General features: G+C 46.7%; 2 protein-coding genes across 2 annotated transcripts; both read left to right on the top strand.

The window, feature by feature from the left end:
- Nucleotides 1-1,124: 1,124 nt before the first annotated feature.
- Nucleotides 1,125-6,419, top strand: SDHAF4 (succinate dehydrogenase complex assembly factor 4). Its single transcript, XM_033165497.1, has 3 exons — nucleotides 1,125-1,207; nucleotides 4,357-4,512; nucleotides 6,164-6,419. The coding sequence occupies exons 1-3, from the start codon at nucleotides 1,159-1,161 to the stop codon at nucleotides 6,271-6,273; spliced, it is 315 nt and encodes a 104-aa protein (XP_033021388.1). The 5' UTR covers nucleotides 1,125-1,158; the 3' UTR covers nucleotides 6,274-6,419.
- A 3,175-nt stretch (nucleotides 6,420-9,594) lies between these two features.
- Nucleotides 9,595-42,513, top strand: LOC117055892 (EH domain-containing protein 3-like). The gene is given in 6 exon segments (XM_033165825.1): nucleotides 9,595-9,938; nucleotides 26,973-27,149; nucleotides 30,331-30,429; nucleotides 36,950-37,361; nucleotides 39,522-39,689; nucleotides 41,971-42,513. Coding segments are annotated over 6 exon segments (1,608 nt in total). The 5' UTR covers nucleotides 9,595-9,711; the 3' UTR covers nucleotides 42,496-42,513.
- The last annotated feature ends 18,435 nt before the right edge of the window (nucleotides 42,514-60,948 follow it).

The following is a 60,948-nucleotide window of genomic DNA, read 5'->3' as shown; positions in this document are numbered from 1 at the left end:
CTTCTGAGTAATACCCCTCCTCACTCCCTCACTATATTTAAGGATCTGGTGACTTCTGTTTCAGTGTATCTGAAGAAGTGTGAATGCACACACGAAAGCTCCTACCAAGAACAAACTCAGTTGGTCTCTAAGGTGCTACTGGAAAGAATTTTCTTTTTTATTTTGTTTCTCTCTGCCAAGTTAGGGATCCTCTCCAAATGCACGTGTTTGAAAGCGTGTGCATATGAAGCGTCATGTATGTAAGCTCTGGGTAGCCAAGCACAGACAGATGCACAAATCCTCGTGTGTATCCCGCGTGCCAAATTCCAGATGGGGCCATCTTGTTTGGCTGCAATAGATTTACAATGGGTTGCTTTGAAGTCACTTCAGCACTAGGTGGGCGTGGGCGTGTGTAATCGCCCCCAAACCTCCCAGTCCTGTATTTTGCCAAAACAAAGGGGGCAACCCTACCTCCAGATGGTTTGAACTACATCAGCTCCGGTAATTCTGGCTGGGGGATGATGGGAGCTGGGCTTCAAAACACCTGCAAGGCACGAGGCGTATTTCATGTATTTAGTTTAATTGCATTTAAATTGCATTAAAATGTAGTTAAAATGAATGCATTTAGTTGCATTTCAGCTCCCTGGTATTTCAATGCAAGAAACAAGCAAATAACGGTGTACAGTATTTTATGTATTTATCTTAGTTGCATTTAAATGCAATTAAAATAAATGCATTTAGTTGCATTTCAGCTCCCTGGTATGTCAATGCAAGAAACAAGCAAATAACGGTGTACAGTATTTTATGTATTTATCTTAATTGCATTTAAATGCAATTAAAATAAATGCATTTAGTTGCATTTCAGCTCCCTGGTATTTCAATGCAAGAAACAAGCAAATAACGGTGTACAGTATTTTATGTATTTATCTTAATTGCATTTAAATGCAATTAAAATATTTAGTTGCATTTCAGCTCCCTGGTATGTCAATACAAGGAAATAAATACTGTAACGGGAAAGGCAGGCGCGGGACGGGGAGCGGGCGCGCCCCCGACTATGACGAAGAAAATGGGCCGGGCGGAGGCGGCGCTTCCCTCCCGAGTCCCGCCCACCTTTCCCCGCTCGGTCGTTTCCAAGCTGGGGCTGCCGCTGTCGCCGCCGCCGCTGCTCGTGCCGCCGAAATGGCCCTGAGGCTGCCGCTCCAGCTGGGCCGCTCCTCCCTTGCCTCCAGTAAGCCGGACACAGCCACGCAACCCCGGCGCCTAGGCTCAGCTGGGCCCTCCGCCTAGGGGACCGTGCGTGAGCCGCCAAGGGGGTGGGGGGACTCCAACTCCCATCAGGCCCCGCGGGAAGAGCCTATGGTGAGGGATGGCGGGAATTGGAGTCCGGGGGGAGGGAGGAGGTGGCCAAGATGGCGCCCTCCGAAAGCTTTCGCGGAGCGCCGGCTCCCGTCAGCCCCCGCGGCCAACGAGAGATTCCCGGGGGTTGATGGGAGTTGTAGTACAACATCTGGGAGGCCTGGCAGGTTCTCTAGCCTCTCTAGCTCATCCCTCCCGGTTTTGAAGTGGGGTGCTTTTTTGGGGTGGGGGTCGGAACTGGTTTGAACTGGGCTGCAAAAATGGTGATGGGCCTAGATCTTTCTGCCAAGTAGTGGTTTGATATTGTACCAGCATGTCTTTGTTATCTGTGCTGATGTTAATATTCTTACTACTGCTTTTAATAATTATAGCAGTAATAGTAATAATGGTAATTTAATTGGGGTTTGGGCTGTTTCAACATCCCCCAGGCTTAAAACTGTTGGTGTTTCCCACCCACTTCTTGTTATAATTTGGCTCGTTTATTATAGCTGTTAGGTTGACGCTTTGCTAGGACATCCCGTTGAATAGTGCGATAATAATAATAATAATAATAATAATAACAACAACAACAATAATCTATTATTTATACCGCACCCATCTGGCTGGGCTTCCCCAGCCACTCTGGGCGGCTTCCAACACAACATTAAAATACAATAATCAATCAAACATTAAAAGCTTCCCTAAACAGGACTGCCTTCAGATGTCTTCTAAAAGTCTGGTAGCGCAACATGTGGTAGTACAAATGACCCTGAGATCCTCGTTCAACAGCAGCACCCCTTGCATTCTGTGTGGGAACCGGTGGAAATCAGTGTTTTCCCCAGGTGCTCATGAAGCGAAGGGGAAATCTGCACCTCTTTTTTTTTTAAAGTGACACAGGTGCAGTTTGTTAAAAGCACAAGGCAGCGGACAGGAGCCAATTGGTGTCAGCTCAGCTCGGGAGATCTGTGACGTGTGAGAGTCATGTCAGTTTTAAATCCAGACCTGCAGCAGCGTTTTGACCAACAGCATCCAAATTCACAGGAATTCTGAGGAAATTCAAATCAGCTGCCCCTCTTTAGCAAGCTGTGCTTTTAGTGGTGACTCCTCGGTTCTCGAGAAAGCACTTGGCTATTTTTGTTTTGCGTTGCATAAGTTTGACTGTGCAAGTGGCTCTTCTGTTTGTTGGTAACTTCCTGTAATTGCATATCTACGGTCACCGACCGTAGATAGGCTCTCCTTTATACTCTCTTGTTGGTGAACCCAGCTGGGTCATAAAATGTGAAACCCAGTGGTGTTTTCCCACTCTTTCTGTGCACTCTTAGGACTGGAGTGCTGATGGTCTACTCAGGTTGGTGACTGTACATGTGGTATCAGGCAGTAGCTGCTTTATTCCTCATTGTTTATTTATTTATTTCCACATTCATTCATTCACGATAAAAGGGCTCATGGGCTAAAGCTGGGCCTCAACTCAATCTCAGACATCTCTTTTTAAAGCAGGTTAGGTTGGGACGCGGGTGGCGCTGTGGGTTAAACCACAGAGCCCAGGGCTTGCCGATCAGAAGGTCGGCGGTTCGAATCCCTGCGACGGGGTGAGCTCCCGTTGCTCAGTCCCTGCTCCTGCCCACCTAGCAGTTCGAAAGCACGTTAAAGCACAAGTAGATAAATAGGTACCGCTCCAGCGGGAAGGTAAACGGCGTTTCCGTGCACTGCTCTGGTTCGCCAGAAGCGTCTTAGTCATGCTGGCCACGTGACCCGGAAGATGTACGCCGGCTCCCTCGGCCAGTAAAGCAAGATGAGCACCACAACCCCAGAGTCGTCCGCGACTGGACCTAATGGTCAGGGGTCCCTTTACCCTTTACCTAAGTAGATAAGGTTGGTAAAGACACTCCCTGAGACCTTGGATATCTGCTACCAGTTGGAATAGATGGGTTGTGCTGGCTAGGGCTGATGGGCAGGGTAGCATCTCCTGGAGGGCACTAGGTTGGCAAAGGCTGGAACAGGTCATCCTGGGATAGGTGGAGCCAATAGTCAGCTCCCTATGCTCTCAATATTCAGGTGAAAAAAAATCTGAATTTTGCTTTGAAACAATTTCTGTTAAATGGTTTTCATAAGCCGTATTATGTTTAAACAACTAAATAGGGGCCACATTTGGAAATTGGAGGAAGTGGTGTGAGCACCACCACAAAATGGCTACCAGGTAGCTTGCTCCTCAACATGAATACAAGGCAGAGGATTTCTGCCTTTTGCCCCCTGAAAAGCATGACAGAATGCCCATACCTGTACGTGTTTCCTTTGCAAAGACGAGCACATACAATTCGTTTGCCTGTGTTTGTCAGGGAACTTAACTTATTCACGGTTTTTTTCCTGATTGCTTTATACACACACTGTAGACTTGCTCATAGCTGTCTAGGCCAGCCTTTCCCCCAACCAGGTGTTCTCCAGATGTTTTGGATGACAACTGGCTGGGGCTGATGGGAGTTGTAGTCCGAAACATCTTTAGGACATCCAATTAGAAGAAGAGTTTGGATTTGATATCCCGCTTTATCACTACCCGAAAGAGTCTCAAAGCGGCTAATATTCTCCTTTCCCTTCCTCCCCCACAACAAACACTCTGTGGGGTGAGTGGGGCTGAGAGACTTCAGAGAAGTGTGACTAGCCCAAGGTCACCCAGCAGCTGCATGTGGAGGAGCGGAGACGCGAACCCGGTTCACCTGATTACGAGTCTACCGCTCTTAACCACTACACCACACTGGACAGCTGATCTAGCTTAACACACTGGCAAGCTTTCATATGGGTGTTATTATTGCTTAATGTCATTTTAGGCTTCAGTGCTCTCTCCCTGTCCTTTCCAGGTTTGTTCAGGAGTTTCTTAGCACATCGCTCAGTTGATTGGCACCTGTCTGTTTCGGGAGACAATGGATGAGTGTGCCTTTGGGGCTGAAGTCAAACTGTTGAATGGTCCGGGCTGATTTAAACAAATGGAAAAGGCAGGTATTGTAAGAACGCCCTCCTGAACCGTCACTTCCTATTTGTATATCATAGGGTCTGCGTTGCTGCCCAGAGTTTTGGGAGGTGCCCACTTCAGCGCAGAAGGAAATCCGGAAATCCCTCCCAAGCAGCCGCTCAAGAAAGCAAAGTTGCCTGTGGGTCGTTTCGATGAGGCAGAAGAGTCCAGTGCAGAGAAGGAGCCACTAGAAAGTAGGTATTTTATGTGTAAAATATAGATGCAAACATTTGGGAAATGGTAGACCCAGTTCTGACATGCCATGCCTCTCAAACTAGGTAGTGATGGCAGCTACCCAGGGCATGAAGATCTTTAGCGGAATTTATTTGGAGCTTCCTCCAGTCATTTTCAATGGTTATTAGTATTTCTTTGACATCCAGGATTTGCAAACAGATTTAAATACAGGATTCTTTGATTCCTGTGTCTGTATCAGGGGTCAGAGGTGAGTGCAGACACTAAATTCACTGGAGTCCTGACTGGCATCCTCTGTGTGTTAGTTGAATTTCAGATTGCTAGTGTTCAAATTCAGGCGGGTTGATCCACCTTATGAGCTGTCGGGGGACTTTGATGAGATCAACCTGAGGCGGGAAAAGAGGCTCCCTTTCCGTCTTCCCACTTGCGGAGGGGGGAAAGACGTAGCAGGGGAAGGCGGGGGTTTCGTGTTCCGCGCCTTTTATGCTGGGGAAGGAACCGGAAGGGGCCATTCCCGGACTCTGCAGATGGATGAGCTGGACCTTCTTTCTGTTGCTGCACTGTAAATATTAATTGCACAATAAAGAAACTTAGTTTAGAAGCCTTCCTTGCATCAGCCTGGTTACTCATGAGCAGCCGCTGAAAACCCTTACATGTTTTTGTTGCTGAGATAAACTTGATTAGAAGCGAGATTCTCCATTTAGCTCTTTCATCCTGTTGTGTCCATTGATTTAAATTTCTCTGCCGTGTTTCCTTTACTGCATTCTCTGTGTGTGCTATTCAACCTATTCAACTCCTTAGGCAAGCTGGGTGGGTAGAATTTGGAAGTGGGCAGTTCCCCAGTTAAGCTTCCTACTGCTCTCTAACCCTGTTAAGTCTGGAGCAGGCATCCTCAAATTCGGCCCTCCAGATGTTTTGCTAACAGAACCACTGGTCAGGGATGGTGGGAATTGTCCCAAAACATCTGGAGGGCCGAGTTTGGAGGTGCCTGGTCTGGAGGGTGAGGAACCTGTGACCCTCCAAATGTTTTTGGACTCCCAACTCCCATAACCCTTAGTCCGCACGGTCAATTATCAAGGATGACCCAAGAGTCGTCCGCGACTGGACCTAATGGTCAGGGGTACCTTTACCTTTACCTTTACCTATATACTCTTTAGCCTTTTCTTCTCCTGAAGATATCCCGCAAGACAGCAGAGGCTTAGGCTCAGAGTTTTCTTTCTCCTAGATGGGCTACTGTCCCTCGCTTCCCTCTGTAACCCATGCAGGAACTGCCTTCTTGACTGTTGGCCCTACTGCTGGTCTCATTCGCTCAATCCTCTGGTGCCTGTCTTTGTAGCTCCCTGACTCTCCAAGGGATCAAGACCCATCGGCAACCCTCACCTGGTTTAGTCAGCCAGTCGAAGCCGTTTCCCAGGTGTGGCCGCTGTCGCATACCGACAGCTTCTAGGAGCCCCTGGTGAGAGCTGGGTGCAGGTTGGGGAGTTGGAGAAACTAGGTACCCAGATAACTTGGCTTTCCCTGTAGCCCCCTGTATAAGGAGAAAGGTAAAAACTCTTTAAAGAACTCCATCCAGGAATGTGACACAGAGTAACCCTCTGGTGGTTTGAGCTGAACTTCCTATTTATTTGCGTTTTGCTGTGTTTTCTTCTTCAGAATTTCCAGATGGCATCAATCCTGTTACAAAAGAGAGAGGTGGACCCAAAGGCCCTGAACCAACTCGCTATGGAGACTGGGAACGCAAAGGACGGTGTATAGATTTTTAAAGGGCTCCCAATACTGTTAAAATGACATATTTGGGTGAAGGAAAAACTGGGGAGGTGACATTTATGTGCTGCAGAGTGTTGTATTTATTTAATTGCAATTGAGAGACATACTTTCTGTGAATAAATATATCTTCTACACAAGGGTAGTAGCGTGTGGTTGCCTCCCCCCCCCCCCCGTTTCTTGGTGGCGATGGAAATATGAAGAAAGACAATAAGCAGGCCCTTATTCAACTTTCTTTCTGGAAACGCACAATAAGGGAAAAATAGGAGATACAATTCTGGGCTGTATTAACAGAAGCATATTGTCCAGATGATGAGAATGGTACCTCTATCCTGTTTTGGTCAGACCTGGAATACAGTGTCTAGTTCTGGGCAGTGCAGTTTAAGAAGGATATCAATTAAGTGGCATGTGTTTCGAGCAGCCTTTGACCACATAACACCGGTCTTGAAAGACCTACATTGGCTCCCAGCACATTTCCGAGCACAATTCAAAGTGTTGGTGCTGACCTTGAAAGCCCTAAACGGCCTCGGTCCTGTATACCTGAAGGAGCATCTCCACCCCCATCGTTCTGCCCGGACACTGAGGTCCAGCTCCGAGGGCCTTCTGGCGCTTCCCTTGCTACGAGAAGCCAAGTTACAAGGAACCAGGCAGAGGGCCTTCTCGGTATTGGCACCCGCCCTGTGGAACGCCCTCCCACCAGATGTCAAAGAGAAAAACAACTACCAGACTTTTAGAAGACATCTGAAGGCAGCCCTGTTTAGGGAAGCTTTTAATGTTTGATTGACTATTGCATTTTAATATTCTGTTGGAAGCTGCCCAGAGTGGCCGAGGAAACCCAGCCAGATGGGTGGGGAATAAATAATAAATTATTATTATTATTATTATTATTATTATTATTATTATTATTATTATTTGACAACTGGGTATGCTTCAGGTGTTTTGGACTACAAATTCCATCAGCGCCAGCCAGATAGCAGGCTGTCCATGAGTTCTGCTCCAAGGGGCACCACAACACGAAGCGCCCAACGGGATCAAATTACAAGAAATGAGAAATTCCTGGCAGTACAAGCCATTCAGATGATATTGCTGGGGAAAGGGGAGGGTTCTCCTTTGCCAGAGTTTTTTCAGCAGAGGCTGGATTCCCAAATGCCGACACACTTTTTGGCAGGAGTTAGGACCTGATGATCTGTGACATCCCTTCTGAGGCAATATAGCAATTATTAGTTTGTTTAAACCCATTTCACATCTATGTAAAGTGGTGGCTGCAAATTCCATCATTTCCTTATATGTGAAGAAGTGTATCTTTCTATCTGTCCTGGATGGTTATTAGGGCCCGCTATGGCTTTTATATTTTTCCTTTCTACTGTTTTTTTATCGCATGTTTTCCTAGACGCCTCAGGTCCTCGGCAGCTGTGAACAATCGCAGCTTCTTTTGAGGTTGACGTGACCGTGGCTGGTGTAAATTTTCAAGTTTGGGATGCCTCAAAATATCCTCAGTATTCCCAATTGTGCCCTCCAGATGGCAGAACTGCCTGCCAGCGCTGAAGCTTCATGAGCTTTTGAATTTGCAGGCCAGTGATGGATGCTGTTGGGTGCTACGTCCCAAAACAGTGCTTCCCTCTTAGCTTCTCTGCCTTCACAGTGGACTCCAGTCCAGGAATGGGAGCCCTCTGGCCATCCAGATGTTTACTGGACCCTGACCCTCACCAGCCTCAAAACATCTGGAGGCCTGGGGAAGGTCAGGAGCAGGGATGGGAGGACTCTTTGGCCTTCCAGAAGTTTGCAAGTATGGGTGGGTGCAGGGCTGGATTTAGGTTTGATGAGGCCCTAAACTACTGTAGGTAATGGGGCCCTTTATATGTCCAGCTGTCCTTTGTCAGCAACAAATTGTCGCTGTTTTTGTGTTGAATATATATGCTATATGGCAGTGTTTTTCAACCACTGTTCTGCGGTGTGCTGTGGGAAAAATTGTTTATTTGATTCTTATTCAAGAGAATTACTTTATATTATAGTCAATATAGGCACAGAGTTAAATTTTTTAACATTTTCTAATGGTGATGTGCCTCGTGATTTTTTTTATGAAACAAATGTGCCTTTGCCCAAAAAAGGTTGAAAAACACTGCTATATGGTATCTAAATCCATTTGCACATATCAAAATATGTATTTTATCAAAGTAATTGTTGAACTGGAATACGGTTAAGAAGGAAGTATATTAATAGTGAAATGTAATTAAGAAGTATATTAATAGCGAAATAATTATTAAGCTATTAAGGAGCCTACACAACACAAAACACTGTTGCTGTATGTAGGTTTTATTTTATTTTGTTTTTATCTTATATTTTGGAAATGTACATCCAGTTTTTTCCCCCCCTTTAAAATTTTGGGGGCCCCCAAGAGAGTAGGGCCCTAAGCTATAGCTTGTTTAGCTTATACGTAAATCAAGCAATGGGTGGGTGTCTGCATCCAGCAAACATCTGGAGGTCCAGAGGGCCTCCGATCCCTGGTCCTGTCCTCTCCCAGCCTCCAGGTGTTTGGGACTCCAACTCCCATCAGCCCTTGCCAGCTCCGTGGGCGGGGCCAGAGACATTGCCATAGAGAGAAAGCGAGGCGGGCAGCGTCCCTAGCGCCTCTCAGCCCGGACTTCCGGCCTCGGCCATGTTTCTCCCTGGCGCCGCCTTCCCGCCTCAGAGCGTCGCCAGTAGTTGGGCCCGCTTCCGCTTCCGGCCCTACTTCCTGAAAAGTTGGCATTTAAAGCCCCGCTGCCCGTGCAGGGAGGCTGCTCTGCCGTGATTCAGCTGCGCGACGTCGCCTGCGGCTGAAGGAGTCGCATTTGTGGAGGCAGCCCTCGCACCTTCCCTTGCAAAGCCTCGCCTGCTTCGTCAAAGGGAAGCTCCTTGATAAGGAATTGCCTTAGAAAATCGAATGCAAGGAGAATTTTCCTCTCTTGGCGCGCTGCAACAGCCATTTTTATTTTCCAGTAAGCCTTTACAAGCAGTTACTTATTTATTTTTGCAATAGCAAAAAACGTATTTATTTTAATTTTTTGCATTACATTTTACTGCATTTCTTTATTTTTATTTTTATTTTGCAATAGCCCTTTAAAAGCATTTTTTGGGGGGTTGCATATATATTTTTTGCAATAGCCCACCCTGCAGCCGGGAGCAGGACATCGTGGACACTTCTTTTTTTCCTGCAAGGGATCTGGAAAGCTTGCCATCCCTTCCTTGTGCCTGATCCTCTCCCACCCAGTCTGATATTAAGGGCCCGATTCATTTATTTTTTATTTTGCAAGCGAGCGATTCCGTTTCCCCGGCGGCTCCGCGTCTGCAGCTCCTCGTCTTCCCTTCCATTCATCGGCGAGCAGATTTCCTCCCGTTAGGCAAGGAGCGCCTCCTCGGCCCCGTTTCCTTTCCTCCACCGCGCCTCCGTTTGCAAGATGTTCAGCTGGCTGGGCAACGACGACCGGCGGAGGAAAGACCCCGAGGTTTTCCAGACGGTGAGCGAGGGGCTGAAGAAACTCTACAAAACCAAGCTTCTCCCCCTGGAAGAATACTACAAATTCCACGAGTTTCATTCGCCCGCCTTGGAAGATGCGGACTTTGACAACAAGCCTATGGTCCTCCTTGTGGGACAGTATTCCACCGGCAAGACTACCTTCATAAGGTAAAAACTGCTGGAGTCTTCGTTACTCTTATTATTTTTCCGATTTCTAAACGTTTGTTTTATTATTATTACTATTATTATTTTATAAGATCACATAATACACTCCCAAACATAAAGACACTTCATGGTGTTTTTAATTTCCCCCCCTTGCAGCACCGGTCTTTTTCCTCCTATACAGTATTGCAGGCATGTCTAACAGATAGATCTTGATCTACCGGTAGATCACTGGACATCTGCGGTAGATCACTGGCAGATCATTGGCTCCCCCTAAAGAAGCTGAACAACTGTTGCTCCCCTAAAAAAAAGCTCAACATTTTACCTCCTCCCTGAAAAAACTCAACAACTTTGACCCGCACCCCCCCCCAAAATGGGCCTTCCTCCTTCCTAAAAAAAACCTCAGCAACTTTGACCTGAACACCCCAAAAAAGGGGGTAGATCATTGCCAGTTTTTAACTCTGTGAGTAGATCGCAGTCTCTTGGGAGGGAGTTGGCCATCCTTGCAGTATCGTAATAACTATACAATAATCTCTAAGGCCGTCTGTTGCTCATCGTTCAAATTCCGCTCTCAAATTCATCATGCTATAACATTTATTCAAATGTTCCGAAAAAGGTTTCCATTCTTCCACAAAACATCATTATGTTTTCTTTATTTTTGCTGTTAGCTTGGCCAATTCTGCATAGACCAGGGGTAGGCAACCCGGTCCGTGGACGGTCTGGGAATCAGCGTGTTTTTACATGAGTAGAATGTGTCCTTTTATTTAAAATGCATCTCTGGGTTATTTGTGGGGCATAGGAATTTGTTCATTACCCCCACCCTCAAAAAATATAGTCCGCCGCCCCCCCACATGATCTGAGGGACGGTGGACCGGCCCATGGCTGAAAAATGTTGCTGACCCCTGGCATATCTGAAGATCCTACGAAGGTGTACAACATTAAAAACAGAATTTACACAGCATTATAAAAAGACCATCGAAACATAGCATAAGAGAAGACTATAAAATAAACACAGGAAAAAAACATCGTAACGACAGGTCCCCCCCCACGTTTCATAGAATCATGGAGTTGGAAGGGACCACCGGGTGTCATCCAGTCCAAAGGCTCTAGATCAGGGGTCTGCAACCTTTAAGACACAAAGAGCCACTTGGACCCGTTTCCAAAGGGAAAAACAACAACTGGGAGCCGCAAAACCATTGCGACATTTAAAACAAATATAACGCTGCATATATTGTTTCTTACCTTAATGCAATAATAATAAATAACGTATAGGAGCCAATGCAAAGTATAATTAGTAAAAACAACAAGAATAAGTTCTTACTTTTTTGTATTGACTCAGAGGCGTACCCAGGATCAAAACTAGGGGGGGGGGGGGCAAGCCATGGTTGTTCAGGTTGTGACATTTCAGCACGGAAAGGCGAATGAAACCAAAATTTTAGGGAAATTATATATAATTATAGCAGTGCTTTATTACAGTAGTTATTACAATTATTTGCTTGGTTTTTTAAAATTTTTATTCTAGTTACATGTCTTATACCAGGGGTGGCCAACTCCCAAGAAACTGTGATCTACTTTCAGCAGTGATCTACCCCCGTTTTTTGGGGTTCAGCTCAAAGTTGTATTTTGGGGGGTGTGGTGGGTGGGAGAGAGGGCTTCCCCCTCTAAGATAGGTTGGCAAGCGAACTAATAAAGAAAGAAAAAGGGGGGTGGGAATGGAAAAGTGGGGTGGAAAAATATAAATTGGGGGTGGGGTGGGGTGGGGAGAATATCTATTAAAAATATGTAGTAGTTTAAAAAAAATAATAAAGGGGGAAAATCTTTTTCTTCTTTTTCCTTTTTTTGAAAACAAAAACAAAAGGGGAAGAGAAAAGAAAAAGGGGGGATAGAGGGAGAAAAGGGTAATAATAAAAATTCAAATAGAGTGGCTGCAGCAGCTGTGGGGGGTGTTTGTTTGTTTTTCGTTTGTTTGTTTGTTTTAAAAATGGGATTTCTCCCCTTGGATTAAAAAAGGAGGGGAGGAAGAAAAAGAGAGGGGGTGGGAGAGCAAGGCAAAAAGCCAAAAAGCAAAAAACAGGTTTTTGGGGAGGGGAATCACGCCAGGCACTGCAGCGCGCCGGCCTCGGGGCTCCGGGGCCCCGAGCCGCCCTTGGGGCCGTCTTGAGCATGTACACCGCCCGCAGCGAGCGCTGGCGAAGCACCGGTTGGCGGAGGTTTCAGAAGCAGCCCGGACGTTTTCGCCGCCGCCGCCCCAAAGCAGCTCTACTTCATCCTGTCGGCGACCATCACCGCCCTCCCGTCACGGCGACACCTTGCCCGTCTGCTCCGCCCTCTGCGCGGCCGCTTGGAAAAAGGATTCCGCCCGACAGGGGCCGCTCAGAACAGGGGCCGCTCCAATCGCCGCCGCCACCTCCCGCCGCCTTTATTATCCCGACTCTTTTCTCTCTCTCTCTCTCGATAACTCGCAAAGCCCAGCTCCTTCTTCTCCCCGCTATAACGTCACCCTCATTGGCATGTTCCCCTCAAACAGGAACAGGCATCCTAGCGGCTCATTGGCCGGACGAAGCATCGCTCTCCCGTGCCCGCCTCCCGCCTTCATCCTCAGTGGCTACCTCGGCGGTAAGGCCCCGGCTCCGAGCCTATGCGCCAAGGCGGGCGATCTGTCCTGCCAATCGGCACGCCGAGGTGGTAAAAGCTCAGCCCTCCCCACACGCTTATTGGTGTGAAGAAGTTGCTTCCTCTCTCTGGGAGTGGTCAAGGTGGACATCAATCTTGGGTCTGTCCTCGGGAACCCCAAGAGGGCTGAGAAAGACCGCCCAGCTGTTCAACGTTGATGCGGATTATTCATGGTTTTTTTGGCCCTTTTTTTGCCGATAACCATTTAATTATTATTGAAAGGGCATTGAAAGGGGGCATGCCAGAGCCGCGGGAGACCTGTCAGAGAGCCGCATGCGGCTCCGGAGCCGCAGGTTGCTGACCCCCGCTCTAGATTATTTAATGGCCAAAGGTGAAGGTAAAAAGGAATGTTTTTTCCTAGTGCTGAAAGGCATGCAGTGATGGCAGCAGGTGAGCCTCTCTGGGAAGAGCATTCCACAGGCAGGGAGCCATCACCAAAAAGGCCCTTTCTCGTGTTGTCACCCACCAAACCTCTTGGGGATAGGGGACACAGAAAAGGGTCTCGGACGACACAAGCAGGGTCCGGGTCGGTTCGTATGGGGAGAGGCAGTGCTTATATCATTTCTGGTGGGGAAAATAAATTACCACTCGCCTGTTTTGGCAGGAGGGGTGTGTGCCTGCATGAAAACTGCCCTGGTGGGTGCATATTTCAGTTCAGAGTACAATGTTTATAAGGCGCGTCTGGACTTTTTGTAGTGGGAAAGAGATAGAAATTTAATAAGCCTAATCTCTCTACAGTAGTTCCTTTCTGTGCTCCCTTCTTCTGACTTAGATTTTGGAGTTAGGAGACTTTCAGCTTTTGCTTTTGTATCCATTGATTTCTTTCCCAAGATGCTGGCCTCTTAAACAGCTGCTTGGTTAAACACAGGGCAGATCTGCAGTTTGTATTTAAAGCACCTTCAATGCACATATAAAGTACATGCCATTGCCCAGCGAATCCTGGGAATTGTAGTTTCTCACCCCAGAGCTACAATTCCCAACACCCGTGTCAAACTACAATTCCCAGGTGCATGAAATAATTTGTGCTGGCTAACGATACCGGAGAATAATTTGCCTTGATTCTTTTCTGGGGGAAACTCTGGTCTTGGCCTTTGTATACAAACCCATGGAGAAAAATTGTGAGATCACTGGAGCCTGTGAAAATCTATGTGGGTCTTTGTGGTGAAAATTAGCATGAATGGGCACGTATGACATACCAAGAATATAGTTTGCTGACCTTTTAAAAAACTGGCAAAATATTATGGGAATCCTGAAGAAAAAGAAGAAAATCCGGGAGGGTTAGTCTGTTGCAGGAGAAATAACAAAGGGACTTGTGGCATCTTGAAGACTCACATACTTTAATGATAACCCTTAAGCTGCCACAGCAAGACTGTTTTCCCTGGGAGCAAAGTTTGCAACTGATGGTGTTCAAGGCAAGGGGGTGTCTCGTGTTCACACAGCCAGTGGTGTTTACATGAGAGGAGTGTCTGGAATGCTGAGTGCACAGATTCTGAGAAAACTATGGGCTGCTAGTATGCTTAGATCACGTCTTCCGTAATTGGAGGATATTTCGGAGGAGAGAGAGGGTGGGGGAGAGATTTTAGGTGCCTTAGCTGGGTGCATAGCCATTGCTCAGTGGCCCCTGGAGATCCGAAAAATATTTTTTTCAGGCTTCTCTCAAGTGGTACCCGTAAACTTGCAGCCGTAGAAGAACAAAGATGCTCCACTTTGAAGAAGGGGAAGCCTAAAAACAGGGTCTGGGCAGTCATCGCATCCACAGTGGGAAGAGTTACTGAAGTGCCACAAACCCCATGGAAGATCACTAGTAGGAGACTTATCTACCTGTGTCACCTTGAGATGGTTCAGGCTTAGTTCTCGCTGAGTTGGTAAGGCTGCGTCTTGGTCGTACCACGTCAGACTGCAGGTGGGCGACTCGTATAACTGAAATAGCCAGGCCAAACACAGGCTTTTACCCTCTTGCTGAAAAGCTAGGCGTTGTCTCAGGGTTTGACCGTGGAAGCATTCCTGATACTAGATAAGAAGATAGAGCGAGCTTGTTTTCTCCTGCTCTGGAAGGGAGGACTCGAACCAGTGGCTTCAAGTTACAAGAAAGCAGATCCCGTCTAAGCATCAGGAAGAACTTTCTGACAGTAAGAGCTGTTCGACAGCAGAGTTGTTCTGTCTAGTATTGGAGGTGGTTTGGCTCTGAACACAAATTGCAACAGCTGGAAAACAGCTTATGAGTTTTCCCCATAGGGACCTGGTTAGCTGCATGGGGCACAGAATGCGAATCTAGGTTGGCCTTCGACTTGATCCTGCGGTTCTTCCTACAGTGCGATCATGGAAGGAAGCAAATGTACAGGTGAAACTCGAAAAATTGGAATATCGTGGAAAGGTTCGATTCTTTCAGTAATTCAACTTAAAAGGTGAAACTAATATATGAGATAGACTCACGACATGCAAAGCGAGATATGTGTCAAGCCTTTGTTTGTTATAATTGTGATGATTGTGGCCTTCAGCTGATGAGAACCCCAAATTAACAATTTAAACTTTGGGGTTTTCATCAGCTGTACGCCATAATCATCACAATTATAACAAGCAAAGGCTTGACATATCTCGCTTTGCATGTCATGAGTCTATCTCATATATTAAACTCCAGTAGCTGATGAAAACAATTGCTTACATAAATGAAATTTTCCATGATATTCTAATTTTTCGAATTTCACCTGTATCTGACCTTTCTTTTTCCAGTGCATCTTCCAATGGGAAAGATTTTCCCAGGTATTATTATAGCCAGTTGTTATTTGTTAAATTTATTAGTGAGGTTTTTGTTTTTTCCCTTTTCGCCACAGCAATTCAAAGTGACTTACAATATAAGGAACCAACCGACAAGCATTAAAATAAATAAATGTAAAAGGCAATTCTCTTTAAAAAACAACAACACGAAATTAAATTAAAACATCTCTCCCATGCAAAAAGGCTGTAGTTAATTAAAATGATGAATGTCTCACGTGACGCATGTCTATACCGTATGAATTTTCCTCATAATAGTATGCGTGATAGACCCCTTAGACTTTTACTGATACTGGTGTCTCTCTTCTGGATTAGTGCAAGAACAGTACCGCTATAAAACTGAACTCCTGGGCTGAAATAGCTTCTGAGCAGGAGTGGTTGACTTGTAAAACCACCCTGTGATCCTTGGATGAAGACAGGCATATCAATTTAATAATTAATACATAATAATAATAATAATAATAATAATAATAATAATAATAATAATAGTAAATTGGCTGAAGGACTACATTCGTCCTTGACCAAGCACCAGAGGACTTCATAGCAGACGTGGGTGTGGCCCATTGCCTCCCCCCCCCCCGCCAAAGGATGCACACACACACACACACACACACACAAGCCAACTCTGCCCTACCCCGCCCTCAGTTGACCTGTGCAGGAATTGGGTTCATCATCCGCCTCCCCAAATGAGGGATCTGATGACTGGAGAGGTGGTGATTTGTATTCCCATAGGGCACTGAGCTGGGCAGGGAGATTTAAGCTGTTTCTACTTGGCGTTTTATCGGGAAACGGGTGGTGCTGTGGGTTAAACCACAGAGCCTAGGGCTTGCCAATCAGAAGGTCGGCGGTTCGAATCCCCGCGACGGGGTGAGCTCCCGTTGCTCGGTCCCTGCTCCTGCCAACCTAGCAGTTCGAAAGCACATCAAAGTGCAAGTAGATAAATAGGTACCACTCTGGCGGGAAGGTAAACGGCGTTTCCGTGCGCTGCTCTGGTTCGCCAGAAGCAGCTTAGTCATGCTGGCCACATGACCCGGAAGCTGTACGCTGGCTCCCTCGGCCAGTAAAGTGAGATGAGCGCTGCAACCCCAGAGTCGTCCGCGACTGGACCTAATGGTCAGGGGTCCCTTTACCTTTACTTGGTGTTTTCTTTTGGCTGCCAAAATCTTAGGGATCCTGCAGTAGATGGAAGAATTGCCAGGGAGAGGAGCCGCAACAGGCCCACAGCCTGGGGTGGGTACTAGGGTCAGCTGTTCCTGGTTTAAAAGGTAAAGGACCCCTGAGAGTTAAGTCCAGTCGCGGACGACTCTGGAATTGCGGTGCTCATCTCGCTTTACTGGCCGAGGGAGCCGATGTTTGTCTGCCGACAGTTTTTCCCGGTCATGTGGCCGGCATGTGCACGGAAACCAGAGCAGCGCACGGAAACGCCGTTTACCTTCCCGCCGGAGCGGTACCTATTTATCTACTTGCACTTTGACGTGCTTTCAAACTGCTAAGTGGGCAGGAGCAGGGACCGAGCAACGGGAGCTCACTCCGTCGCGGGGATTCGAACCGCTGACCTTCCAATCAGTGGTTTAGACCACAGCACCACCCACGTCCCACTCCTGGCTTAGGGAGTTCTTTTAGCGCAAATCTGCGCAAGAGTTGCTGAGTTTCGCTTCAAGGAATGGGTTTTTAAACAAAATATTGGGGAAGGCATATGTAGCCCAGCGTTGAAGATTTGCATACAAGAAGACCCACCCCTGGCAACTCCACGTGGGATTCGGAGAGACCCTTGTCTAAAAAAAAACAAAAACTAGAGAGCTGCTGCCAATCTGTGCAGACAGTATTAATCTAGATGGGTCAAATCTTCTGACTCGGTTCAAGGCAGTTTCCTCTGTTCCATGCTCTTCTGTGGCTTGTCCCAGTCTTCTGCTGAATGTCCCTACGAATCACGCTCCCTATTTTTTTTGACGGGTAGCCTTGTTTAAAATGTTAATATTCTGATTCTTCAGGGTGCAGGCTCTGTAGAAGTGAAGTCTCAGCAACTGTGTGCCTCTTTCTTTTAACGTGTGTGTATGTAAATACTAAAAGGGACCCAGGTGGCGCTGTGGGTTAAACCACAGAGCCTAGGGCTTGCCGATCAGAAGGTCGGCGGTTCGAATCCCTGCGACGGGGTGAGCTCCCGTTGTTCGGTCCCAGCTCCTGCCCACCTAGCAGTTCGAAAGCATGTCAAGTGCAAGTAGATAAATAGGTACCGCTCCGGCGGGAAGGTAAACGGCGTTTCCGTGCGCTGCTCTGGTTTGCCAGAAAGCGGCTTTGTCATGCTGGCCACATGACCCGGAAGCTGTCTGCGGACAAACGCCGGCTCCCTTGGCCTATAGAGCGAGATGAGCGCCGCAACCCCAGAGTCGGACACGACTGGACCTAATGGTCAGGGGTCCCTTTACCTTTACCTCTATGTAAATACTGACACGGAAACGTTTAAGACAAGGATGGGAAGAGGACAGAATCCTGGAATCGTAGAGTTGGAAGGGACCACGGGGCTCATTTAGTCCAACCCCCTGCAATGCAGCAATCTTCCGCCCCATGCGGGACTCGAACCCACAACCCTGGAATCAAGAGTCTCGTGCACTACCGACTGAGCTAGATGTGCCTTAACTCTGTTTAAAAACAAAAACAAAAAGACAACAAACGGTCAGGGGGATATAATGACCAAAAAAGTATAAAGAACTCAGCCGTGACAATCCCTGAAATGAGATGGAGATACTATAAGGATATAAACCCAAACTAAACTAAATTCAAATCCAAAAAATTTGGGGTGAGTATCCCTAAATAGCTAGGTGGCGAGTTAAACAAGAATATATATAACTTATAAATCAAACTGAAAACCCTTGGTTTTACAGTACTAGGAGTACCATGAAAAAACTTTTAAAACTTGATCAGTCTTATTAATTTAAATAATTCCAGTTACAGGTGGGTAGCCGTGTTGGTCTGCCATAGTCGAAACAAAATAGGAAATTCTTTCCAGTAGCACCTTAGAGACCAACTGAGTTTGTTCTTGGTATGAGCTTTCGTGTGCATGCACACGAAAGCTCATACCAAGAACAAACTCAGTTGGTCTCTAAGGTGCTACTGGAAAGAATTTCCTATTTAATTTAAATAAATCGATCTTAGTGTTGAATACATTGTGTGTTGGTGTGGGGTCAGAGCCTAAGCCCAGGTTAAGAGCCTTCTTTTCCACCTCACTCAATGGACGCGTTGATAAGTTTACAATCAAGTCCTCCTTCTGGTTCGTTTGTGAGTTGAGGAAAAATTCTGCCTGAAATGGCTTGAGAGCTACAGGACTGGCCAGCTGACCCCAGACTGGGAATGGGCAAACGCAGGCGTTTGGAGAGGACCCTGGTGACTGTGGCCCAGTGGTTAGAGCATCTGGCTTTGCATGCAAGAGCTCCTAGCTTCAATCCCCAACCTCTCACAGTTTGACTTGGAATGCCCCCTGCCCGAAACCCTGAAGAAGAAGAAGAAGAAGAAGAAGAAGAAGAAGAAGAAGAAGAAGAAGAAGAGTTTGGATTTGATATCCCGCTTTTCACTACCCGAAGGAGTCTCAAAGCGGCTCACATTCTCCTTTCCCTTCCTCCCCCACAACAAACACTCTGTGAGGTGAGTGGGGCTGAGAGACTTCAAAGAAGTGTGACTGGCCCAAAGGTCACCCAGCAGCTGCATATGGAGGAGCGGAGACACGAACCCGGTTCCCCAGATTACGAGTCTACCACTCTTAACCACTACACCACACTGGCTCTCTGCTGCTAGCCAGTGCAGACAATACTAAGCGAGATGGACCAGTGCATCTGACTCTGTGTGATGCTGCTTCCTGTGTTCCTGCTGTGAGATTGTGGAGGGAGCGGCCATCCCTGCCGTAACCCCCTGCCGGCCACTCATTACTTGGAGGGAGAGAAACTCAAGAGAGGGAGAACCCAGGGGGAGGTAATGAAAGCTTCAGTACCTGGCGATTGTTGACCTTGAGAGTTCCTGGAATTTTTACCTGCGCTGCTGTTTCGGAAACCCAATCGCTTATATGCAAGTACAGAATGACCAAGCAGTTCAGCTGACTGCTTTTTTATTTTTCTTTAAAAAAAACCAGGTGCAGATATTTTTTCAGCCGGAAAATAGCATGTTCCAGGATGGCGGATATTTTTAAGGAGGACTTGAATTGAACGGAGTGGAGGAGAGAAACAGTGCAAGTAAAACTATTTCTTTCCTGACTCCATCTTAAATTTGGCTATCCCACTCCCCCCCCCTGCAATAAATAAAGTACAGGTATTCTATTTTGGATGTCCAGGTTGATGGCATCCAGGGGATGGAGCAGCCTTTCCTTAACCTGGTGCCCTCCAGATGTTTTGGATCACAACTCCCATCAGCCCAGATGGACTGATGGGAGTTGTAGTCCAGAACATCTGGAAGGCATCAGCTTGGAGAAGGCTGGTGCAGAAGAGGGAGGCACCCTTGCTTCTTCACCCATCGGACTCTCCTCTCGTCTTTTGGCCTTCCTCCTCTCCTGCTTCAGCCTCTGCCTCTGATCGAATCATAGAATTGTAGAGTTCGAAAAGGAATCCCCAAAGATCCTCTAGTCCAGGGACGGCCAACTCCCAAGAGACTGTGATCTACTTAGAGTTAAAAACTGCTAGTGATCTACCCTCTTTATGGGGGTTCATGTCAAAGTTGTTGAGCTTTTTAAAGGAAGGAGGTAAAATGTTGAGGGTTTTTTAAGGGGTTCCACAGTTGTTCAGTTCTTTAGGGGGAGCCAATGATCTACCAGTGATCTACCACAGACGTCCAGTGATCTTACCAGTAGATCACGATCTACCTGTTGGACATGCCTGCCCTAGTCCAACCCCCTGCAATGCAGGAATCTCCGCTGAAGCATCCGTGACCGATGACCATCCAACCTCTGCTTTGAAACCTCCAAGCAAGCAGATTCTAGATTTAGAAAAACGGCATGTTTTCACGACAAATGAGTTAGTGTGCATGTACACAAGAAAAGAAATATTATTTTGGGGGGGGGGATGAGGCAGAATGAAGAACAGAGCTCCTCCAAGCTACAAACCCAAAGGAGAAGGAAGCTCGGCAAGACACAACGAATTGAAACAGTGACCACTAAGTCCAGTGATTCTGGACTGCTCTCTGCCACAGACTCTCCCCGCTCACAAAGCCCTGTTGCCTCTTCAGCTTCCAGCTTCCTCCCAGTCTTCTCCCTCTGACCACTCGTTGTCGTTCCACCACCCCTCCCTGAGCTCTGAGTCTTCTTCCCTGGGGGGTTCCCCAGCTGGTTCCACCCACCATTCCTCTGCGTCCATCCAGCCAGTGACACCCACCACTGGCATTCAGCCCCCTAAAGATGGGAATGTCGGCCTTCGGTTTGAATAAGCTTTCCCCCATCTCTGCACTAGGCCATAATAGCTATTTAAGATAAAGGTAAAGGGACCCCTGACCATTAGGTCCAGTCGTGAATGACTCTGAGGTTGCGGCGCTCATCTCGCTTTACTGGCTGAGGGAGCCGGCGTACAGCTTCTGGGTCATGTGGCCAGCATGACCAAGCCACTTCTGGCGATCCAGAGCAGCGCACGGAAATGCCGTTTACCTTCCCGCCGGAGCGGCACCTATTTATCTACTTGTACTTTGACGTGCTTTCGAACTGCTAGGTTGGCAGGAGCTGGGACTGAACAACGGGAGCTCGCCCCGTTGCGGGGATTCGAACCGCTGACCTTCTGATCAGCAAAGCCTAGAATCATAGAATCATAGAGTTGGAAGAGACCACAAGGGCCATCCAGTCCAACCCCCTGCCAAGCAGGAAACACCATCCAAGCATTTCTGACAGATGGCTGTCAAGCCTCCGCTTAAAGACCTCCAAAGGAGGAGACTCCACCACACTCCTTGGCAGCAAATTCCACTGTCCAACAGCTCTTACTGTCAGGAAGTTCTTCCTAATGTTTAGGTGGAATCCTAAACAGAGAGCCTAGGCTCTCTGGTTTAACCCACAGCGCCACCCGCATCCCGGTAGCAGCTATTTACCTTGTTATTAAATGTAGCCTGTTCCTGCTCAAAACTACTTTATCGAGGGGGGGGTCCTTTAGCCAATTGTGTTGTGCCTGTCTTTATTTCAGGTGGAGTCTGTCCCTATCTTCTCCTCTTATTCCAAATACAATAGCAAAGAGATAGGGCGGTCTTTTTAAAAGCGTTTATCAATGCTAAGAAGTGCTTTGGAAACTGCAATTCAGAGTGACTCCATCTCTGCTGTTTATTGAGGGCCTGCTGGACTAGAGAAGAATAATGGGCTCATTGTGCAGTTTAATCGCACACAGACCTGACGGATTTTTCTTAAATGCAGAAATTGTAATGGATATCAGCAGGTCTCTCTGTTGTCTCGGTCGGACCCAGGGCATTATGATGCATTTGAAGACAACGGGCCTGCTGAATCTCGGTTGAGATCCTCAATTCCCCGTGCAGAATTGTAGAGCTGGAAGAGGCAACACAGGGATCAGACCTGGGTCACAGGTTGAGAGGCTTAAATGGAATTGCCCGATAGTAGAAGCTAGATCGGGGAAGGAGGTTTTCGAAATGGGGAAGGAAGGAGGCATGCTGTGCTGAAGGTCGGTGAAGCAAGATGTTTGCGCCCGTCTGGTTCTGTCGATGTGCAACTCTGCTGTGCACGCAGAGAGTCCCGGCTTCAGTCTCGCCTTCCTGAAGCCCTGGAGAGCTGCTGCCAGTCCGTGCAAACAGTGCTGAGCTCAATGGACCCAGTGGCCTGACTCTGTAAAAGGCGCCTAGCTACGTCAACCTGAGGGGATGTGTCTCGTGTGGGGCATAGATGAAGAAGAAGAAGAAGAGTTTGGATTTGATATCCCGCTTTATCACTACCCGAAGGAGTCTCCAAGCGGCTCACATTCTCCTTTCCCTTCCTCCCTCACAACAAACACCCTGTGAAGTGAGTGGGGCTGAGAGACTTCAGAGAAGTGTGACTAGCCCAAGGTCGCCCAGCAGCTGCACGTGGAGGAGCGGAGACGCGAACCCGGTTCACCAGATTACAAGTCCACCGCTCTTAACCACCATACCACTGCTGGCAGAAGGGGATAGTCATGGAGTCATAGAGCTGAGTGGGACCCCAAAGGTCGTTTAGCTCAACCCCCTGCAATGCAGGAATCCTGCCCGCAACTGTCCCTGGGTGGGCTCCAACCACCAGCCTCCTCTGGTTAACAGCCAGCTGAACGGACGCATAGCTCCACGCTCCAGCTGGCTGTCGCTGTGCTTTGCTATAGTTGCTCCTGCGGCGAGTTGCTGTGGTTTGAGCCTGTGACCCCTCTTGATAATAAAACAAACACAGCTGTCCCCAGGAGTGTTGGCTGCCAGCGCAGGCCTCTCTGGGCCCAGTCGCTCCCTTTATCTTATTTGTTCAAAGCCTTTGTATCCTGCTCTTTAGCCGGAAAGGCTCCGCGAGACCAGTGACAGCAATCCAGCACCCAGCTTGTAATCCGAAAAGGACGCGGCACAAAAGGAAAGGGGGATAGCGAGGGAAGAAGAAACAAGCAGACTCAAGGCGCCAAAATCTTAACGTTGCAAGATTCTCGTAAATAATCGGTGTGGTGCAGAAACGGGCTGCTTGCGGTTGAGGAACAGGCCTTGGCAGTCCCCTGGAAATAGCTTGGCAGTGACTCTTACCTGGAAGCAGCACCTGGAATTGACTGTCCAAGGCGAGGCCTTGCCTGAACTGGCTCGGGCTGATGGGAGTTATAGTTCTAAACACCTGGGGGGGGGAGCCAAGTTGGCAAAAGACTGCCCTAGTTGGCAAAAGACTGCAGTTTGGCCAAACTCATGCCAGTCGCTTCAAGAACACTGTCCAACCATCTCATCCTCTGTCGTCCCCTTCTCCTTGTGCCCTCCATCTTTCCCAACATCAGGGTCTTTTCTAGGGAGTCTTCTCCTCTCATGAGGTGGCCAAAGTACTGGAGCCTCAGCTTCAGGATCTGTCCTTCCAGTGAGCACTCAGGGCTGATTTCTTTAAGAATGGATAGGTTTGATCTTTTTGCAGTCCATGGGACTCTCAAGAGTCTCCTCCAGCACCATAATTCAAAAGCATCAATTCTTCGGCGATCAGCCTTCTTTATGGTCCAGCTCTCACTTCCATACATGCAAAATATCTCCTCCTAAACCCTTTCTTCCAGTTTGGCCAATGTAAACACACTCCTTTCCCTGGGCGTATCGATCCCATCAGGTTAAAAAAAAGTAATTCTATCGGTTCACATAGAAAGCTTTCTTCCTGCCGTCTGTCCCACAACCAGGATGGTGCCTGATGTCTCCATCATCTGGAGGTGCCTGCCTGGGGATCCTTGGATCTGGAATGTTTTCACACACCAACAACCCATTCTGTAGAATTCTATATTTTATCTGCACAGTTGGAATGAATTTCTGGAACCGAAAAGTCGTATTGAAAAATATGGCTTTTGAGCTGTATTTTGGCCCCAAATTCTGTTTTGGCGACTGTAACACTGGTTTAAGGAGCCATTTGGCGCCTATCTTATATACAGGTGAAACTCGAAGAATTAGAATGTCGTGGAAAAGTCCATTTATGTAAGCAATTGTTTTCATTAGCTACTGCAGTTTAATATATGAGATAGACTCATGGCATGCAAAGCGAGATATGTCAAGCCTTTATTTGTTATAATTGTGATGATTATGGTGCACAGCTGATGAAAACCCCAAAGTTGAAATTGTTAATTTGGGGTTTTCATCAGCTGTATGCCATAATCATCACAATTGCTACTGGAAGGAATTTTTTTATTTTGTTTTGACTATGGCAGACCAACACGGCTACCTATCTATAACAAGAAATTCCTTGTCTCTCTTTTTCTGCCCCCCCTCCTCCTTCAGCCATCACCCTAGCACAATGAATCCTTGTTCTTTTGAGATCTTGGGTACAAAATGCTCAGGTCTCCTTGGGTAGGGGGTGGAAATGATACTGCCCAGGTGTTTTTTTTCCGCCGCCCCTGCGCAGACTGGCTGCAGGTCTTGTCTTTTGTGCAATCAAGTGTTTTTGTCTTAACTCCAGATTTCCCGGTCCGCTTGTCCTGGGGGCTTGGGGAGGGGGTTTCGGTGCTGTATTCCGCAGCATGTCGTTGATGCAAAAATAGTGCATTGCTGGTGGATAGCCCCAGGGCCGGATTTAGGTTTGATGAGGCCCTAAGCTACTGAAGGTAATGGGGCCCTTTATATGTCCAGCTGTCCTTTGTCAACAACAAATTGTCACTGTTTTTTTGTATTACATGAAATCAATCAGTAGGCATAAGACTCATACCCTTAGTCTATGCTGCCTGATCATCAGTCTACAAACACTCATTAATATTGGATAACAGGCACGACCTACATTCAACTGCTGCACTGCAGTCTGCAGCTGCATGTTGCCATGCAACCAGTCCATGCAGAATGTAAAGGTAAAGGGACCCCTGACCGTTAGGTCCAGTCGCGGACGGCTCTGGGGTTGCGGCGCTCATCTCGCTTTATTGGCCGAGGGAGCCGGCGTACATCTTCCGGGTCATGTGGCCAGCATGACTAAGCCGCTTCTGGTGAACCAGCATGGAAACGCCGTTTACCTTCCCGCCGGAGCAATACCTATTTATCTACTTGCACTTTGACGTGCTTTCAAACTGCTAGGTTGGCAGGAGCAGGGATCGAGCAACGGGAGCTCACGCCGTCACGGGGATTCGAATCGCCGACCTTCTGATCGGCAAGCCCTAGGCTCTGTGGTTTAGACCACAGCGCCACCCGCATCCCTAATATAATAAGAACCTAGGAAAAGCTTGCTGGATCAGGCCAAAGGCCTATCTGGTGCAGCATCGTGTTCTCACAGTGGCCAAACAGGGAAACCCGCAACAGGATCCGAGCATGAGAGCCTCGATCTTCCTGTGTTTTCCAGCAACTGGCACCCAGAGGCTTCCTTCCTCTCATAGTGGAGACAGAACATAGACACATAGCGGTCAACCTTTCCCTTATTTTAAGGGAAATTCCCTTATTCCGAATAGGATTCCTCGCAGGAAAAGGGAAAAGTTGACAGCTATGCATAGACATCCTGGGTAGTAGCCATTGGTAGTGCTCTCCTCCATGAATTTGTTTCATCCTCTTTTAAAGATTGGTAGACAGCACTGCCTCTTACATTTTTAAATATATATATACTTTTCAATATTATACATTCAACTAATTTTATACATTTCACTAATTTTGCAGTCATTTTGACATTTCAATACTTGACTTCCTTCCCCATCTTCCTGCAGTTCCTTAAATTTATTCTTAATACCTTCTGCATATACAAATTAACCTAATTTGCTCATTTATTTATCCACTTTAAATATATACTCTTATGGAACTGCAGGTTATTACAGTAACCCTGCCAATGTTTCTATCTGTTTACAATTTATCTGTAAATAGTCATAAAACCATTTCCATTCTTTTATTAAAGTTAGTTATCTTGATTTCTTATCCTTCCGGCAAGTTTCGCCATTTCTGCATATTCCATAAGTGTGGGGATAGCCAGCAGATGGGACGACCAGTAATCCCGGAGTTCCTGCTCCCACTGCGTCATGAAAGGGTCCGCTGGCTATGATCTGAAGGTAGTTGTCGTGAGTTCTGAAGGTTACTGAAGGTTTCCGAAGGTTTTCTGCAGGTATCTGAAGGTTTCGGAGATTCCGGAGGTCTCTGGATGGAAAGATAGGCTAAGCTAGGTAGCGGCCAAAACTTAGAAGGCCAAATAAATGCTTTTGAAATAAAAGAAATAAAAACTAAGAGACTGCAGTCAATGGTGAAGAAGCTCTCAACTGCTCTGCACGGCTGGTTTTGCTTTCGGTTTCTCTCTGGCTTGTCTCGCGCGTTCCCCACACACGCTACAGAGAGCGGAGGCTATTTATTAAGAAATCAAACATCGTCATAACAATTACAAGAACCAATCACAACCTTGTCTCTAAGCTAATTTCTGGGCGGGAAACTAGCAACTGACCGTTACATTGGATAAATTGGCGCGCTTTGCCCAAACGCGGAGGGATCCATGCAGCAAACTCCCTGCCGGATCCTTTGCCCTTCCTTCCTAGTGCGGAAGGTTACCTTAAAGTAAACATAAACAAACAGGTACAGGAGCACCTCAAAAACGTATTCCCACACATAAGTTTTTGTATCTATTCTTCCTTTGCTGGGACTTTCCATTACTGCTTTCCATTTTTGGGCAAGAAACATTCTTGCCGCAGTAATCGCATACATGAATATTATTTTAAACATACTTTTCATTTCATTATATATCATTTCCCAGTATGCTTTAAGCTTAATATGCTGCCCCGTTGTCTCAAAAAGCAAACAACATTTTACAGGATTCATCTCATCCTGGATATAGTCTGTTTGCACGGTTGCCTTCGGGCAAGAGATACAGAACAATTAAATCAAGAATAAATAGACTAAAAAAAAACAGTTTTATCCAAGAGCTGTAACTATTTTAAATGCTGCAACCAAATGATACGATCTTAAGTGATGCGGCGTCTTAAGTGGAACCAGTGGCGCATCTCATGCTTTTATGTCTGTTCCTAGGTACCTTCTCGAGCAAGAGTTCCCAGGCATGAGGATCGGTCCAGAGCCCACGACGGACTCCTTCATTGCCGTGATGCAGGGCGACGTGGAAGGCATCATTCCCGGGAATGCGCTGGTGGTAGATCCCAAGAAGCCTTTCAGGAAACTGAATGCCTTTGGCAACGCCTTCTTGAACAGGTCAGTGAGGAGCGCTCCGCTCTCGAGAGCTGCTTTATAATGCAGCACAGGGATAATGGTCTTTGGAACTCCCTGCCTCTTGACATCAGTTAAACAAACCAACCAACCCCTGTGTTGCAAAATATGACTCAGCAAAATGGAAAGCAACACGATGGCCAGAAACAATTACAGTATAATAATAATAATAATAATAATAATAATAATAATAATAATAAATAAATTTATTGTTTGTACCCCGCCCATCTGGCTGGGTCTCCCCAGCCACTCTGGGAAGCTTCCAACAAATATTAAATACATTAAAATATCACAGATTAAAAACTTCCCTAAACAGGGCTGCCTTCAGGTATTTTCTAAATGTCAGGTAGCTGGTTATCTCTTTGACCTCTGATGGGAGGGCGTTCCACAGGGCGGGGCGCCACCGCCGAGAAGGCCCTCTGCCTGGTTCCCTGTAGCTTTGCTTCTCGCAGTGAGGGAACCGCCAGAAGGCCCTCGGCGCTGGATCTCAGTGTGGAGACGTTTGATAGTATAGAAAACTTTATGGAACAATGCAAACATCAAGACTACCAAACTGAAGTCTCTGAAAGTCCTTGAATAAGTCAGTGTGTGTGTAGTGGTTAAGAGCGGGTAGACTCATAATTGGGGGAACCGGGTTCGTGTCTCCGCTCCTCCACATGCAGCTGCTGGGTGACCTTGGGCTAGTCACACTTCTCTGAAGTCTCTCAGCCCCACTCACCTCACAGAGTGTTTGTTGTGAGGGAAAGGAGAATGTTTGCCACTTTCAGACTCCTTCGGGTAGTGATAAAGCGGGACATCAAATCCAAACTCTTCTTCACTGTGTCCAACTCTGAACTCAGCCAATTAGTTCAACAAACACTCGCCAGTAGAAAGATGTGTTCCAGAGTATTTTTCATTCTCATGTATATTATATTCAAAAAAAGATTGGTTAATGAAGAAATTACACGCATCTTTCAACTAATTGCTGATGAAGAACTGAACAAAACAGTAGTTTTGGAAACACTGTTCAGAGTTGGACATCAGAATTGGACATTTGCTGATTATACAAAGCTTGATCTCCGCCGAGTGAAGTCTGGCACCGCGACTTATTCAAGGACTTTCAGAGACTTCAGTTTGATAGTTTTGATGTTTGCATTATTCCATAAATTTTTCTATACTTTAATTGTTTCGGGCCACTGTGTTGCTTTCGATTTTTGTTGACATCAGGTGGCAGGTGCCTTCCTGTTTTCTCTTACAAACTAAGATCATGGCCACTGGTCCCATCACCTCCTGGCAAATAGAAGGGGAAGAAATGGAGGCAGCGAGAGATTTTACTTTCTTGGGCTCCATGATCACTGTAGATGGTGACAGCAGTCATGAAATTAAAAGACGCCGAAGAATTGATGCTTTTGAATTATGGTGCTGGAGGGGACTCTTGAGAGTCCCATGGACTGCAAAAAGATCAAACTTAATCCATCCTTAAAGAAATCAGCCCCGAGTGCTCCCTGGAAGGACAGATCCTGAAGTTGAGGCTCCAGTACTTTGGCCACCTCATGAGAAAAGAAAAACTCCCTGGAAAAGACCCTGATGTTGGGAAAGATGGAGGGCACAAGGAGAAGGGGACGGCAGAGGATGAGATGGTGGGACAGTGTTCTCGAAGCGACTGGCATGAGTTTGGCCAAACTGCGGGAGGCAGTGGAGGATAGGGGTGCCTGGTCCATGGGGTCACGAAGTCGGACCCGACTGAACGACTGAACATAATCGAGTTTTTAGTTAAAATCTTAAAATCTTAAACCTATTTTAATAATTTTATTGTTACTTTTTAATGGTGTTGTATGGTGTTTTGTGTAAAGGCATGGACCCTCACAAACCTAATAAATGTTGTTGTTGTTGAGTTTTTAGTTATCTTTGATTCTAATGATGCTTCAAACAGTTTGTGTGTGTTTGTGTGTGTGTGTGCTGTTTTGAAGCAGGCACCAAAGGAACAATGATTTTTTTCCTGTGCCTTTGTCCCTGGCCAATTTGCCTCCTGACTTTTTCTGGCATTTACTTGGCCCCAGCGCGCTCTCAGATGCTAACTAGCAGGTCGGACTCCCGCAGGGGCAGAGGCTTAAAAGCAGGACAAACAAACCCTTGTGGCGAAACCCTAAATTTTAAAACATGAAAACATTTTTTCTCCGCGGCTGCCTTTTAACTGTCGGAAGAGTGAGCGTGGTGGAAGACAGCTCGTAGCAGGGGGCCTAGTTCTGATTTATTGTTGCACAGCTAAATAATCAAGAACACTTCCTTCCAAACATCAGGGCCAAATCCAGGGGGCTAGTATTAAAGGGAAAGAGATATTCTGTTGTCTGTCTGTCACACGCAGGACCTGGCACGGTGGTGTTCGCTATGCAGTAGTTGTTGCCGGGTTTGGATTTCAGGGTGAATTTTTCCGTCTTGATTTCGTTGTTTTTATTTGCTGGATTAACACCCCACCTTTTTCTCCAAGGAGCTCAAGGTGGCAAACAGTAATCCCCAACAACAACACTGTGAGGTAGGCTAGGCAGAAAGACTGTGACTGGCCCAAGGTCACCCAAGGAGCTTCATGGCCAGGTGGAGATTCGAACCCGGGTTTCTAGGTCCTAGTCTGACAATATAGCCACTGGGCCACACTGGCTCCATTGGGCTTGTTTTTACCTAAACCACCGAGCGCAGGGACACGGGTGGTGCTGTGGGTTAAACCACAGAGACTAGGGCTTGCTGATCAGAAGGTTGGCGGTTCGAATCCCGCGACGGGGTGAGCTCCCGTTGCTCGGTCCCTGCTCTGCCAACCATAGCAGTTCGAAAGCACGTCAAAGTGCAAGTAGATAAACAGGTATCACTCTGGCGGGACGGTAAATGGCGTTTCCATGCTCTGCTCTGGTTCGCCAGAAGCGGCTTAGTCATGCTGGCCACATGACCTGGAAGCTGTACGCCGGCTCCCTCGGCTAGTAAAGCGAGATGTAGCGCCGCAACCCCAGAGTTGTCCACGACTGGACCGACGATCAGGGGTCCCTTTACCTTTACTAATCTTCAGCACATGAAATGCGTTTCAGTGGAGAACATCAGAGGAAAACCAGACTTTATTCTCACCCCATATATTGTCCATGTTCTGTCCCTTGCATAACTCCAATGTGACCTTTTCCTTCTGACTTTCCGCCCCCTTAGGATTCGTTTGTGCCCAGCTGCCAAATCCGGTGCTGGAGAGCATCAGCGTGATCGACACTCCAGGGATCCTTTCCGGGGAGAAGCAGAGAATCAGCCGAGGGTAAACTGAAAGGAGCAGCTTCTGTGGATGGATTGCTGAGGAGTAAAAGCTTAAGCACGTCGTCGCAGAGTTCCCAAACAATAGACCAGAGCAATTGATTACTTCATCCAGCAGAGCTCTACTGCTACTGAACGCAAATGAGCATGCAGTAGAACCTCGGCCTGTGTACCCTTGGGTAACGTAAGCTTCGGGTTGCGAAAGCGTCAAACCCGGAAGTATTTTTCTGGGTTTCGCCGCTCGCACATGCGCAGAACAGTCACCTCCAGTTTGCGGAAACCTTGGGATCCGACTAAAAAAATTAATCCATAACTACTACAAAAAAGTAAAAAATAAATTCACATATAGTCATCCATTCTGGCTATCATAGCCGTGACTTCCCTCAGACCTTCCAAATGGCTTTCAAAATTCTATCTTTTAAATCTATACTTCTTAAATCTATCATAGCTTAAAATATCACATACATGTTAATCACTATAAAATTCATAATTACAATAACAATTCTTCAGTTTATCTACAAAGCTTCTTGAAGTCCTATAAACTTATTCAATTGAGTATCATTGTCTCTCAAATAGTTCGTATATTTAGACCAGTCTTTGATGAATTTCTGGTCCCGCTGTTCTCGGATTCTTCCAGTCATTTTGTCTAGTTCTGCATATTCCATTAATTTCACTGTCCATTCTTCCTTTGTCGGTGTTTTCTTCCTGTTCCACCCTTGTGCTAACAAAATTCTTGCCGCAGTCACTGCATATTGGAAAAGTTTAATGTCTTGCTTCTTAATGTCCGTACCTGTAATACCTATTAAAAAAGCTTCTGGTTTTTTAACAAATGTCTATTTCAACATTTTCCTCATTTCATTGTATATCATATCCCAGAAAGCTCTTACCTTCTTACACTCCCACCACATATGGTTAAAGGTACCAACTTTTTCTTTACATTTCCAACACTTATTATCAATCTTATACATCTTTGCCAACTTGACTAGGGTAATATACCATCTATACATCATTTTTAACATATTTTCCTTTAGTGCAATTATTTATTAAATTTTTATATCGCCCTATACCCGGGGGTCTCAGGGCCGTTCACAGAATAAAATCAAGATATAAAACCACAAAGTACAGAATAAAAATAAAAACAGCAACCCAATAGCTACCCCTCAGTCATCTCTTCTCCAGGCTAAACATCCCCAACTCCCAGCACAGGGGGTCGGACTGGATGACCCTTGGGGTCCCTCCCGACTCTACGATTCTATGAACTCCCTCAGCCTTCCCTTTGCTGTGTCCTGAAGCACCCGCAGCTTCAAACACCTTTATAGCGATGTGTATCTTTTTGCCCTGGCTTCACTCAGGAAATCCTTTTACATCCGTCCATAGAGAAGTAATCCCACCAGCTTGCTTCAAAAAATAAAATCTTGCTCATGGTTTAAAGTCATCCTTTATGGCTGTTTGGACCCCTGGCTGAGCTAAGTTTCACTTCGATGCCACGTTGAATAGCAGCTGGTGCCAGGGGTGCGTTCTCCTCGGGTATTTAAAATAAAAAAACGTTTTCTATAAATAGCTATCGCCCGTGTTTGTTCGGCTATAAATAGGCTTCTCTCTCGGGGTCTATCGATAATTGCCTCGGCCCCTGACACCCTTGATATTTCTCACTCTGTCGGCCTGGATTTCTCTTTCCAAATGTCACTTTTCTGCGCTCTTTAATGAGCCAGTGTGTGCAATGAGGCTTGACCCAATTTGCCGAGTCCTCCAGACCTTTCCGGTCGTCCTTGAAGGTGGGAGAGACCGGCAAAGTCTGAAAATTCATCAAGGCTCCTCTTTGCGAAGGTCGCCTGTCCCTCCTTCGGCCTCTGAACCGCTAACAGACTCCGGAGCAGGAACATTTCTCCTTTTGTGGGACGTGGGGACAGTCTGGGAAGATCTGGAGAGCCAGTGTGGTGTGGTGGTTAAGAGCGGTGCACTTGTAATCTGGTGAACCGGATTCGCGTCCCCGCTCCTCCACATGCAGCTGCTGGGTGACCTTGGGCCAGTCACACTTTTCTGAAGTCTCTCAGCCCCACTCACCTCACAGATTGTTTGTTGTGGGGTAGGAAGGGAAAGGAGAATGTTAGCTGCTTTGAGACTCCTTCAGGTAGTGATAAAGTGGGATATCAAATCCAAACTCTTCTTCTAACTGGATGTCCTAAAGATGTTTTGGACTACAACTCCCATCAGCCCCAGCCAGTTGTCATCCAAAACATCTGGAGAACACCAGGTTGGGGAAAAGGCTGGCCTAGACAGCTATGAGCAAGTCAGTCTACAGTGTGTGGACAAAGCATTCAGGAACAAAACCGTGAATAAGTTGTTCCCTGACAAACACAGGCAAACGAATTGTCTGGGAAGATCTGGAGAGCCAGTGTGGTGTAGTGGTTAAGAGCGGTGGACTTGTAATCTGGTGAACCGGATTCACGTCCCCGCTCCTCCATATGCAGCTGCTGGGTGACCTTGGGCTAGTCACACTTCTCTGAAGTCTCTCAGCCCCACAGTGTTTGTTGTGGGGGGAGGAAGGGAAAGGAGATTGTTAGCTGCTTTGAGACTCCTTCGGGTAGTGATAAAGCAGGATATCAAATCCAAACTCTTCTTCTTCTTGATGTTAGTGTTGCTCCCACTAGAGGATACACGTTGTCCAACTCCTTATATAAACCATTTAACTGGTCAGTTCTTGGAACAATTAAGAATGGGAGTGGTGCTTTTGCTAAGCGCACTGGCTTAGCCTTGCCAGAAAACCTTCCCAAGACCTGTTTGATCAGCAGCGGGTGCCAACATTGAGAGCACTTATAGCAAGTTTGCCTTTTAAGCGTCACCGTCCGAAGAAATTAGAAAATCTGTAATTGTTGACAGACCCGGTATGGTTGCAAAACCAACAAATTATTGGCGGTCAAGACCTGGAATATTTTGGAGAGAGAGAGAAAGAGGATTAGTTCCCTTTCTTAATACTGGTGAAATCGTTCAGAATCCCAAAGCATAATCATTCCTCTTCTTTTCGGAGTGATTTTTACGGGGTCCCTTCCAACTCTACAGTTCTTGTTATTCCATATGTATCCAGCTGCAGCGATTGAGCCAAAATGATCCCCTCCTGTGCCGTAACATAGAGAGATCTGAATCTGGGTCGTACAACGAGCCCTTGAGCGAGACTTGAACCCGGGACATGCCCTGTGCTGCTTTGCCTTAATGCGAATGTTATTTCTGGAAGCCTGACATGCAAGGATCTCTTTTCCCTTTGGCTGAGAAAAGCAGGTCAGATGTAGGGCTGTGAAAAGCCGCTTGTGCAATTTTCCTTTGGGATTTGCTGCAGCCAAGGCGTTCCCACTGTATCCTTTTCTGCTGTTTGTTAAGTTTTTGGAGAAATAAGAAACAGTTCGCGCCCTGGAGCGCCAGTTCCTGGCTAGGCGGGACATGCATAATTTTGCACCTTTATACAGTACAGGTGAAACTCGAAAAATTAGAATATCGTGGAAAAGTCCATTTACGTAAGCAATTGTTTTCATTAGCTACTGGAGTTTAATATATGAGATAGACGCATGACATGCAAAGCGAGATATGTCAAGCCTTTGCTTGTTATAATTGTGATGATTATGGCTTATAGCTGATGAAAACCCCAAAGTTGAAATTGTTAATTTGGGGTTCTCATCAGCTGTACCCCATAATCGTCACAATTATAACAAATAATGCTTGACACATATCTCGCTTTGCATGTCATGAGTCTATCTCACATATTAGTTTCACCTTTTAAGTTGAATTACTGAAAGAAATGAACCTTTCCACGATATTCTAATTTTTCGAGTTTCACCTGTATATTACAAAGGCACGAGCACCTTGAATTGGGCCTGGAAATGTACCAGCGACCATTGCGGCTGTTTTAAAACAGGCATTAATATCTTTGACGATCCCTCGTAGCCGACTAAGATTGTCTTCCATAAACACGGTTTTAACAGTGAGTCCGTAAGTGACTGTGGAGGCCAATTCTGGATCCACACATCCTTCCACAGTGGGGACATAGGTTTCTGGGCAGGAGTTGGTTACGGTGTGGATTTGCCAAGCGTGCCTTCCTCTTGGCACGTTTCTCCCTTGCGTCCTGAGTTCGAGTGTCTTCAAGCCCACAACACCTTTGGCAAAGGCTATTCTCCAATTGGAGCGCTCACCGGCCAGTGTTTCCCAATTGTCAGTGTTTATACTACATTTTTAAAGATTTGCCTTGAGAGAGTCTTTGAACCTCTTTTGTTGGCCACCAGCATTACGCTTTCCATTTTTAAGTTCAGAATAGAGTAGTTGCTTTTGGAAGGCATCCGCACACCATGACCAGTCCAACGAAGTTGATGTTGAAGAATCATTGCTTCTACACTGGTGATCTTTGCTTCTTCCAGTACACTGGTATTAGTTCACCTGTCTTCCCAAGTCATGTGTAAAGTTTTTTGGAGACACAGTTGATGGAATCTTTCGAGGAGTTGGAGATGGCGTTTATAAGTGGTCCATGTTTCACAAGCATAGTAAAGGTAAAGGTAATTTTGTTTTAAAGGTAAAGGTACCCCTGACCGTTAGGTCCAGTTGCGGAAGACTCTGGGGTTGTGGAGCTCATCTCGCTTTATAGGCCGAGGGAGCCGACGTACAGCTTCCAGGTCATGTGGCCAGCATGACTAAGCTGCTTCTGGTGAACCAGAGCCGCATGGAACGCCGTTTACCTTCCCGCCGGAGTGGTACCTATTTATCTACTTGCACTTTGACGTGCTTTCGAACTGCTAGGTGGGCAGGAGCTGGGACTGAACAATGGGAGCTCACCCCATCGCGGGGATTTGAACCGCCGACCTTCCAATTGGCAAGCCCTAGGCTCTGTGGTCTAAACCACAGCACCACAGCCGCGTTCACAAGCATACAGTGAGATAATATGAGATCTACATGGAACCTTAGCCAGTTTTGGACCAGCTGAAGTTTTAGTTGCCTTCAAGACCAGCCCTTGCTGAGTGCATTGCAATAACCCAAGAATTTTTAAAAAGAATGGGGGAAATTATAATTTATTTAGGAGACCATTGCAAGCAGATGAAAACATTAGCAGGATTTTAATCTCACTTGTAATGTAACAAGCGTTATAGATAAAATCAGATTGATATAAAATATACACTATGGAATAATACGCAGTTTTAAATGTTGACAATAGGACCCTTGGAGGGGATGGAGGAAGTCTCGAGATTCAGAGTAATCTCTATAGATGGATATGCATTTGGACTGTTATAGGATTATATTTGTAAAATCAAATAAAAATGATTTAAAACTAAAAAAACTAAAAAACGTTGCAGGATTCCCAAAAAATAGACCAGAGGCAATTGTATTTGATCCAGCAGAGCTTTACTGCTACTGAAGGCAAATTAGCAGAATGGTCACAAATCCAATACATTCAGGATTGGCCCCGTCCGTAAGAAATCCAGTTGCAGCAGACTTAACTGAAACTTACAATAACTTAAGATAAGTCTAAACCTCAACACTAAGTACAGAACACCACACCAGAAGGAAAAGAGATTGAAAGATAAAGTGAAACCCAGGCTCCTTCTGGCCTTATTATTATAGTCAGTATGACCTTGTCAGAAGAGATAACAGGACCAGTTTACGCCAGCTGTACTCGGCTTCTCTGAAGGAATAACCCAAACATCATGAACCTTCTCTTCTATCTTCACACAGAGAAGCTTCCAGTACCCTCTTGAATTAATTAAATAGCAAATATCTCTGCACAGCCAAAAAAAAAAATTAAAAAAAAACAACAAAAAAAAACAAAAAAACACTTCAATACTTTTCTGCACCAAGAAATGCAAACTGACAGTACCGATGAAGGAAGAATGGCAAACAGAACTGATGGAATATGCAGAGGTTTACTGGTAGAATAGGAGATCGGGAGAAAGAGCATTTAAGGAAGAGTGGGAAGTGTTTGCAGAATATTTGAAGGATCACTGTAGCAAACAAGTTGAAACGTTAGCAGGAATAGAGTAAACTCGGCAGTGTGCAATTAAGTTGTAAGATATTGAGAAAGAATTAATATGGAACAACTTGAATATGTAGCCGCAGAGGATAACTAGAATGAACCAGGGTGGGGTGGGGTGGGAAGGGATGTCGGTGATCAATGTATGTTTTTTTTGTATGAATGTGAATATTTGTAACTGAAAATTATAATTTATTTATTTTTTAAAAAACGGAAGCTACCAGACAGAGCAGTGGAGCACAGGGGCCAAGTCATCTCTGCCCCAAAAGGGGTCGTAGCTGGCAAACTAGCCTGAGATGAAAACTCACCCCCTTGCCTCCATGGCAGTTCCTGTGTTCATAGAATTTTAGAGCTGGAAGGGACCCCCAAGGGTCATCTAGTCCAACCCGCTGCCAATGTAGGAATATGCGGCTGCCCCTTATTATGAGGGCGACCTTGGCGTTTTGAGCGCCACGCTCCAACCAACGGAGCCATCCCTGGTGTTCTTACGGGACTCCCCTCTCTCCCGCCCCAACGTAGGCTACGACTTCGCTGCCGTCCTGGAGTGGTTTGCCGAGCGGGTGGACCGCATCATCCTCCTCTTTGACGCCCACAAGCTGGACATCTCGGACGAGTTCTCCGAGGTCATCAAAGCCCTGAAGAACCACGAGGACAAGATGAGGGTCGTGCTCAACAAGGCGGACCAGATCGAGACCCAGCAGCTCATGAGGGTCTACGGGGCCCTCATGTGGTCGCTGGGGAAGATCGTCAACACGCCCGAGGTGATCAGGGTTTACATCGGCTCCTTCTGGTCCCACCCGCTCCTCATCCCCGATAACCGCAAGCTCTTTGAAGCGGAGGAGCAGGACCTCTTCAGGGACATCCAGAGCCTGCCACGAAACGCAGCCCTCCGGAAACTGAATGACCTCATTAAGCGGGCAAGGCTAGCCAAGGTGAATGTCTTGTCTGTCTGACTGTCTCTCTCCCTCTCCCTATTCCTGAAGGGATTTTCGGAAGCAGGTGTACAAGGAAAGCTATTCTCTGCCCACTTGGGTCAGTCCCGGAGATTAGCCCAGCGTTCCTCAGGCTTGGGTCCCCGGCTGCTGCCGGACTACAACTCCCATCATCCCTAGCTCCCAGGACCAGTGGTCACGGATGATGGGAGTTGTAGTCCTGCAGCAGCCGGAGACCCACATTTGAGAAAGGCTGCTCCTAAGCGCCACATCACGCCGGCTCCGGTTATGCAGTGGGACCTCGGTTTTCGAACGTAATCCGTTCCGGAAGACCATTCAGCTTCCGAAACGTTCGAAAACCGAGGCCTGCGGATTTACAGGGAAAATTGAGAAAATTCAGTGGTACCTCAGTGGAAGCCGTTTGATTTCCGAGGCACGTTCAAAAACAGAAGCATTTGCTTCTGGGTTTTCGAGTTCCGGAACATTCGTCAACGGAGACATTCGAAAACCGAGGTAATTTTGCAGTTACAAGCTTGTTTCTACCCCCTTTTTCCTTTTGTCCTCGTCATGAAACTCTGAGGACAGCATGACCTAAGGGACTGTGATGCGCTCAAAGCACCCAGGAAATGTCACGACGGAACGAGTATTTTGAAACGGAGTGTGGCGAGGCATCTGTTTCGTCCTGCGTCCTGCTCAAAACCATGCAAAAAATAAACAACAAACACAACTGTGTCTACCTGAGAACCAGTGTGACGTAATGCAGCCTTCGCTAACCTGGGGGCTTCCAGATATTTTGGAGTGCAGATCCCATCAGCCCGACAAAAAGATGGTTTGGGGAAGGTGCTCAACATGCCCGAGGGTATCAGGGACCCAGGTTCAAGAAAAAGTGGGTTGGAGAGCCAGACGAGAACCTGTAGACAAATGCTGACTCAGCTGTGAAGCTCATTGGGTGAGCTGCTGTCTCTTAGCTCAACCTACCTCGCAGGGTTGTTGGGATTAAATGGGAAAGGGGAAATCATCTTGAGCTCCTTGCAGAGATGGAGGAGAATACCTGGGCAGGAGGGATGGAGAACCAGGTGCCCATAGTTAGTTCTGGAAATACGTGAGAATTATAGTCTAGAAATGTTGTGGCGATCCCATTGTTGTTGTCAGAAAAAACACACACGCAAAGAATTTGCACCTCCACCAGGGAGAAGAGATGGTGGAAGAAGATGGGGAAAAATTTAAATTATATTTGGAAAAAAAATAATGCAATGTTCATTAAAGCTTAGGGAAGAAATTACAGGTTTTTCAGAATTTAGCTTAGAATTAGGTTAAAGTTAAATTGGGAATGAAAGAAATTTTGGAATAATAATAATAATAATAATAATAATAATAATAATAATAATAATAATAATAATAATAGTTTTTTATTTATACCCCGCCCTTCCCCGCCAAACCGGGCTCAGGGCGGCTAACACCAATAAAAGCACAACAAAAACATAAAACAATTCATTAAAATACAGATTAAAATACAATGTAAAATTTCATTTAGACTGCAGCCTCCTTTTTAAGTAGCCCACCAATCGCACCAAAAGAATGAAACATCAGGGTTAAACTGAAACCAACCCAAAGGCCAGGTGGAACAGCTCCGTCTTGCAGGCCCTGCGGAAAGATGCCAAATCCCACAGGGCCCTGGTCTCTTGTGATAGACCGTTCCACCACGTCAGGGCCAGTACTGAGAAGTCCCTGGCCCTAGTTGAAGCCAACCTAGCATCCTTGTGGCTCGGAACCCCCAAAAAGTTATTATTTGAGGACCTTAAGGTCCTACCCGGGACATACCAGGAGAGGCGGTCCCTTAGGTACGAGGGTCCTAAGCCTTAAGTTTAGATTGTACTTCCCTAGAAACTGCCAATATAGATTTGGGATTTGAAATTCAGAACGGGGCTGGGCCAGGGGAAGTCATTTAAGGTGTACAGTGAAAGTTATGTTATGGTAAGCAGAATTTTTGTTTTAGTATTTTCTCCTTTTTAGTTTTATTTTCATATTCTTTCTATTTTCTTTTTTCTTGTATTTTGTGGGTTTTTTTCCTATGTTTTTCTTCTGTAAAATGAATAAAAATTATTTTTAAAACAGCAACAACAACAAAGAATTCACACCTCCCTTCTGTGATGTCCTTAGGTCCATGCCTACATCATCAGCTCCCTTAAGAAGGAAATGCCGTCGGTGTTTGGGAAAGATAACAAGAAGAAGGAGCTCGTGAACAACTTGGGCGAGATCTACGGGCGCATCGAGCGGGAGCATCAGATTTCACCGGGAGATTTTCCCAATCTGAAGAGATGCAGGTGAGTGCCAGGGAAAAAACAAAAAACATTTGAGAACAGGGACGGAAAACTCCTCAGTTTCAGTTGCACAGAGGGAGGTCTAAGGCAAAGATGAACTTTGCTGCCCACCTCGGCTAGAACGTTCCGGGTTGGAAGGAATGCTTTTGCCCAGAAGAGAAATCTCATTTTCAGTTCAGATTATCGTTCTGGGGAGGAGGGGGGGGAGAGCCTTCCAAATTGCAAATCATAGAATTGTAGAATTGAAAAGGATCTAGGAGTCTTGGTAGACCATAAACTTGACATGAGTCAACAGTGTGATGCAGCAGCTAAAAAAGACAATGCAATTCTGGGCTGCATCAATAGGAGTATAGCATCTAGATCAAGGGAAGTAATAGCACCACTGTATTCCGCTCTGGTCAGACCTCACCTGGAATACTGTGTCCAGTTCTGGGCACCACAGTTCAAGAAGGATACTGACAAGCTGGAACGTGTCCAGAGGAGGGCAACCAAAATGGTCAAAGGCCTGGAAACGATGCCTTATGAGGAACGGCTTAGGGAGCTGGGTATGTTTAGCCTGGAGAAGAGAAGGTTAAGGGGTGACATGATAGCCATGTTCAAATATATCAAAAAATGTCATACAGAGGAGGGTGAAAGGTTGTTTTCTGCTGCTCCCGAGAAGCGGACACGGGGCAATGGATTCAAACTACAAGAAAGAAGATTCCACCTAAACATGAGGAAGAACTTCCTGACAGTGAGAGCTGTTCGGCAGTGGAATTTGCTGCCAAGGAGTGTGGTGGAGTCTCCTTCTTTGGAGGTCTTTAAGCGGAGGCTTGACAGCCATCTGTCAGGAATGCTTTGATGGTGTTTCCTGCTTGGCAGGGGGTTGGACTGGATGGCCCTTGTGGTCTCTTCCAACTCTAGGATTCTCTGATTCTATGAGAGTTCGAAGGGAGGGACCCTCTAAGGTCCTCTATAGAGCTAGAGCTGTCAACCTTTTTTTGCAATGGGAAACGGCACTGGAATAAGGGAATTTCCTGCAAAAAAGGGGAAAGTTGACAGCTATGGTCCTCCAGTCCAACCGCCTGCAATGCAGGAAACTCAACTGAAGCATCTGTGATAGATGGCCACCCCACCTCTGCTTAAAGACCTCCAAGGAAATAGAGTCCACCACCATCGGAGGAAGTCCCATCCTACTGTCAAACAGCTATTGCTGTCAGCAAGCTCTTCCTAACCTTGAGTTGGAATCTCCTTTCTTGTAATTTTAACCCGTCGTGGTTATCAGAATTATATTTCATACCATAGCTGTCAACTTTTCCCTTTTCTTGCGAGGAATCCTATTCATAATAAATACAGCTTCCGTGTCATGTGGCCAGCATGACTAAGCCGCTTCTGGCGAACCAGAGCAGCGCACGGAAACGCCGTTTACCTTCCCCGGAGCGGTCCCTATTTATCTACTTGCACTTTGACGTGCTTTCAAACTGCTAGGTGGGCAGGAGCTGGGACCGAGCAACGGGAGCTCACCCCGTCATCGCGGGGATTCGAACCGCGGATCTTCCGATCGGCATGCCCTAGGCTCTGTGGTTTAACCCACAGCGCCACCTGCTTTGTTTCAAGACGGAGCCAGTGTGGTGTAGTGGTTAAGAGCGGTAGACTCGTAATCTGGTGAACCGGGTTCGCGTCCCCGCTCCTCCACATGCAGCTGCTGGGTGACCTTGGGCCAGTCACACTTCTCTGAAGTCTCTCAGCCCCACTCACCTCACAGAGTGTTTGTTGTGGGGGAGGAAGGGAAAGGAGAATGTGAGCCGCTTTGAGACTCCTTCGGGTAGTGATAAAGCGGGATATCAAATCCAAACTCTTTTTCTTCTTCTTCTTTTGAATGCTCCCCATACCCTCTGACCCACTTCCCCCCATATATAATGAGCTAACACAGCAGAGGAAAACATGATAAAGCGGGATATCAAATCCAAACTTATCCAAACTTCTTCTTTCTTCTTCTTCTTCTTCTTCTTCTTCTTCTCTTCTTCTTCTTCTAATATAAATGAGATTACCCTGCAAATGCCAGTTCACACCTCTCATTAAATCTGCTGAGTATGGATAGGTATATTTCCAAAACCAAGCCGGCTAGGAGTTGTTTCTCCCCCCAAAAAAAAAAACCAACCTATGTTTCTTGCCAATTTAAAAATCGGTGTGGCGAATTTTTATTCCGGAGGGAAAACGTTTGAGAGCTACTTCTCAGGAGGCTTGGTGGTGGTGATTGCGGTGCCCTCTCTTAACGCTGAATTTCCCATCGCTCTGTCTTTCAGGAGCAGCTGCAGGGACAAGACTTCAGCAAGTTCCAGCCTCTGAAGAGCAAACTGCTGGATGCCGTTGAGGACATGCTTGCCAGCGACATTGCGCAGCTGATGGTCCTGGTGCGCCAGGAGGAGTCTCAGCGGCCCATGCAGATGGTGAAAGGGGGCGCCTTCGAGGGCACCCTGCACGGCCCCTTTGGGCACGGCTACGGCGAGGGCGCCGGGGAAGGGATCGACGACGCCAACTGGGTGGTGGCCAGGGACAAGCCCATGTACGACGAGATCTTCTACACGCTCTCGCCGGTGGACGGCAAGATAACTGGCGCCAACGCCAAGAAGGAGATGGTGAGGTCCAAGCTGCCGAACACGGTCTTGGGCAAGATCTGGAAACTGTCTGACATTGACAAGGACGGGATGCTTGACGACGAGGAGTTTGCTTTGGCCAACCACCTCATCAAAGTCAAGTTGGAAGGCCACGAGCTGCCCAACGAGCTCCCGTCTCACCTCATCCCTCCGTCGAAGAGGAAACTGACAGAGTGAGGGTGGCAGGAAGGAATTGGGGTGGGGGTGGGTGGGTGAGTAAATCAAATATACCTAATTGAGATGCGGAGCCGCCTTCTGGCTTCCAATAATGTCCACGCGTGGTGAGGAACCTGATGCAATATTTTGGGACGGGCGTGAGGAACCTTTGGCCTTTCAGATGTTGTCGAACTGCAACCCCTAGCAGCAAGCATGGCCGGTAGCCGGGGATGATGGGAGTTGCAGTTGGAATCGTAGAATTGTGGAGTTGGAAGGGACCCCCCAAGGGTCATCTGATCCAACCCCCTGCAATGGAGGAATCGTAGCTAATGCATTCCTGACAGATGGCCGTCCAAACTCGTTGTTTCAAAGCCTCCAGTGAAAGAGAGTCCACCACCTTCTGAGGGTGTCCATTCCACTATGGAATAGCTTTCACTGTTCCTGATGCTTAGTCGGAATCTCTCGTCTTGTAACTTGAATTCACTGGTTCGAGTCCTAACCTCCAGAGCAGGAGAAAACAAGCTTGCTCCCTCTTCCATGGGGCAGCCCTTGAGATATTTGAAGGTGGCTCTCATATCTCCTCTCAGTCTCCTCTTTTCTAGGCTAAACATACCCAGCTCCTTCAACCGTTCCTAATCAGGCATGGCGTCCAGTCCCTTGATTATCCTCTGCACATACTCTAGCTCAGGGGTCAGCAAACTGAGGCCCGTGGGCTGGATCAGGCCCAATTGCCTTCAGGATCTGGCCCACGGACTGTCCGTGAATCGGCGTGGGGATTCTGTTTGTTTTGGCTGCCCCATTAACCCCCCCCCAGCGCCGTTCCATTTCCACATCCGCACACACACCGCAGCGCCACTTCCTCCCTCCCTCCTCCTGGCTTCTCCCTGCCATGCCTAGAGGAGGAAGGGGTTTGGGCTGAGCGCCATTTTAAGCAGCCCCTCTCTGGCTCTCTGGAGCCAGCCGTTTTCCACCGCTCATCTTCCCCCCTGCCGCCGCCCTGGTGCTCCTGTGAGCCAGAGAGTGGAGCGGATGAGCTCGCTCTGCCTACTCATGAGAAGCGGCGGCAGCAGCAGCCCCAGGGAGGTAAGTGCAGCGGGGGGGTGGGGAGGAGGACTATTTGCCCCTCTCACCTCTTTTTCCAGCTCCCCCCCCCCCCGCCACAAGGTCTGAGGGACAGTGGACCGGCCCGCGGCTAAAAAAATTTGCCGACTCCTCCTCCAGCTTGTCAGTATCCTCCTTAAACTCTGGCGCCCAGAACTGGACCCTGGGCTCCGGTTGAGCAACATCTGGAGGGCCAAAGGTTTCTCATGCCTGCCGTGAAACATTCAGTACTCCGATCTCAAAACAGTATGCAATTAACTCTTCCCTGGTGACATCCTTGCTTCCTGACAATAATGTATTAATAAGAACAAAGCAATGTGGAGGAATGAATCTTTAGTCGGCTGTGATGGATAGATTGGGGTTGAGCTTCTGTCATTGATGTTCCTGTTGAGTTTGGCCCTAATGCTTTTATGTAAAGCATCAGAATCTCCCGTGGGTCCCAATCCAAGGCCCTTTCGGTGCTTCCACAGAAAGCTTCTCATGTGCAATTGCCCGTCTCATGGGCACATTGAAAACCTGCCACATTTCCACATTTCTTTATCGGTTTGGTTTTTCCACCCCTTTCCACAGAAAATCCCTTAAGAGCAGAATAGCAACGCCGGGGGGGGGGGATCTCGTGACAGTAGGGGGGTGAGGAGTTGCCCCTGGAGGTGTGTGACACATTGGAGAGCCCTGCCCCCTTTTTCTATTGGTCCGTTGTGCATTTCCTGTTCCAGAGCCATTTCCGAAACTCTTGTCCGTCCCACCTTGAACTCGCTCTGAGATTCTTCCATCTTCAGTTTAGCTATTTAATTAGTAGGCTGCATTGAAAGTGGCAGGGCTTACTTCGGAGTAAGTACTGTAAATTTAAAGTCCTCTAAACCAGTGCTGCAGACACTCCTTAATTTTTTTCATTATTACTATATTTTTTTTGCAATTGCACTATGGCAAAGGAGTGCAGCTAAGGAAGATCAAGCTGGTCCGTTTCCTAGCTGGGCTGTGAAACTTACCAGGCTGAATTCTGGAACTGGCTGGGTTGTCTGGTTAGATCTGCTTGTGAAATTGAGAGCTGGGCATTCTCTGGCGAAATCCTTGCAACCTGCAGCTCAGTTGTTCACTCAGAGATCAGTTTAGATGCAAAATTAAAATATATATATATATCCTTCCAGTAGCACCTTATTGTTGTTCAGTCATTCAGTCGTGTCCGACTCTTTGTGACCCCATGGACCAGAGCACGCCAGGCACCCCTATCCTCCACTGCCTCCCGCAGCTTGGCCAAACTCATGCCAGTCGCTTCGAGAACACTGTCCAGCCATCTCATCCTCTGTCGTCCCCTTCTCCTTGTGCCCTCCAGAGCCAGTGTGGTGTAGTGGTTAAGAGCGGTAGACTCGTAATCTGGGGAACCGGGTTCGTGTCTCCACTCCTCCACATGCAGCTGCTGGGTGACCTTGGGCTAGTCACACTTCTCTGAAGTCTCTCAGCCCCACTCACCTCACAGAGTGTTTGTTGTGGGGAAGGAAGGGAAAGGAGAATGTTATCCGCTTTGAGACTCCTTCGGGTGGTGAAAAGCAGGATATCAAATCCAAACTCTTCTTCTTCTTCTTTCCCAACATCAGGGTCTAATCCAGTAGCACCTTAGAGACCAACTAAGTTTGTTATTGGTATGAGCTTTTGTGTGCTTGCACACTTCTTCAGATGCACATGAAAGCTCATACCAACAACAAGCTTAGTTGGTCTCCAAGGTGCTACTGGAAGGAATTTTTAAATTTTGTTTTGACTGGCAGACCAACACGGCTACCTACCTGTAACAGTTTAGATGCAGTTTGCTTGCCCTGTAATGCAAGGAGCGTTTTAAAAGCAAAACGAGAACTCTTTTTATTATTGCAATTTCCCTTCCGACAACTGTAACAAAACAAGGGTGCCCGAAATGCCACTGAGAACACCCGCTTTGAAATGTCTGGAGAAGAGAGTGGGTGGGCATGCCGGTGAGTGGGCAAAGATGCCCACTTGTCTCCGTCATGCCCGCTGGGTGAATGCAAGATGCACACACAACTTCACTCTTGAAATGTGGGTGACCAGCGGCAATCCTGCTCGTGGCTTTCAGTGGAAGAGCGATTATTGGAAGCCCTGACAGACCTCTACATATGGAAGCATCCTTAGATGACAAATACCTCTGGGTGAGATTGGTGCTTCAAAGGCACACTTGGATCTGAAGTATTTATGTTCAGCAGTCTTCGACGTTCAGTCTTCCTGCCTGTCGTCTGTCTCCTTAATTTATTGAGTACACATGGTACAAATCTGTACGCAGAATAACCCTGCGAAAGGCGAACGGTGGGCCTGTGTTAGCCGTAGGAAACTTCCCCCGGTCGCCTGCATTTTCTTATAAGACCTCGGCTGAAGACTTTTGATGTTTTGGAAGTTATGGGTTCCAAACGTCATTCCGGTGAACGCTGCACCGGATTTGCAAGCACTGCCAGGATCATCGTGCGATGCACATCTGAGAATGGTCTTGCGGGCTTTGCAGATAAGAGTCTGAAATAAGCAGGAACATGGCAGAGCAAGCAGAAGTTTTGTTCTCCAGCATCTTCAGGCAAGGCTGGAAAGCCTGGTCTGAAAGATTGGAGAGCTTTTGGACAAGTGTCAACAGTGTAGAGTAGGCTGGTGTTCTTCAACTGTTGGGATCCCACTTCCCAGATGTTCTGGGACTACAAGTTCCATCATCCACGGCCAGGTTAACTAACAGTCATGGATGATGGGAGTTGTAGTCCACCAACATCTGGGGACCCAACGGTTGGAGGAACACTGGAATGATGGGAGATGGAGTCCAAGCAAAGGCTGGAGGGCTGCAGGTTCCTTGGTTTTCAATCATTCAAGTTTAGTCCCTTGCATGGAAAAGATGGCAGCATCAGAAGGGGGGGGGTACCGAAGGATTTGTGGCTGGAGCAAGCTATTACTGCATCTCAATTCAAAGTGTTGGTGCTGACCTTGAAAGCCCTAAACGGCCTCGGTCCAGTATACCTGAAGGAGCGTCTCCACCCCCATCGTTCAGCCCAGACACTGAGGTCCAGCTCCGAGGGCTTTCTTCCCTGTGAGAAGCAAAGTTACAGGGAACCAGGCAGAGGGCCTTCTCGGTGGTGGCAACCACCCTGGAAAGCCCTCCCATCAGATGCCAAGGAAATAAACAACCATCTGACGTTTAGAAGACATCTGAAGACAGCCCAGTTTAGGGAAGTTTTTTAATGACTGATGTTTTAATATATTTTTAACTTTTGTTGGAAGCTGCCCAGAGTGGCTGGGGAAACCCAGCCGGATGGGCAGGGTAAAAATAAATTATTATTATTAATATTTCAGAGATATGGGACAACATGCAAAGCAAAACTCTAGCATCAACTCCTTACTGCATGGAACTCCTCCGTAAAATAAATCTTCACGTTACATTTCCAGCAGAAACTCTAAAATGACTGGCAGCAGTCTCTCCTGGATTTCAGACAGGAGTCGTTACTACCTCTATAGGAAATGCCCAGGATTCTACCAGACAGAGGGCCTTCTTGGTGGTGGCACCCGCCCTGTGGAACGCCCTCCCAACAGATGTCAAAGAGAAAAACAACTACCAGACTTTTAGAAGACATCTGAAGGCAGCCCTGTTTAGGGACGCTTTTAATGTTTGATGGATTATTGTATTTTAACATTCTGTTGGAAGCCGCCCAGAGTGGCTGGGGAAACCCTGCCAGATGGGCGGGGTATAAATAATAAATTATTATTATTATCTCCTATTCTTGGAACAAAGGAGATGGTTTGCACATTCTCCCGAGTGCTTCTCCCCTGTGGTTGGACTTAATACTGCTCAGTGTTTCTGTTTCACCACAGATGTGTTTCTGCAGAATGAAAATTGCGGATCTGTAGAATGGCCCAGCCATTTCATTGTTTGCCCCCGGTCCGTTGCCGAGAGAGGGTGGAGGCGCACAACACAAGGATGGCACTCTCGCCTCCCATTTTCATCTCTAAAATAAATGTCCTGAACTTTATTCAGAGTGGAGAGCCTGAGCCAAACTGTTTCCTGCTGTTCTTCCTCTTTCCCTCGGTCCAAATCACGCCTCTTTCGTTGACCCCGTCATTTTTTTTTGCTGGTGTCAAGAATGAGATGAACTGTCCTTGTTGCTTTGCGTGCGTTGAACTTCTACTGTGACCTGAGAAAAGGGGGTGGGGGGAGAGAGAGAGAGAGCCCAGGACAGGTATAACTTATTTTATATCTCTGTGTTAATACTATATAGAGAAATATATTCTGTGTGTGTAAAAATTACGACAGCAACATTCTTATTGCAGTGCATTTACCATGTCTTTTTTTTAAAAAAATAAAATGCGTTAACCTTTCCCCCCCTCCCCCCGTTGTACATACATCCTAAAACATCATTAAAAATGAAGACTTGATCTGTTTCGATGGGTGTTGCCTTGTTATCAATGGAGTGGGACTGGGAATGTCTCGAAACCCGTCCCCACACTTGAAGCTTTGTTTCTGCAGGCTAAGTCAACCATTCTTTACCCAAAACTAATCTGGGCAGCTGCCAGTAATTGGTCTTGTACTAATACCTGCATTCCAAATCTATGTTGAAAATGGAAGGGGAACACACACACACACACACACACACGGTTGATGTTGGCATCTGTCTGTCTCGAGAGAGAATGGGTGAAGCCAAAGTGACCTCTGCAGGGTGCAAGCCTGGGCAGAACGCGGCAGCCAGACTGGTGCCTGGGAGCGGCCGCCAAGACCATATAATACCTGTCCTTAAAGATCTACGTTGGCTCCCAGTACGTTTCTGAGCACAATTCAAAATGTTGACGCTGACCTTTCAAGCCCTAAACGGCCTCGGTCCAGTATACCTGAAGGAGCATCTCCACCCCCATCGTCCAGCCCGGACACTGAAGTCCAGCTCCGAGGGCCTTCTGGCGGTTCCCTCCCTGCGAGAAGCCAAGTTACAGGGAACCAGGCAGAGGGCCTTCTCGGTGGTGGCACCCGCCCTGTGGAACACCCTCCCATCAGGTGTCAAAGAGAAAAACAACTACCAGACTTTTAGAAGACACCTGAAGGCAGCCACGTTAAAGGAAGCTTTTAGTGTTTGATGTTTTATTCGAAACAAAATAGAAAATTCTTTCCAGTAGCACCTTATAGACCAACTGAGTTTGTTCTTGGTACCAAGAACAAACTCAGTTGGTCTCTAAGGTGCTACTGGAAAGAATTTTCTATTTTGTTTCGACTATGGCAGACCAACACGGCTACCCACCTGTTTTATTGTGTTTTTACTATTCTGTTGGAAGCCACCCAGAGTGGCTTGGGAAACCCATCCAGATGGGCGGGGTATAAATAATAAGTTTTTTATTATTACTTACAGGTAGGTAGCTGTGCTGGTCTGCCGTAGTCGAAACAAAATAAAAAATTCCTTCCAGCAAGCACCTTAGAGACCAACTAAGTTTGTTGTTATTATTATTATTGGGGTCCTGGGCTCCCCAGGCGACAAGACATGCCCCCCTCTTGGTCTCTTACTGACAGTGAGAGCTGTCCGACAGTGGAATTTGCTACCAAGGAGTGTGGTGGAGTCTCCTTCTTTGGAGGTCTTTAAGCGGAGGCTTGACAGCCATCTGTCAGGAATGCTTTGATGGTGTTTCCTGCTTGGCAGGGGGTTGGACTGGATGGCCCTTGTCGTCTCTTCCAACTCTAGGATTCTATGACTCTCGCTGATGTGGTCCAAAGGCACCATTCAACCGCCTTAGGGACTCCACTCCAGATTTGTGCAGCATGAGAGCTCTCTCCCCTTGGTTTCCAGAGGCTTGTATCCAGAAACTCAGATGCCTCCAACTGTCTAGGCTGAGCATACCTTACATGGGTAGTAGCCATCGATAGACCTCTCCTCCTCCATGAATTCATCTAATTCTCCTTTAAACCCGTCTAGGTTGGTGACCATCACTGCCTCCTGTGGCAGGGAGTTCCACGGTTTAACTACGCATTGTGCGAAGAAGGGCTTTTATTTTATCTGAGAATTTTCAAGTGGGGGTAACAGTCGTCTTCTGGCATGCCGAGGCAGCAACTTTCTTTGCAAATGTGAGCAGCAGGAACAACTCCCATTTCCCACAAGCCAACACCGGCAAGCCACAGGAATCCAGTGGTGTCAGCTGCACAGCCAACTTATCCCTGTGCGAGCTGGTGGGGTTATAGCATCTAGAGTCTGAAACGGGATCAGGAACCCAAAAATTGCAGCCATCCTGCATGTACAGACTGGAGACGTCAGAATTGCTAACAAAGCCCAAATCCCTTTTCTCCTAATAATGGATTACACACAATAATGAAGGATTCCAATGAGAAGGTGAATGACTCTTGGTTTTGCTTTTGAAAACACATAATAAACAGAAGTCTTGGCGCAATCTCCACTCCCAGGGATGTGTGTTTGCTGCATGAACTGTCGGGGAAGAAGTGTGCGGGACAAAATCTTATTCTCATTTATTTGTACACCACCTTTCATCCGAAGCTCTCAGCGTGGGATCCAGGATAAAACCACAAAGTACATAATAAAAACAAATTTAAAAAGAACAAAATGAAACATTAAACATAGCCTGTTAATCAACCAAAGATGTTCACAATAGCTCAGCTGGTTGAGCACGAGACTCATGATCTCAGGGTCGTGGGTTTGAGCCCCAACTTGGGATAGAGATTCATGCATTGCAGGGGGGTTGGACTAGATGACCCCCGTGGTCCCTTCCAACTCTACGATTCGATGATTCACCCAATGAGTAGCATGGAAGACGTGAATGAGCCAAGCACATATTTGAGGTTACATAAACTCATGCAGGCCTGAAGTAGCTATGATGGCTAGTAACCACGGTTAGCCTTCAGTTGACGGTACTGGGAGGGTTTTATAATAATGATAATAATAAATTTATTTATTATTTATACCCCAGCCACTCTGGGCAGCTTCCAGCAAAATATTAAAATACAATAATCCATCAAATTATAAACGCTTCCCTATATAGGGCTGCCTTCAGATGTCTTCTAAAAGTCAGATGCTGTAGTTGTTTGTTTCCTTGACATCTGATGGGAGGGCGTTCCACAGAGCAGGTGCCACCACCGAGAAGGCCCTCTGCCTGATTCCCTGTAACCTCACTTCTCGCAGGGAGGGAACTGCCAGAAGGCCCTCGGAGCTGGACCTCGGTGTCCGGGCTGAACGATGGGGATGGAGATGCTCCTTCAGGTATACTGGACCGAGGCCGTTTAGGGCTTTCAAGGTCAGCACCAACACTTTGAATTGTGCTCGGAAATGTACTGGGAGCCAATGCAGATTTCTCAGGACCGGTGTTATATGGTCTTGGCTCCCCCAGTCACCAGTCTTGCTGCCGCATTCTGGATTAGTTGTAGTTTCTGGGTCACCTTCAAAGGTAGCCCCTCGTAGAGCGTGTTGCAGTAGTCCAAGCGGGAGATAACCAGATAATTTTGCCGCTTTTCCAAAAAACCGGAGCATCTGGCGTGAAGGGATGTCAGAGAAGCAACATGTCGAATTCCTTCCTGTCCCTGTTGCTCTTCTTGGCACCGTTGTCGGGAGAGAAGAGTTGGAACCGGGCGTCCTGCTGTGTTGCTGACCCCAAGGAAACCCAGCAGGCTGATATGAAAGACTTTGGGAAATGTCAGACACAGAGAAGGAACGCTGATAACATTAGCCTGGGAAGACCTCTTGGCAAACCCCAAATCAATTCACGCAGAGAAGCCAATTCCTGCAAGCCTGTTTACTTACATTGGTTTTGCAGAAAACAAACCTACAGCGAGGGGGGGATTTTGATATTTTTTGAAGGAGCCGTTCATATCACGATCGAGACTGATGCCTTCCGGATGCACTGATTTGGGCGGTTCGTAGCCCAAAGTTTCTGGTGGGCCAGGTTGGAGAAGGCCGGTCTAAATCAGGGATGGAGGTCCTGGTGTTTATTGGACTCTAGTTCCCATCATCCCCAGCCAGCATGGCCAATAGGCAGGGATGATGGGAAATGTAGTTCAATTTTCAAATGCAGGTTGGTCACATAATTTCCCATCTGAGGCCTCAGTTCTCACTGAAGTGATAAAACTGTTTCAGAGGTACATCAGTTCAGATTGTGGTGGATGGGCCTCGCATGAAGGAATGCTGTTCTATACAAAATTATTATGTTAATTATTTGCCTCAAAAACACACAGTTTTCCTGGGCAAAACCTTCTGTCCATACTGGCTTAGAAAAATAAGTATGGAAATGAATGGTTTCTAAAAGCCAGAAATGGCACAGACCGAGAGGGACACGGACAGATCTGGAATTCCCACAACATAATAACATTAGCCGTGATTCCTGCATTGTTGGACTAGATGGCATTTGAGGTCCCTTTCAACTCTGCAAGTCTATGATTCTATAAATATTCCAGCCTTCATCCAGCAAGTGAGACAAAAAAAATGGTTAAATGGGAAAAGCCGATGGAAACAAGCAGGTCTTTGCAGGGGGTTGGACTAGATCAGGGGTAGGCAACCCAAGGCCCGTGGGCTGGATGCGGCCCAATCGCCTTCTAAATCTGGCCCATGGACGGTCCAGGAATCAGCATGTTTTGACATGAGTAGAATGTGTCTTTTTTATTTAAAATGCATCTGGGTTATTTGTGGGGCCTGCCTGGTGTTTTTACATGAGTAGAATGTGCCCTTTTATTTAAAATTGAACTATGGGTTTTTGGGGCAGCCTCCCCCTCCCTCTGTCATTCCCCTGGTTGGGCCTGCCTGATGTTTTGACATGAGTAGAATGTGTCCTTTTATTTAAATGCATCTCTGGGCTATTTGTGGGGCATAGGAATTCGTTCGTTTCCCCTCCAAACTATAGTCTGGCCCACCACATGGTATGAGGGACAGTGGACTGGCCCACGGCTGGAAAAGGTTGCTGACCCCTGAATCCTTGGGGTCTTTTCCAACTCTACAATTCTATGAATCTATTATTTTAAATATGCATCTGTCTCATACAGGGATTGAACCTACAACTTTAGTGTTAACAGCACCACGCTATAACCAATTGAATCCACCCAAATAAGACTGGTTGGTTTATCATCCTTCCCCGTTTCCATTATTTGGCGCAGGGATTTTATTTTCAGTAGAAACAGGACTCCTCTTTTGCATTTATATGCACAGCTTTTAATCGTTCTCCGAGATGTGGGGGGGAAAGGAAAAGCGGGACATTCCGGGATCAAATCAGAAACTGGGACGGCTTCTGTAATTCCGGCACTGTCGCTGGAAAAAAATCAGGACGCTTGGAGAGTATGGTTTTGTTGCCTGAAGTGAAGCACAAGATGGCGGCACTCCATCTGCTTCCTTGTACAAAAGGCAGTCAGATTGGGGGTTGGATTTTGCTCAAACACACAAACGATAAAACACCGAAAAGCAACATCCAGTACAGATGTAGGCTGGGGAAGATCTCCGCTCAAGAGGCTGGTTGGAAGAGGAAGGTCTTCAGTTGGTGCCCGAAAGACAACAAAAATGGCGCCTGTGTATTATCTGAAGGAGCGTCTCCACCCCCATCAATCTACCCGGACACGGAGGTCCAGCTCCGAGGGCCTTCTGGCGGTTCCCTCACTGCGAGAAGCCAAGTTACAGGGAACCAGGCAGAGGGCCTTCTCGGTGGCGGCACCTGCCCTGTGGAACACCCTCCCATCAGAGGTCAAGGAAATAAACAACTCTCTGACTTTTAGAAGACATCTGAAGGCAGCCCTGTTTAGGGAAGATTTTAATGTTTGATTGATTATTGTATTTTAATATTTTGTTGGAAGCTGCCCAGAGTGGCTGGGGAAGCCCAGCCAGATGAGCAGGGTATAAAATATTATTATTTTTATTATTTTATTATTATTATTATTATTATTTATTTATATCCAAGGAGAGGGAATTCCAACAGGCAGGGGCCAACACAGTGAAGGCCCAATTCCTACATGGTGTGGTAGGGACTCAATGAATAACAAAATGGTAGAGGTGTTTTAAAAAAAATAAATAAAAATACTCTTTTTTTTTTTCAGCAGAAGGCATGTTTGCTGCTTTCTGATCAGAGCGCAGAACAATAACAGGATACTAATTTGCCACAGCAAACAATGAGAACATTATCGGGGCAAATGTACGGAATGGCCCATGTCAGATAACCGTCCTCTTCCATTTCCCTCTTTCCTCCGCTATCGGTTCCTGCTTGGGAGCGTCTCTCTGCGGATGGCCCTACGCCCACCGAGGACCCATAAATTACTCGCAAACAACTCCCAAAAGGAGCAATGACCCCAAAGTAACACTTCCACCAAGTAATAGGAACTTCCTGATTCACCGATAAGCTTTTCCTGTTTTGAGGTTTTTAAAATAATTTACTCCCCCCCCCCCAGACTATTCTGAGGGAAGGAGAAAAATATGCTCCGTTGAATTCCTTTCTCCCTCAGATTCCCTTTGTCGTGAGGCAGGCTCGTTGTGCTTTTGGTGAGTCTCAGGCAAAGTTCAACTCTAAGTACACGGATCAGATTCAGACCAAGATGTTAAGTTCACCTCAGTCCTGGTTCTTCGTAGACTGAACTAAGTAATTTGTCGAAGAATCATTGCTTCCACACTGGTGATCTTTGCTCCTTCCAGTACACTGGTATTAGTTTGCCTGTCTTCCCAAATGATGTGTAAAAAATTTCGGAGAAACCTTTGATGGAATATTTCGAGGAGTCGGAGGTGGCGTTTATAAGTGGTCCACGTTTCACAAGCATACAGTAAGGTTGGTAGTACCATAGCTTTGTAAACAAGCGTTTTGGTTTCCCTGTGAATGTCCTGGTCCTCAGTTGCTCTGCACTTCAATCGGGAGAAAGCCGCACTCACAGAGCTCAGGCGATGCTGGATTTTGGCATCAATGTCGGCCCTTGTGGAAAGATGAGTGCCCAGGTAAAGGACCCCTGGAGTCAAAGGTGACTCTGGAGTTGTGGCGCTCATCTCTCTTTCAGGCCGAGGCAGCTGGCGTTTCTTCACAGACAGCTTTCCGGGTCATGTGGCCTGCAGGACTAAACCGCTTCTGGCGTAACAGGACACCGTGACGAGTGCCAGAGCGCACGGAAACGCTGTTTACCTTCCCGCCGCAGCAGTACCTATTCATCTACTTGCACTGGTGTGCTTTCGAACTGCTAGGTTGGCAGGAGCTGGGAGAAAGCAATGGGAGCTCACCCTGTCAAGGGGATTCGAACCTCTGACCTTTTGATCGGCAAGCCCAAGAGGACCAGTGGTTTAGACCACAGCGCCACCTGCGTCCCAGAAAAAGTGTAGGGCTGGGTTCCCAGCACTGAGTTCCGTCCAGCCCTGCCTCACAAACTTGCCACTGTCTCTGGTTCATGACAGTAAAAAGCTGCCCTTGCATTTATGTAATAACAGTCAGGTCATGTATCCAAAACAGTGACCAGAGTAGGTATGACCACTGGGAGGAGTGCAGAGAAGAAACGCCCTGGTGCATCTGCAGCAACACAACTGTTTGCTTTCATCTGCCCCGGCTGCAACAAAACATGTCTCTCCCATACATGCCACAGCAGGCGCTGCAACCCTCCAACAGTTTGACTTCACCCCCAAAGGCACACTCCTCCATTGTCTCCGCAGACAGACGAATGCCAGCAGCAGCAGCAGCAGCAAGCCTGCATAAAGGTGTGTGCTTTCTGACAGTCTTGTGTGAGCAGAACTCATGGCATGTTCAATCCTAAGATCTAGTCCAGTAGTTCCCAAATGTTTTCAGGCCACCTTCCCTATTGGTTCCATAAACTCGTCCCCTCAGTGGCCCCTAAAAAAGCATTGTTCAGAACAGCGGTTAACACAACCCGCTGAGCAAGATAATAACATTGTGGAATTCAAGACGGTAACAAATTATTGGTTTTCCCAGCAGTGATGTATGGAAGTGAGAGCTGGACCATAAAGAAGGCTGATCGCCGAAGAATGGATGCTTTTGAATTCTGGTGCTGGAGGAGACTTGAGAGTCCCATGGACTGCAGGAAGGTCAAACCTATGCATTCTGAAGGAAATCAGCCCTGAAGGACAGATCCTGAAGCTGAGGCTCCAGTACTTTGGCCCCCTCATGAGAAGAGAAGACTCCCTGGAAAAGACCCTGATGTTGGGAAAGATGGAGGGCACAAGGAGAAGGGGACGACAGAGGACGAGATGGTTGGACTACCAACCATCAAAGCTACCAACTTGAGTGACCAAACTGCGGGAGGCAGTGGAAGACAGGAGTGCCTGGCATGTTCTGGTCCATGGGGTCATGAAGAGTTGGACACGACTAAATGACTAAACAACAACAGCAATTTATTGCATGCCTGTTCAAAATCCAGTTGAAACTTAGTTTAATTAGTTCAACAGAATTGATCAACATGATCCAGTGAGACCAGTTTTCCAAAGTCTGATAGTCATTTATTCCTCCAGTGCCCCATTGCTACCCACTTGCCTTTTCGGCTCCCCCTAGGTAATCCCCCTGGGGGGAGCAGATATCGAATTTCTTAAAAGTTAGAATCTTTATTTGGTTAACCGTTCTAGTAAATATATCTATTTAGTGGCTCAGGCTGTGATTGACCACAGATTCCTCATTGAGAATCTGGGAGGGAGGGAGAGAGAATTGTTTAATTTTAGCTCACGTTTCGTATGTGCCCTCCTCCTCCTGTATTAATTCAAACGCTGAGCAAAAATAGAATTTCCTGTTGAGATGCAACGAGATTCCTGTTTTTGCAAATGGTTGCATCTCATCAAGGAGCCAAAACTTGCTCGAGACCCCACGAAGATTGACAGCACTTGGGATGGGATCGGATGGGAGTCATACTTTCCATGGCGACCTGCTCAGAAAAGCAGAGAAGAATTCATGATGTCATTTCGAATTTCCTAAAAAGAAATGTTTTCAGCTTTGGGGGACTATTTTTAACACCCCAGCAAGAATAGCTCTTGCGTTCTTATCAGATAGCTGTGCGGGTGGAAGAGAAAACTTCTTGGGTTGTCGCACATGGGAGTATCCGGTTTTCATTGTCAGTAATTAATGATGGGTAAATTGGGAACACTTATTAAAAAATGCTGTTTCTGTTCCATCCTTATCCCTCCATTGTGCTGAGACTTCCAAACCTGCCAAAGTAAACTTGCTTTTTCAAAAAGTCTCCCCATAGTTAATACTCTAACTCATCAATTATCTGCCACCACTTCTATCCATCTATCCATCTATCCATCTATCCATCTATCCATCTATCTATCTATCTAAGTGGGAGTTAAAAATAGCTGTTTAGCTGCCCCGGGGAATGATGTTTTTGTGGTGCTATGAGATCTGTTGTGCTTTTGGATTTTGTAATGCTTTTACAATGGTACCTTGGTTCTCAAACTTAATCTGTTCCGGAAGTCTGTTCCAAAACCAAAGCGTTCCAAAACCAAGGCACGTTTTCCCATAGAGAGTAATGCAAAACTGATTAATCCGTTCCAGACTTTTAAAAACAACCCCTAAAAAAGCAATTTAACGTGGATTTTACTATCTAACGAGACCACTGATCCATAAAATGAAAGCAATAAACAATGTATTGCAGTCACACAATCAATCAGTAGCTGAACAGTCAAAAAAACAAAAAACAAAAGAGCCGCAAAAAAAAAAACACAAAATAAACAACAAAAACAGACAGATCTCAGCGTAACACTCAAAACGGAGCATGTTTGGCTTCCGCAAAAAAAAAATCGCAAACTGGAACACTTACTTCCTGGTTTGCATTGTTTGGGTTCCAAGTTGTTTGAGATCCAAGGCATTTGAGCAGGCGTAGGCAAACTCCGGCACTCCAGATGTTTGGGACTACAATTCCCATCATCCCTGACCACTGGTCCTGTTAGCTAGGGGTGGTGGGAATTGTAGTCCCAAACATCTGGAGGGCCGGAGTTTGCCTATGCCTGCGTTTGAGAAACAAGGTTACCACTGTAATTTGGTTGTAAGTTGCCTAGAGACTGCCTCCTCCAAAACAACAAGGAAACTGAAATGACGGAGTGTGTGGATGTCTCTGAATGCACGGGATGCAGCATGGACCTTGCTTGCAGGAGATGCTGAACATCTGGGTGAGCCTTGGCAAGAGGGAGGGTGGGGAGCGGAGGGATGGTCTCCCTCCCCAATTCTGTTACTGATGGGTAGGAGATGGAAAGGTAAGTTGTCGGAGAACTCCAACGAGAATAGGGAAAGGAGCAGAATCTGCCAACTCCAACGAGAATAGGGAAATGAGCAGAATCTGCCAAAACAAAAAACAATATTTTAATCATATTAAAATTAAAAAACACAATACCACATTAAGCATTTAAAACGTGGGGCTTATTTGTCCCTTGCCTGGAATGCAAATCAATCCAGTGAATATAGCTCAGTCAATAGAGCACGAGACTCTTAATCTCAGGGTCATGGGTTCGAGCCACAGGGGGTTGGACTAGATGACCCTCGTGGTCCCTTCCAGCTCTAACAATTCTATGATGGCAATGGGTACCTGCTGCTGCTGCTGCTGCTGCTCTCATTCTACAAGCAATACATAACTGTTTTCTGGTTAAATTAGTCTTCCCCACAAGCGCCCTTTTGTTAGGGCTTTGGTCTTTTTCTAAAGGTATTTGTTTTTGCGTTTTTAGCTGTTTTTATCTATTTTACGTGTAAATCGCCTTGAGGCAGGGATTTAGAGGGCGATGAACGTATTCGTAATATCAATAGATTGTTTTCATTAGTAGTGGCAACGTTGCATCTCATTTGCTTTGCGTTTCCTTTGCACTGAAGTGAACGGGGTAGATGGCAGTGTAACTTACACAATTAATTGCGTAGATAACGTAAAGTATGACACCAAACTGGGAGCAAAGGAAGTCCATCGATTGCTACCCCCTGCCCTCCCCATACCGTCAGAGTGTCAGGGATGTGTAATTTATGGGACGGTAGGAAAGGGAAGTGTGTTCTGCTGACGTGACGGCCATTCCCGAAGGATGCCATCCACTTTTCAGCAGGAGGGGTTATCTCTTTTTAGCATCAGACTTGAGGTCTCCAGGCTTCCTTGAGTCAGTCAAAATGATGGAATCAGAGAGGTGGGCAGCCAGAGCGAAGGTCGCCCTTGGAGCGATTTCTATGCCTCCTGCTTATTTGCTCCAGCCACCATCTCGTTTCACTGTTGTTGTTTAGTCGTTTAGTCGTGTCCGACTCTTCGTGACCCCATGGACCAGAGCACGCCAGGCCCTCCTGTCTTCCACTGCCTCCCGCAGTTTGGTCAGACTCATGCCGGTAGCTTCGAAAACACTGTCCAACCATCTCGTCCTCTGTCGTCCCCTTCTCCTTGTGCCCTCCATCTTTCCCAACACCAGGGTCTTTTCCAGGGAGTCTTCTCTTCTCATGAGGTGGCCAAAGTCTTGGAGCCTCAGCTTCAGGATCTGTCCTTCCAGGGAGCACTCAGGGCTGATTTCCTTCAGAATGGATAGGTTTGATCTTCTTGCAGTCCATGGGACTCTCAAGAGTCTCCTCCAGCACCATAATTCAAAAGCATCCATTCTTCGGCGATCAGCCTTTTTATGGTCCAGCTCTCACTTCCATACATCGCTACTGGGAAAACCATAGCTTTAACTATACGGACCTTTGTCGGCAAGGTGATGTCTCTGCTTTTTAAGATGCTGTCTAGGTTTGTCATTGCTTTTCTTGTTTCACTAGGACTAGCAATAAACGCTCCTAAAATAATGGCCATGGAATTCTACTCAGTATTGATCCAGAGCAGATTCCAACGTATAGTTAGCAGAGTAAAAACTTAAACATGTTGCAGGATTCCCAAAAAGTAGGCCAGAGGCAATTAATACTTCATCCAGCAGAGCTTTACTGCTACTGAAGGCAAATGAGCATAATGGTCGCAAATCCAATACATTCAGTATTGGGCCTGTCCATCAGAAATCCAGTTGCAGCACACTTAACTTAAACTTACAATAACTTATAAGAAGTCTAAAACTTAACACTAAGCATACTATGTACAGAACACCACACCAGAAGGAAAAGAGATTGAAAGATAAAGTGAAACCCAGGCTCCTTCTGGCCTTATTATTATAGTCAGTATGACCTTGTCAGAAGAGATAACAGAACCAGTTTACGCCAGCTGTACTCAGCTTCTCTGAAGGAATAACCCAAACATCATGAACCTTCTGCTTGTTTCGCACAGAGAAGCTTACGGAACCCTCTTGAATTAATCAGAACAGGAAAGATCTCTACACATCAGATCAATACTTTCTGTACTAAGAAATGCAAAATGACAGTTTTGGTGTGATTTCCCCCCAGTAATATAAGCATGGTTATTCTTTACCCCGGTACATGCATTTCTGTACCCAATACTTGGCTGGAGAATTACACTGCAAAATTCAGAACACTGCAAATTTCTGGTGCATGTTTTGTTCCGGAAAGTGTGGACTAGGGAGGTTTCCCTTTAAATGCAAACTGCATCAAATCCCCCCCCCCCTTTCTCCATCTCTAGTCACCACACCTACTGTGGCATTCTCCTCTCTGTTTGCCAGGGTTTTGTGGACTTTCCTTTTATGCAGCTCTAGTAAAAGGCAGTAACAAAAGGAGAACTTGTTCCGTCTTGACTCTTTCCCAGCAAAAACTGCCTTTCTGGAATTGCTGACAAAGCCGAGCCATTCAGTGCAAAGCTGAACATGATGGGAACCGGACAATTTCCATTCGTAAAGCTGGTTTGCTTCCCTGATGCCCCACCCCAGAAAAAAAGATCTCAGGCCCTGCGGGGAAAGCAAATAGGGAACTTAGGTTGGAGAAAAAGTCAAATCTGCAACACACTAGCAACACGGCTTGCATTGTCAATACTTGGTTCTGAGCGATCAATATCCACGGGTCAAAAAATCGATCCGTTCTCTTTCACTCTGCATTTGCGAATGTAGCAAGGAAGCAGAAAGTTTGTAGAGATGCTCCCCCCATTAAGCTACCCAATAGCAAACAGACAATCACAGAAATTATAACCAAACACAAAACAAACAGAAAACCACGCAAAACAACAATGAAAGATATTGAATATATTATAACAAAAGTGTAAATGGAAAGGAAAATTATCAATTCAGTGGCTATAGCCCAATGCATACATTCCAAGGGTTATCAACACTAAAGTGCAAAAGCTCACTTAGGAATCCTATATATCCCAGGTGAGTATAAAGTAAATGTTCATGGATATAATGTTTAAAGCAAAGTTCCTCAGTTGTCCTCGTCTGTCTGGTGGGTTGCTAGCTGAAAGTCTTCCCGTTTCACTGGTGAGACTCCGGTTTCTTCAAAGGAACAAGCTCTATCAGTCAGGGCTGGCACGTCCATTTAGGCGAACTAGGCAGTTGCCTAGGGTGCCAAAATGGAGGGGGCGCTGGCCAGCCT

This window comes from Lacerta agilis, chromosome 12, assembly GCF_009819535.1.
Source record: "Lacerta agilis isolate rLacAgi1 chromosome 12, rLacAgi1.pri, whole genome shotgun sequence".
In the NCBI taxonomy this organism is placed as follows: Eukaryota; Metazoa; Chordata; class Lepidosauria; order Squamata; family Lacertidae; genus Lacerta; species Lacerta agilis.
Note: the sequence above shows the minus strand (reverse complement) of the source record. Positions and strands in the feature narration are given on the sequence as shown.

Coding starts and splice junctions, on each gene's coding strand:
- SDHAF4 (XM_033165497.1), top strand. CDS start 1,159: ATGGCCCTGAGGCTGCCGCTCCAGCTGGGCCGCTCCTCCCTTGCCTCC. Junction 1,208..4,356: donor CCGCTCCTCCCTTGCCTCCA/GTAAGCCGGACA, acceptor TGTATATCATAG/GGTCTGCGTTGCTGCCCAGA. Junction 4,513..6,163: donor AGAGAAGGAGCCACTAGAAA/GTAGGTATTTTA, acceptor TTTCTTCTTCAG/AATTTCCAGATGGCATCAAT.